The sequence below is a fragment of the Porites lutea genome, chromosome 7, assembly GCF_958299795.1.
Source record: "Porites lutea chromosome 7, jaPorLute2.1, whole genome shotgun sequence".
Lineage (NCBI taxonomy): Eukaryota > Metazoa > Cnidaria > Anthozoa > Scleractinia > Poritidae > Porites > Porites lutea.
In genome coordinates this window covers 2790254-2861328 of record NC_133207.1, presented here as the reverse complement: position 1 = coordinate 2861328, position 71075 = coordinate 2790254, and the positions used below count along the sequence as shown (strand labels likewise).

The 71075-nt window shown below is 38.7% G+C and overlaps 4 protein-coding genes across 4 annotated transcripts; 1 reads left to right on the top strand and 3 right to left on the bottom strand.

Moving 5' to 3' along the window:
• The first annotated feature begins 15027 nt into the window (after positions 1-15027).
• Positions 15028-24066, top strand: LOC140943867 (inactive tyrosine-protein kinase 7-like). The gene is made up of 8 exons (XM_073392985.1): positions 15028-15300; positions 19527-19586; positions 19670-19753; positions 19845-19934; positions 20167-20247; positions 21007-21195; positions 21617-22020; positions 22520-24066. Exons 1-8 carry the CDS (start codon positions 15222-15224, stop codon positions 23075-23077), a joined length of 1545 nt encoding a protein of 514 aa, XP_073249086.1. The 5' UTR covers positions 15028-15221; the 3' UTR covers positions 23078-24066.
• LOC140943866 (contactin-3-like) lies at positions 24063-39839 on the bottom strand. Its single transcript, XM_073392984.1, has 8 exons — positions 39591-39839; positions 35947-36273; positions 30116-30397; positions 29229-29531; positions 27998-28258; positions 26630-26899; positions 25513-25788; positions 24063-24716 (listed from the first exon to the last, which is right to left on the bottom strand). Exons 1-8 carry the CDS (start codon positions 39637-39639, stop codon positions 24577-24579), a joined length of 1908 nt encoding a protein of 635 aa, XP_073249085.1. The 5' UTR covers positions 39640-39839; the 3' UTR covers positions 24063-24576.
• Positions 39840-57485: 17646 nt separating this feature from the next.
• LOC140943023 (uncharacterized) lies at positions 57486-62795 on the bottom strand. The gene is made up of 3 exons (XM_073392055.1): positions 62432-62795; positions 58798-59439; positions 57486-58093 (listed from the first exon to the last, which is right to left on the bottom strand). The coding sequence occupies exons 1-3, from the start codon at positions 62688-62690 to the stop codon at positions 57501-57503; spliced, it is 1494 nt and encodes a 497-aa protein (XP_073248156.1). The 5' UTR covers positions 62691-62795; the 3' UTR covers positions 57486-57500.
• A 1613-nt stretch (positions 62796-64408) lies between these two features.
• Positions 64409-69520, bottom strand: LOC140943024 (uncharacterized). The gene is made up of 3 exons (XM_073392056.1): positions 68911-69520; positions 66159-66800; positions 64409-65462 (listed from the first exon to the last, which is right to left on the bottom strand). The coding sequence occupies exons 1-3, from the start codon at positions 69167-69169 to the stop codon at positions 64939-64941; spliced, it is 1425 nt and encodes a 474-aa protein (XP_073248157.1). The 5' UTR covers positions 69170-69520; the 3' UTR covers positions 64409-64938.
• Positions 69521-71075: the final 1555 nt, after the last annotated feature.

Below are 71075 nucleotides of genomic sequence, written 5' to 3'. Positions count from 1 at the left end.
AGGTTTGAGAAGTGTAACTTCCATTTACTGACACGGTCTTCAGGACTTTTGGCTTTTATTCGACCCCTGTTTGTGCCCTTTCTTCTTGTGAACTCGTTTACCGTTTCCCATGCAAGACCGGATTTTTGGTGTTGTATAGCGTCAGTAATTGCATGAATCTTTTCATTCACATACTTCTCTTGTTCTCGATCGTAAGATTCCTGTAGCTCTTGCTTGGCCTCCTCCAGTTTTACAGCACTGCTTCTGGTATTTCTTCTCAAGGATACCTCATAAGCATTCTTTACCATTTCCCTTTTTTCTATGATGTTTTCATTTTCCCACGGAACGTGTTGCTTTATCTTGGCCTTCACAGGTACACTGATTTCTGCAGCTTTTTCATGGGCTGTCATGATATTCTCATACATCTGGTTTGCATCCTCATTACCATGTAAGTCCTGTAGAGTTTGGTATCGGTTGCAGACTTCAACAGTATACATGTCTTTGATGATGTTATCATTGAGAAGCTTGTTCCAATCGTATCTGATCTTTTTCTTACCAGATGGTTTACTTTGCCGCAGGCTTAGTCTTATTTTAGCTGTGACAATACGGTGATCAGATCCCGCAGAACAGAAGGTGTTATAAGCTTCACAGTTTAAAGCACTATTTTTCCATTTGTTGTTTATTAGGATATAATCTATTTGACATTTGGCTCCAGAAGGTGATGTATGAGTCCAAAGCTTACCTTCGCGCTTTTTAAAACTGGTGTTCAGCGGTTTGAGATTGCATTCTAACATGTAGTTTAGGGGCAATTGCCCATTCTCGTTGGTGTGTTTGTTGTAGACTGACCCCTTAGCATCACTTGCACCAATCTTTCCATTCATATCTCCGCCAATTAGTAAGACATTGTGTTTAGGAACAGCCTTAGTCAATTCTGATAATTCTGCATAGAATTCCTCTCTGTCATCAACGTTAGATACATTGGTGGGGCTGTAGCAGGATATGACAGTAACAGCAGGATTTCCATTGAAAGTGGCAATGAGAATCCTTGGATTGATGGTTTCTACCGAGTTCAGTGCTTTGTGTGCTTTCGGACTGAGAAGTAAGCCAACACCTCGTATTGTTGAGTTATTTGTAGCTTTTTCAGCGGAAGATGTAATCATAACCCAACCTTTCTTCATGTCATGGTACTTCAACTCGATGTCATCATGGTAGATCCGATGTTCTTGGATGCATATGACATCAATGTTCTGTTCCTGAGCTAGTGCAGTTAGTTCACCTGGGTTAACCCCTTTGAAAAAATGTCAATTTTTCGACTTTTTGAACGTCTTGTTTTTATAGCCTAGAAAGGCGTTTTTTCGTTCTAGAATATCGTAAAAGACATTTTCCTGGCCTATATTGCCTAAAAAAAAAAAGTTGCAAAAATGGCCATTTTTGGACCAAAACCATGGGTTAACCCCTTTGGAAAATAGTTAATTTTTCGACTTTTTGAACTTCTTGTTTTTATAGCCTAGAAAGGCGTTTTTTGGTTGTAGAGTATCGTAAAAGACATTTTAAAGGCCTTTATTATATACATACTGAGAAATACTCACCAAAAAGCTATGTCGTAAATTTTCGTACGCAAATTAGTTCTAGCCAATCAGAGGAGCGAACGATGGTTTTCACACGTGAAAAAAAATGATACGTCCAATCAGAATCGCGAACGATGTTTTTTCACGTGTGAGAAAAATGATACGTCCAATCAGAGGCCACAGAGGTGTGTGAGTTTCGCGCCAAAATTCCCGCCTCTTATTGCAGTTTGCAGCGCCACTTCGCACACATTCAACGAGAAAAATTTTCGTCAAAAGAGTTTTTCTCGCTAAAAAAGTGAAAAACATTTCGGAAATGGAGTGGAATAGTTTCGTTTGGTTCACTGTCGATAAAGAAAACGGTAGAGAGCCGGTGAAACAACAGCGGAAAGGGAAAAACAGAACGAGACGTAAGCTTTTGTTGTGCTTTTTGTCGGAGCTACTTTATTGCCTTTCATTTAAGCTTAAGCTTATATTGAAACCGGCCATTTTACTTAAATTTACTCATTTTCAATTGTGCATTGACAACAAACAGTTAAGATTACTTATAGTTCTTGGATTACCTCATATCCTTACCGTCATTTATGTTTTTAACAAACGTTTGTACTAAAAAGCTGATACTTCGTTTTCTTTGTCATTTTGCGGCAAGTGTGTAGCGGCAAATAAGCATTTTTGAAAGATTTAAAATAAAAAGGCCGCCAAAATGATGAATGTCTCGGTATGTATATAATAAACACAATACCACATGGAAAGTGCTTTGTACGATATTTACGCACTCGTTTTTGTATCAGAAATCTTACTCGTTCGCTGCGCTCACTCGTTCGATTTCTGATACGTAAATAACTCGTGCGTAAATACCGTACGCCAGCACTTTCCATGAAGTATTCTCTATTTCTTTGTTCTAGAATATCGTAAAAGACCTTTTCCTGCCCTATATTGCCTGGAAAAAAAAAGTTGGAAAAATGGCCATTTTAGGACTAAAACCATGGGTTAACCCCTTTAGAAAAATGACAATTTTTCGACTTTTTGTACTTCTTGTTTTTATAGCCTAAAAAGGCGTTTTTTCGTACCAGAATATCGTAAAAGAAATTTTCCTGGGCTACATTGCCTAAAAAAAAAAGTTTGAAAAATGGCCATTTTTAGACCAAAATCATAGGTTAACCCCTTTGGAAAATAGTGGATTTTTCGACTTTTTAAACTTCTTGTTTTTATAGCCTAGAAAGGCATTTTTTCGTTCTAGAATATCGTAAAAGACATTTTCCTCGCCTATATTGCCTAAAAAAAAAAAGTTCGAAAAATGGCCATTTTTGGACCAAAACCATGGGTTAACCTCTTTGGAAAATAGTCAATTTTTCCACTTTTTAAACTTCTTGTTTTTATAGCCTAGAAAGGCATTTTTTTGTTGTAGAATATCGTAAAAGACATTTTTCTGGCCTATGTTGCCTAAAAAAAAAGTTGGAAAAATGGCCATTTTTGGACCACTACCATGGGTTAACCCCTTTGAAAAAATGTCAATTTTTCGACTTTTTGAACTTCTTGTTTTTATAGCCTAGAAAGGCGTTTTTTCGCTCTAGAATATCGTAAAAGACATTTTCCTGGCCTATATTGCCTAAAAAAAAAAGTTGGAAAAATGGCCATTTTTGGACCAAAACCATGGGTTAACCCCGACTTTTTAAACTTCTTGTTTTTATAGCCTAGAAAGGCGTTTTTTCGTTCTAGAGCATCGTAAAAGACATCTTCCTGGCCTATATTGCCTAAAAAAAAAAGTTGGAAAATGGCCATTTTTGGACAAAAACCATGGGTTAACCCCTTTGGAAAATAGTCAATTTTTCGACTCTTTAAACTTCTTGTTTTTATAGCCTAGAAAGCCATTTTTTCGTTCTTGAATATCCTAAAAGACATTTTAAAGGCCTATATTGCCTAAAAAAAAAAGTTCCAAAAATGGCCATTTTTGGACCAAAACCATGGGTTAACCCCTTTGAAAAAATGTCAATTTTTCGACTTTTTAAACTTCTTGTTTTATAGCCTAGAAAGGCGTTATTTCGTTCTAGAATATCGTAAAAGACATTTTCCTGGTCTATATTGCCTAAAAAAAAAAAGTTGCAAAAATGGCCATTTTTGGACCAAAACCATGGGTTAACCCCTTTGGAAAATAGTTAATTTTTCGACTTTTTGAACTTCTTGTTTTTATAGCCTAGAAAGGCGTTTTTTGGTTGCAGAGTATCGTAAAAGACATTTTAAAGGCGTATATTGCCTAAAAAAAAAGTTGGAAAAATGGCCATTTTAGGACCAAAACCATGGGTTAACCCCTTTGGAAAATAGTTTATTTTTCCACTTTTGAAACTTCTTGTTTTTATAGCCTACAAAGGCGTTTTTTCGTTCTAGAATATCATAAAAGACATTTTCCTGGCCTATATTGCATAAAAAAAAAAGTTGGAAAAATGGCCATTTTTGGACCAGAACCATGGTTTAACCCCTTTGGAAAAATGTCAATTTTTCGACTTTTTGAACTTCTTGTTTTTATAGCCTAGAAAGGCGTTTTTTCGTTTTAGAACATCGTAAAAGTCATTTTCCTGGCCTATATTGCCTAAAAAAAAAAGTTGGAAAAATGCCCATTATTGGACCAAAACCATGGGTTAACCCCTTTGGAAAATAGTCAATTTTAGTCAATTTTTGGACTTTTTAAACTTCTTTTTTTTATAGCTTGGAAAGGCGCTTTTTCGTTCAAGAATATCGTAAAAGACATTTTCCTGGCCTATATTGCCTAAAAAAAAAAGTTGTAAAAATGGCCATTTTTGGACAAAAACCATGGGTTAACCCCTTTGGAAAATAGTCAATTTTTCGACTTTTTAAACTTCTTGCTTTTATAGCCTAGAAGGGCTTTTTTTCGTTGTAGAGTATCGTAAAAGACATTTTAAAGGCCTATATTGCCTAAAAAAAAAGTTGGAATAATGGCCATTTTTGGACCAAAACCATGGGTTAACCTCTTTGGAAAATAGTCAATTTTTCCACTTTTTAAACTTCTTGTTTTTATAGCCAAGAAAGGCATTTTTTTGTTCTAGAATATCGTAAAAGACATTTTTCTGGCCTATGTTGCCTAAAAAAAAAGTTGGAAAAAAGGCCATTTTTGGACCACTAACATGGGTTAACCCCTTTGGAAAATAGTTAATTTTTCGACTTTTTGAACTTCTTGTTTTTATAGCCTACAAAGGCGTTTTTGGGTTGTAGAGTATCGTAAAAGACATTTTAAAGGCCAATTTTGCCTAAAAAAAAAGTTGGAAAAATGGCCATTTTTGGACCAAAATCATAGGTTAACCCCTTTGGAAAATAGTCAATTTTTCGACTTTTTAAACTTCTTGTTTTTATAGCGTAGAAAGGCGTTTTTTCTTTCTAGAACATCGTAAAAGACATTTTCCTGGCCTATATTACCTAAAAAAAAAAAGTTGGAAAAATGGCCATTTTTGGAGCAAAACCATGGGTTAACCCCTTTGGAAAATAGTCAATTTTTGGACTTTTTAAACTTCTTTTTTTTATAGCTTGGAAAGGCGCTTTTTCGTTCAAGAATATCGTAAAAGACATTTTCCTGGCCTATATTGCCTAAAAAAAAAAGTTGTAAAAATGGCCATTTTTCGACCAAAACCATGGGTTAACTCCCTTGGAAAAATGTGAATTTTTCGACTTTTTGAACTTCTTGTTTTTATAGCCTAGAAAGCCGTTTTTTCGTTTTAGAACATCGTAAAAGACATTTTCCTGGCCTATATTGCCTAAAAAAAAAAGTTGGAAAAATGGCCATTTTTGGACCAAAACCATGGGTTAACCCCTTTGGAAAATAGTCAATTTTTCGACTTTTTAAACTTCTTTTTTTTTATAGCCTAGAAAGGCGTTTTTTCGTTGTAGAGTATCGTAAAAGACATTTTCCTGGCCTATATTGCCTAAAAAAAAAAGTTGTAAAAATGGCCATTTTTGGACCAAAACCATGGGTTAACCCCTTTGGAAAATAGTCAATTTTTCAACTTTTTAAACTTCTTGTTTTTAAAGCCTAGAAAGGCATTTTTTGTTCTAGAATATCGTAAAAGACATTTTTCTGGCCTATGTTGCCTAAAAAAAAAGTTGGAAAAAAGGCCATTTTTGGAGCACTACCATGGGTTAACCCCTTTGAAGAAATGTCAATTTTTCGAGTTTTTGAACTTCTTGTTTTTATAGCCAAGAAAGGCGTTTTTTCGTTTTAGAATATCGTAAAAGACATTTTCCTGGCCTATATTGCCTAAAAAAAAAAAGTTGCAAAAATGGCCATTTTTCGACCAAAACCATGGGTTAACCCCTTTGGAAAATAGTTAATTTTTCGACTGTTTGAACTTCTTGTTTTTGTAGCCTAGAAAGGCGTTTTTTCGTTGTAGAGTATCGTAAAAGACATTTTAAAGGCCTATATTGCCTAAAAAAAATGTTGGAAAAATGGCCATTTTTAGACAAAAACAATGGGTTAACCCCTTTAGAAAATAGTCAATTTTTCGACTTTTTAAACTTCTTGTTTTTATAGCCTAGAAAGGCATCTATTTGTTCTAGAATATCGTAAAAGACATTTTCCTGCCCTATATTGCCTGGAAAAAAAAGTTGGAAAAATGGCCATTTTTGGACCAAAACCATGGGTTAACCCCTTTGGAAAATAGTCAATTTTTCCACTATTTAAACTTCTTGTTTTTATAGCCTAGAAAGGCGTTTTTTCGTTGTAGAGTATCGTAAAAGACATTTTCCTGGGCTATATTGCCTAAAAAAAAAAAGTTGGAAAAATGGCCATTTTTAGACCAAAACTATGAGTAAACCCCTTTGGAAAATAGTCAATTCTTCGACTCTTTAAACTTCTTGTTTTTATAGCCTAGAAAGCCATTTTTTCGTTCTAGAATATCATAAAAGACATTTTAAAGGCATATATTCCCTAAAAAAAAAGTTGGAAAAATGCCTATTTTTGGATAAAAACTAAGGGTTAACCCCTTTGAAAAAATGTCAATTTTTCGACTTTTTGAACTTCATGTTTTTATAGCCTCCAAAGGCGTTTTTTCGTTCTAGAATATCGTAAAAGACATTTTCCTGGCCTATATTGCCTAAAAAAAGAAATTGGAAAAATGGCCATTTTTGGACTAAAACCATGGGTTAACCCCTTTGGAAAAATGACGATTTTTCGACTTTTTGTACTTGTTGCTTTTATAACCTAGTAAGGCGTTTTTTCGTACTAGAATATCGTAAAAGAAATTTTTTTGGGCTAGATTGCCTAAAAAAAAAAAAAGTTCGAAAAATGGCCATTTTTGGACCAAAACCATGGGTTAACCCCTTTTGAAAAATGTCAATTTTTGAACTTTTTGAACTTCTTGTTTTTATAGCCTAGAAGGGCTTTGTTTCGTTGAAGAGTATCGCAAAAAGACATTTTAAAGGCCTTTATTGCCTAAAAAAAAAGTTGGAAAAATGGCCATTTTAGGACCAAAACCATGGGTTAACCCCTTTGGAAATTAGTCAATTTTTCGACTATTTAAACGTCTTGTTTTTATAGCCTAGAAAGCCATTTTTTCGTTCTAGAATATCGTAAAAGACATTTTAAAGGCCTATATTGCCTAAAAAAAAAGTTGGAGAAATGGCCATTTTTGGACCAAAACCATGGGTTAACCCCTTTGGAAAATAGTTTATTTTTCCACTTTTGAAACTTCTTGTTTTTATAGCCTACAAAGGCGTTTTGTTTGTTCTAGAATATCGTAAAAGATATTTTCCTGGCCTATATTGCCTAAAAAAAAAAAGTTGCAAAAATGGCCATTTTTGGACCAAAACCATGGGTTAACCCCTTTGGAAAATAGTTAATTCTTCGACTTTTTGAACTTCTTGTTTTTATAGCCTAGAAGGGCTTTGTTTCGTTGAAGAGTATCGCAAAAAGACATTTTAAAGGCCTTTATTGCCTAAAAAAAAAGTTGGAAAAATGGCTATTTTTGGACCAAAATCATAGGTTAACCCCTTTGGAAAATAGTCAATTTTTCAACTTTTTAAACTTCTTGTTTTTATAGCCTAGAAAGGCGTTTTTTCGTTCTAGAACATCGTAAAAGACATTTTCCTGGCCTATATTGCCTAAAAAAAAAAAGTTGGAAAAATGGCCATTTTTGGACCAAAACCATGGGTTAACCCCTTTGGAAAATAGTTAATTTTTCGACTGTTTGAACTTCTTGTTTTTGTAGCCTAGAAAGGCGTTTTCTCGTTGTAGAGTATCGTAAAAGACATTTTAAAGGCCTATATTGCCTAAAAAAAATGTTGGAAAAATGGCCATTTTTAGACAAAAACAATGGGTTAACCCCTTTAGAAAATAGTCAATTTTTCGACTTTTTAAACTTCTTGTTTTTATAGCTTGGAAAGGGGCTTTTTCGTTAAAGAATATCGTAAAAGACATTTTCCTGGCCTATATTGCCTAAAAAAAAAAGTTGGAAAAATGGCCATTTTTGGACCAAAACCATGGGTTAACCCCTTTGGAAAAATGTCAATTTTTCGACTTTTTGAACTTCTTGTTTTTATAGCCTAGAAAGGCGTTTTTTCGTTTTAGAACATCGTAAAAGACATTTTCCTGGCCTATATTGCCTAAAAAAAGAAAGTTGGAAATATGGCATTTTTGGACCAAAACCATGGGTTAACCCCTTTGGAAAATAGTCAATTTTTGGACCTTTTAAACTTCTTTTTTTTATAGCTTGGAATGGCGCTTTTTCGTTCAAGAATATCGTAAAAGACATTTTCCTGGCCTATATTGCCTAAAAAAAAAGTTGTAAAAATGGCCATTTTTGGACAAAAACCATGGGTTAAACCCTTTGGAAAATAGTCAATTTTTCCACTTTTTAAACTTCTTGTTTTTATAGCCTAGAAAGGCGTTTTTTTGTTCTAGAATATCGTAAAAGACATTTTTCTGGCCTATGTTGCCTAAAAAAAAAGTTGGAAAAAAGGCTATTTTTGGACCAAAACCATGGGTTAACCCCTTTGAAAAAGTGTCAATTTTTCGACTTTTTGAACTTCTTGTTTTTATAGCCTAGAAAGGCGTTTTTTCGTTTTAGAATATCGTAAAAGACATTTTCCTGGCCTATATTGCCTAAAAAAAAAAAGTTGCAAAAATGGCCATTTTTGGACCAAAACCATGGGTCAACCCCTTTGGAAAATAGTCAATTTTTGGACTTTTTAAACTTCTTTTTTTTATAGCTTGGAAAGGCGAATTTTCGTTCAAGAATATCGTAAAAGACATTTTCGTGGCCTATATTGCCTAAAAAAAAAGTTGTAAAAATGGCCATTTTTGGACTAAAACCATGGGTTAACCCCTTTGGAAAATAGTCAATTTTTCCACTTTTTAAACTTCTTGTTTTTATAGCCTAGAAAGGCGTTTTTTTGTTCTAGAATATCGTAAAAGACATTTTTCTGGCCTATTTTGCCTAAAAAAAAAAGTTGGGAAACTTGCCATTTTTGGACCAAAACCATGGGTTAACCTCTTTGGAAAAATGTCAATTTTTTGACTTTTTGAACTTCTTGTTTTTATAGCCTAGAAAGGCGTTTTTTCGTTGTAGAGTATCTTAAAAGACATTTTAAAGGCCTATATTGCCTAAAAAAAAAAGTTGGAAAACTTGCCATTTTTGGACCAAAACCATGGGTTAACCTCTTTGGAAAAATGTCAATTTTTTGACTTTTTGAACTTCTTGTTTTTATAGCCTAGAAAGGCGTTTTTTCGTTCTAGAATATCGTAAAAGAAGTTTTCTTGGCCCATATTGCCCAAAAAAAAAAAGGTGGAAAAATAGCCATTCTTGACCCAAAACCATGGGTTAACCCCTTTGGAAAAGAGTCAATTTTTCGACTTTTTGAACTTCTTGTTTTTATAGCCTAGAAAGGCGTTTTTTTGTTCTAGAATATCGGTAAAGACATTTTCCTGGTCTATATTGCCTAAAAGGAAAAGTTAGAAAAATGGCCATTTTTGAACCAAAACCACGGGTAAACCCCTTTGGAAAAATGTCAACTTTTGCACCTTTTCAATTTTTTGTTTTTACAGCCTAGAAAGACGTTTTTTCCTTCTATAATATTGTGAAAGATATTTTCCTGGCTTATATTAAGTAAAAAAAAAGATGAAAAAATGGCCATTTTTTGACCAAAACCATGGGTTAACACCTTTGGAAAAATCTCAGTTTTTCGACTTTTTCAACTTCTTGTTTTTATAACCTCGAAATGCGTTTTTTGGTATTAGAATATCGTAAAACACCTGTTCCTGGCCTATATTTTTTCTAAAAAAAAATGATAGAAGAATGGCCATTTTTTGACCAAAACCATGGGTTATCCCCTTTGGAAAAATCTCAATTTTTCGACTGTTTCAACTTCTTGTTTTTATAGCGTATAAAAGCGTTTTTTCGTGCTGGAATATCGTGAAAGACATTTTCCTGGCCTATATTGCCTAAAAGAAAAAGTTAGAAAAATGGCCATTTTGTGAACAAAACCATGGGTTAACCCCTTTGGAAAAATCTCAGTTTTTCGACTTTATCAACTTCTTGTTTTTATAGCTTAGAAAGGCGCTTTTTCGGTCAAGAATATCGTAAAAGACACTTTCCTGGCCTATATTTCCTAAAAAAAAAGGATAGAGAAATGGCCATTTTTTGGCCAAAACCATGGGTTAACCCCTTTGGAAAAATCTCTATTATTCGACTTTTTCAATTTCTTGTTTTTACAGCTTAGAAATGCGTTTTTTCGTTCAAGAATATCGTAAAAAACCTGTTCCAGGCCTATATCACCTTAAAAAAAAAATAGAAAAATGGGTATTTCTTGTTGAAATCTTAATTTTTCGGCTTTTTAACTTCTTGTTTTAGTAGCCTAGAAAGGCGTTTTTTCGTTCTAGAATATCGTAAAACACCTGTTCCTGGCCTACAAGTCTTGCCTAAATGGCCATTTTTGACCAAAACTATGGGTTAACCCCTTTGGAAAAACTTAATTTTTCGACTTTTTAACTTCTTGTTTTAGTAGCCTAGAAAGGCGTTTTTTCGTTCTAGAATATCGTAAAACACCTGTTCCTGGCCTACAAGTCTTGCCTAAATGGCCATTTTTGACCAAAACTATGGGTTAACCCCGTTGGAAAAATCTTAATTTTTCGACTTTTTAACTTCTTGTTTTAGTAGCCTAGAAAGGCGTTTTTTCGTTCTAGAATATCGTAGAACACTTGTTCCTGGCCTACTAGTATTGCCTGAAAAAAAAAAAAAAAGAATAAAAAACAGCCATTTTTGACCGAAACCATGGGTTTACCTGTTTGGAAAAATCTCACTTTTTTCGACGTTTTTACTTTCTTGTTTTTATAGCCCAGAAAAGCGTTTTGTCGTTCTAAAATATCGTAAAACACATTTTCCTGGCCTATGATGGTTAAACAAAATGGAAAAATGGCTATGTTTTGACGAAAACCACGAATTAACGTTTTTGGAAAAATCTCAGTTTTTTGACTCTTTCAACGTCTTTTTTCTATAGCTTGGAAAGGCGTTTTCTCGTTCTAGAATATTGTAAAACACAGTTTCCTGGCCTATATTACCTAAAAGAAAAAGATGGATAAGTGGCCATTTCTCGACCCAAACCATGGGTTAACCCTTTTGGAAAAATCTTAATATTTCGACTTTTTCAAGTTCTTAATTTTATAGCCTAGAAATGAGTTTTTTCGTACAAGAATATCGTAAAAGACATTTTCCTGGCCTATATTGCCTGAAAGAATAAGTTAGAAAAATGGCCATTTCTTGACCAAAACCATGGGTTAACACCTTCATCTTTTTTTAAAGGCAATATAGGCCAGAAAAATGTGTTTTACGATATTCTAGAACGAAAAAACGCTTTTCTAGGGTATAAAAACAGGAAGTTAAAAAAGTCGATAAATTGAGATTTTTCCAGAGGGGTTAACCCATGGTTTTGGTAAAAAGATTGCCATTTTTTCATCTTTTTCTTTTAGGCAATATAGGCCAGGAAAATGTGTTTTACGATATTCTAGAACGAGAAAACGCCTTTCTAGGCTATAAAAACAAAACTCTCTAATAGTTGATAAATGGGGATGTTTCCAGAGGGGTTAGTCCATGGTTTTGGTGAAAATTGGCAATTTTTCCATCGTTTATTCTAGGCAAAATAGCCCAAGAAAATGTGTTTTACTAGTTCTGAAAAGAAAAACGCCTTTCTAGACTATCCCTAGTTATGAACTTAATTAGTGACATTGATCTTTTTAGTAGCCTATCATTTTCAATTTCCTATGTATTCAAATCTCGCATGTGTAACGTTCATCTTTTATCTGTATTCATTTTTCTCTTATAGCCCTCGTTGAAGGTTTTGTTGCAAACCGAAATATGGGGCAAATATAATTCACCACTTTATCTTTGTTTTCTTTGTTTATTTCCCCCCCTCACTCTTCCTGCCTTAAGGATCAGTTTACTGTTTTGAATTTAAAATGTGGTATCCCTAGTGATATGGGTTTCCCAGGTAGGGGGAACACATATCACTAGTGATATGTGTTTCAAGGCTAGGGGAACACATATCACTAGTGATATGTGTTTCCAGGCTAGGGGAACACATGGGCTTCCAGGTTAGTGGAACACATGTCACTAGTGATATGGGTTTCTCAGGTAGGGGAACAGCTATCACTAGTGATATGTGGCCAGTCTTGGAACACATATCACTAGTGATACGTGTTTCCAGGGTATAAGGGAACACATATCACTAGTGATATGTGTTCCAAGTCAAGAGCTGTTTTGAAACAGCTGTCTATGGCTACAATCTCGCTCTGTTTTGAGTTCTTTCGGTGTAGTGTTGATGTCTTGCAAAGTTAATTTTCACCTTGTTCGATCAGCTTTGCAGAATTCGATGTGTCTACTCGGTGTTTGTATTTGCTGACCAGGTCTTCTGTAGATCCTATGTTCTGCGGCATATTCGTTTGCGATCGTTTGCAGTTTAAATTTCCATGAACTCAAAGTACCTGTCATTTTACACCTTATCCAGGTTGAGTTGTTTTAGAAAAATATCTCATTGAGAATGTTTAAAATACCATTTTAGAACCTCTAGATTTCAAAATTTTCTGGGTGACGATGCCCCCAGACCACATCAAAAAACTAACGTCTACGGCGCGAGTTTTCACCCCCGTCCCCCCCGCTTCCCCCAGTTGAAATTGCGCTCAATCGTCCTGTAAAAGCATCGATTTGAGACCTATGAAATGAAAGTACTGTAAAAGGAATATGGTTCAAGTTAGGTTTTGTTCCCGCTTCTCTTGTTTTGATTCTCAGCATGCTCGTTTTTTTCCCCACCGTTTCCTGTTACATGTTTTAGTTCTAAGAGAGAAGAGTGGGACTTGAGAAGAGACTCTTACAGAAGCCTTACCAAATATGACGAACGCGTATTGCTAAAAAAAACTTTTAATCACTGTTTAATGGCTAAGGCTGAAACGATTGTTTGTTTTGCTTGTTTGTTTTGTTTTGTGTTGCTTTTTATTTTCCCCGTCCATCGGCCCTCCTCTCTATGCCCCGAGAGCTGGGTCGATGGGCCAGGATTCCATCATGACTGACGTATCAAAAATAGTGTCCATATAGTGACCTTGCTGCCCGAAGACCATTACAAATTTAGCTGAACATGAGAACCTCGGCTGATGTCATACGGTGTCTATGTGAACGTCGTACCCCTGTCCATTGAATTTCTTTGTGCCGGTTTCAGGCAGAAAAATTGTGAAACAAAGAAAATAGGGGAGGTCTCTCGGCCATAGGGTATGTGTCATTGGTCTCCCACAAAAGATGGAATGAAATTCAAATATAAGTCACTCGCCCCTCCACAAAGATGGTTACTATATGTCCCAACTGAAGAAACTAAAATTTTACAGGTACCGCGTTAGTTCGCTGCCTGATAATCCTTCTGGCAAAAGACCTAAATTTGCTTTGAATGAATTTTTTCTTTTTTAGGGGGTTGGAAAACGAGCTATTTTAAAACTGAGACGTCTTACCTTGCCTGTGTCTCGTCCTCTGGGCGTTTCCCCCTCTGCTACATATGAGGACGTTGTCTTTGATTTAATTCCCCCTACTGAAAAGGAACAAGATACAACAGACGCTATTTGCCTTGAAGCGCTGTTGTTGGCATTCCATTGTGATTGGTTAGCTCATAGTGGCAAAAATCTTGCTCAGTTTGCACCAGCTGTACTGAAACGTTCTTTAAGCTTGATAATTTTTCTTAGGTGATAACAATGTTTTTCTGTTCGTCGACTATGGTCCACATTATTCCGTGACCCCGCGTTATGTAACTTCATCGTACTTTTACGGCTTTCAAAATGTTCGACATATCTACATGGCACGCTGGCGTGGCTACTCGCGTGGTCCACCGTGTGATGTAACACTGTAGCAATTTTTAAAGGATATCGTATCAAAAGTGAGCTTTCCACTCGTGATTCTTTAACCCTGGGAAACGCCTGTGAGTGACTCACAATTCAGCGAAAAAGTTCAATAAGGCTGTAGCCTCGCGCGTGACTCACTTCTCACAATATGGAGAGCTCGCTCGCGTGCAAATAAGGCGTTTTTCATTAAAGCCAATTAAGTCTTGTTTTTCGATTGTAGCTTCATGAAGAGTTTTTACTTTTCATCATATGAACAATTTTTTTTTACTTTGCCCCCTGTCCATTCTTCTTTTAACAACACATCTGCTTTTTTGCACAAGAATTTTTTTAAAAGTTTTGCTGTGATCGTGACAAGCGCATTGTACAATAGATCGACTTTGATTGGCCAGTTGTACCATAAAATATATAGTTCATGTGTTCTTTGATGCAGTTTTGGCAAGTGTTCAATACAGCATCAGAGTTATTTTTAGGGAACAAAGGCCCTTGAAATTAAAGGTTTTATGGCAAAATAGATGACTTTATATCCTCTTGACCTCTGATTCGGAGCTGTCAGTCGCATTCTACGTTGCATTGTGTGAAAGGAGTCCCTACATTTGTAACTCTCTCCTGGAAATCGCTTCAGGGCTTGCGTCGGGATATTTGGAGTGTAAAATTACGTTAATACACCGTGTTGACGAGGTACATTTTTCATCAAGATTTACGGTGACACAGGCCAAGAGACCAACAGAACTTCTATTTAGCTTACTTGTTCTATAAATACTGCATTGTACTTCTTAATATATAGGTGACATTCGTGACTCTTTAAGTTAGTAAAAAGAAGAATTAGTGTTATAGACCGGATATGGCTAAGAGGATCTTTTGACCGCCTAAGGACCAGACCCTTCAGCAAAGTAATCATTTAATAGATCATAGGGAACGGTTGAACAATCGAAGTGTCAGCTGTCATCCAATTTGTCTTCAACTCTGTCAATAAAGCGAAAAATTTGCTTTAGATTCTTCTGGTTTAATGCACGTGCACACGTCAGTTATCATACATTGTTCACATTTGTTGTACCTTCTGCAAGACATGCAACTATTGTCTGCCGGCACACATCCAAAATTAATACCGAGCTAAAAATCCATAGTCCATTGCACTATGGAGCTCACGTTGCATTTTTAAGATATATTCCAGGGACGAGATTTTATCGCATCCATACCTGCGTTGACAACCGTTGTTGTTGCACCAAAGACCTAAAAAGAACCAGTAGCTTTCAACCTGAGTCGATTTCTGTGTAGATAGAGAGTTTATTTCTCTTCAAGACAACATGGAACAGCGCTTTCAGTTAAAGAGACATCCTCTTCGGTCTTTCTTCATTGGGAGTTGGCTATGTTTCACCTTTTTAGGTAAGTTTACATCCGTTTAAAGTCCTCCCGTCCAACAGTGCCCCGCGTCAAACTTAAGTTACAAGTTTTATTTTCTTAAGCAGTGAAAAATAAACATTCACCACGTGAAATCCGCTTTTCTTAATAGGTTTCAATTAGATCTTTCTTTACAGACTGAAAAGCTAGCACTATATCAAAAGTCTTCATAATTGTCTTTAGGAATGAGGAGAGTGTAGAAAACGTTTTGTAAAACAGCCTTCTTATTTTTCCCTTTTCGAACACACGAGTTCATCACCGCAAAGAAGTCATTAAATTGGCTACTTTTGTTGAAAACTGAGGTATAATTTCACCCCTCAATTTCTCACCCAAAGAAACAAAAAACTGACGATTTTTATTTTTCTTGGCTCCAAGAAAACGTCGAGTTTGAGTTTCATTTACGTTCAAATCGATGTGGTAAACTTTTCCATACTTACAAGAAAATCAGTTTTTGATACATCAGTTTTCTGAAACTTAAGTTGCTTTCCACGTTTCTTTTTTTGCATGCAAGCTACGTCGTAAGATGCATATTTTAGATGCCTAGAGCGCTGAATAATCTATAAGAATTTCATATCTTTTATATCTGGCCAAAAAAAAAACAAGAAACAAGGAGATGGAAAAATAGGATAGGTATACCAATAAACGATAACTTAAAAAGTTTCAATTTTACATCTGTTACCTCTGTGTGATTGATTATTATGTAATTAGAACATACCACAGAAATTCACGCATTTTTATGATATTTCGATATCATCTTTCTCAGTTTCTTTTCCTCTTTTTGTTTTCGCTTTTTTCCTTGCTATTTTGTTTGAAAATGACAGACGTGTCTAGTACGAAAAAAGTGAGCGGAAATCAAAATTTAAGAGTTTAATTCATCACCCTTATAAATTTAGAATTCTTGATCAATTACGTTACGTAACAACGTGAAATGCACAAATGTTACAAATATGTCTTAAAGAGTACTTTTATGTCGCCTGAAAGATATAGTTAAGTTGTTACTAATATGATTTAGGGTTGTGCAAAGGTACCTTTGATGTGCATCAAAGGTATTATATCTTTGACGTGCTAAACATTAGACCCTTTCTAGCATCTTCAGTGATAGCTTTTAATGCTTTGATGCCTGTACATGTTGCATTCCGACTTTGTCACATCTTTTAAGTCAATCAAGTGGTCAAAAGTAATTTTTGTCCCGTGATTGGGGTAGTAAATAAATCCAATAAGAATTAGTTCAGAATTGAAAAAAAGATGAACAATCAACAAAGATTAATAATTGTCTTTCTGATCATACTGTCTGTATGATTAATGATTAGTATAAATTGAGAATATTACGTTTTCGGCGGCTGAATTTGGTACGTTTTTACGCTAACAGAAACAGAAAAATTCGATTATACACCGTCTGAAAGTGGATCAAACTGACTTTCATAAATCGCACAGTAAACCACTTATCGGACACTTAGACCTCAAGTACATCAGCAGATCAGAGTAGCAAGCTTATTCATCTGACTTTTCATAATCGTTTTCGTCTTTTAGTTCGATCCTAGAAAAAGAAATCGATTTAAAGTCCTTAAATTGAAAGTCCTTTCAGTTACATCGCTTTGGCAACTGATTTTCATTGCTACGAGTGCTCTAAAACTGTTCAGGAGTGTAAAACAAATGCATTTTAAGTGAAAGGCCAAGTTTCTTTGTTTTGCATGGCATATTTTGCAGTGATCTGTCAAATTACTGAATGTCTACGGTTTTGCATTCCATACGCATACAAACCTTGTTACGTAATGTTATGAGCAACTATCACATTATGTCACGTGATGCTACTGTCTATCACGCGAGATCGGGAGACCAGCATAGCATCACGTCTGGTGAGCGAGTAGCTACAGGTACCCCAAACGTGTGAGAATCATTGCGTAACCATTGGTAACAGAACTTCTAATAAGGGTTGGTATGGGGACTTGACGATGATCGTTATTTAATAACATTTAAAATACATCCGAACTTCTTACCTTGTCTCCCTTTTTATTTATGGTTTGTTCATAGCATCTTTGGCCGTTTGAGGGCGATTCCAGCGATTTCTGGATACGTCGTTATACCAAACAATTTTGTTACGCAACAGCGATTCTCACGCGTGAGCTTGGGGTACCTGTGGAGCAACTTTTGCATTGTATGTACCACATGGTAAAGGTGTATTTTGGCAGGATAGAGACACATTCTCTCTTGACTTTGAAGAATGTATCTTGTCAGACTGTCAAGAAATTGACCAAATAATTTCTCAATTCTGAGCTTAAATGTCAAGCCACTTTGTTTTGCACGGCACATTTCACAGTGATCTGACAGGACTTCAAGCTCAGTTCACTCAAATAGGCCTTTTCATAAGGTTTGCTGTACATTAATCATTGTTTCACGTCTTTCCCAGTATTCGGACACGAACAAACTTTACAAAATCATGCCATAGGCAGTGATCACATGTTCCTAACCACATTCACTACCCTCGATCACGCGTGGCAATTAGAGATCGGAAGACCAACATCACGTCAGTGCAGCGTGCATGGTTAGATTTCAGGCATTCTGCGTTCCGTATATCACATGGTGTGTGTATATTTCGGTGTATATTTCTGCATTCTCCGTCACGCGAGGGCAGTGTTAGGTTGAAGGTCTCCTTTCGAATGACCGGCTTTTTCTAAATATGTCTGTCGAAAAGAAAATGCCTTTTAAGTATTTTTCCTGATTAACAGGATCACACAAACGGCCCGCCAACATGTCGGATTGTAAAAAGGTGCGATCTTTACTATTGACTGTAGCATACTTCTGATTGTTTTAAAAAGCCAAATTTACGAAAACTTCACTTTTAATCTCTAGTTTCCCCACTAACTACAGTGGTAACAAAATATCTTCTTAATCTATATAAGGAGAAATCCTATACGGGAACATGTGGAATTGTAAACTGTTCTATGGCTGTTGTTTTTAAACGCTTATGATTGGTTGAATTCTCTCAACACACAAAAAACATCCTTTCAAGATGGGGTTTAAAGACGATATATTTATAAACTGTTTTTTGATAGGTTGACGGATCCTCTATGTGGAAACAGAAACATTAATTCTTGAGTAGGAAAAGGCCGAGGGGGTATTGTCGCAAAATTAAAGAAAATAATACAGTTTTAACCATGGTCATTCCCAGTTTTAAGATTTCAACATACATTGTTTGGTAAGCACTAAATGGTGATATTGGCGAGCGCCCTGATTAAATAAAAAGCTTGCATTCAACATCAAATTAACGTAACATCCGTAATGTCAGTGTAATGTGACTATTCTTTTATTCTTCTAAACAAATTGTCTGAATCCTCGCCTTCTACTTCCATTAACTAATCCTGTCAAATTAATGCAGTAATCATCTGTGTTCAATTGTTACCATCTACATTTTTCTCATTTTTCCTTGAATTCATATAATTAGAACAGGGGACATGTAAATAATAACCCTTTTAAGGGTAAAGCTTGAAAGCTTTACCTGTTCCTAGCGCCTAAATTAGCCGTCAGCTATTTGTGGCAGATCCGCTTGTACCTGTAAATTCCTTTCTTTTTTAATTTAATTACTGAAAATGGAATTATAACAGTAAAATAATGAAATATGTTCCTGAAAAGCTAAAGATCAGTCTAGTAAAATAAAGTGTGAGACCTTCATCACGTTATCATCTCACACGCTCCATTCACGTGCTGCAGTCTCGGTCAGAATTTAGGGTTACGGTGATATCTGGATTGTTTGGGTCTTTTTACCCACTGAAATTTCACTTTTCTTAAGGGTAAGGAAGTAAATAATGATGACCCCAATAAATACCAAATAATTGTCATTCCCTTTAAATTTTCTCGTCATTTTAATGCGAGTTTCTGAAGTGACTAGCCTGCCGTCACCCTGATACATCTAGGTTAATATACAGGTTTTGGTTCAGGAAATTTTCTTTGTTGGTTTGTCATTATAGTTCATTTTAGAGACAAGTTTGTCTGCGTCGCAGTGATTCTTTCCTACTTGGAGGTTTTAATTGATTTTTTTAAAAAGTTTTTGAAATTCCACAGTCTTCAAAATGCCGACTCTCCTGTATTATGCTGTATATTTTACGTGTTTCCTTCTCCAAAGCAACGGTAAATATCAAGACGATTCTGACAATGCCGAGAAGATATAAGATAAGTAATCACTAGCACGTTTCTAACTCTGTATTTTTCTTTAGCTTCAAGTGCAGCTGCCTCCCCGTCAAATAGTAGTAATGCTACTTCATCAAGTGCCGCAGGTGAGCGACGGATGAAGACATCATCAGAATTTTTGATGTGTTCCTAGTTTCTAATACTGCATTATTTTCTTCACCGCTTGCAGTATCAAGTACTTCAAGGGTAGTTCTTCGCTCGACAACTGTGTCCAGCAATTATGCTATTTCGCCAAGTGCCTCAGGCCTCGCAGGTAAGCAAAGGATGCAACATCATTGCATTTTCGATGTGGTTCTAAAGTAATCCCTTTACTAACATTGTACCTTCTATCATTTTACTTACAGCTTCACAATCAACGTCCCCCATACTGAGCACAACAAGTGTACCTCAACCCTCAAATACACCGCCAGGAGTAGGCATTAGCAGTGTTACCGGTAAGTAGTTTTTTGCTTTCCTCATGGTATGAGCGCCAGAAAGTCGACTCGCGATAAGACGCGCGCGACGCGTGGGAAGCGATTTTCCTGCACTTTCGTGTCAGACAATGTGCGGAAATGAGCAAATTTTTATGTTTTCTATAGAGCCTGAAAGTTTATTCTGCATCCATCTGAGCTTCCTTCCTATCTTTCAAACATAACATTCGTCCTTTTTATCTTTTTTGTCTTGTAGCTTCGCAATCAAGTGTCGTCATAGGGACTTCGTCACCTGCTTTTCCTCAAAATTCGAATAATACAGCGGTCAACGGTACTGGTGAGTTTTTAACACAATGCTGGGATCTTATGCAGCTTCTTTTTTATCCTTAAACATGCAAACAGCTCAACCACGACCAAAAATAACGATACAGCTCCTGCAATTAAAGTTGAATTTTTTTAAACCGCAAGGCCACAATTCAAGGTCATGGATAAGCAGGGGGATTTTCTAGGGCATTCTGACGACAGGATTTTACTTTTTCTCCACTGACTGTGCCACGAAAGCTTATTCTATTTTTTGTCTGGTTTGTCAATTACTCACTGCTTAAAACTCAACGTTAACGCATAGGGCAAAATCACAGTTTCACGGTCAACAGACTTGTCTTCCAAACGTCGTAATTTAACGTTGCTACCAAGAGGTTCGAATAATAATGATAATAATAATAATAAGTAATGGTAACAGGACTGAGTGGAGTCCAATTCGGTCTGTAATCATACGAGTGATTAACAAAATCGGACGACCGCGTAGCGGGAGTCCGATCTGTTTAATCAGGAGTATGATTATAATAATAATGATCATGACGGTCATGGTGGTGATAATGAATTGACAGGCTAAATTGTTTTCAAACCGTTAGCAACATGTCTTCATAAGTCCTCCTAATTTTAATCATCCATGCCTTATTTTGTATTTGTAGAACTATTTAAATGTTCCGAATGAAAAGAAAAAATCAATTCACTTTAACATATTTATAACGAGCCAGTCAATCCTGGCCAAGATGATCACGCGACAAAGCTCTTTTTTTAATCTCGTTGTCTGTAGATTCGCCGACAGTTGATGAAGCCTCTAGCCGAGACCTGTGGCGTACTGTTGGCATTGCTGTTGGGGTTTCATCGGGTTATCTTCTTCTTGTCGCCGGGCTGAGCTTCTATGTCGAATGGCGACGATCGAAGTGTCCATCAAAGAAATCAGAGGTGAAGAAAGTGTCTGTTTCACCTGCGTCTGCAAATGGTAAAGGATTTTCTCTTTCTTTTACATTTTATTTCCACCAGTGTTATATTGACATTTGACTTTGTCATAGCAACGTGATGACGTCACCGTCGATTGTTTTTCACGGTCATTGAAGGTTTTTTTGAAAATCGTTGTCAAGGGCTTGTACCTCCAACAGCTACCTCGACGATAGTTGAGTATGAAAGTATCTTTCGTAAACTAAAGTACGTATGCCTAATTCTGGAAAACAGAAAAGACAACAGAAAAGTGCAGCGTTTGCTGACTTCGCTGGGTTATCAGTATTTGATGAGCCTTCCCTCTTTACTAATCGAACGAGTACACGAGGTTAATTTGGATATCTTATACATGCAACAACAAATAACATGGCTTTCATACTGGCTTTAAACTTTGTTTCTTATGCATTTTTTCTTCTTTATCATAGTCAACGCCGCTTTTACTGGAGACGTTGAAGAACAAGTTGCAAACGGCCATGTTGTGGACGGCACTAACATGGTTATGAAGGAAAAGCAGAACGGCCGGTCTTTGACTTCTCACACTGACTATGACAATATGAAGTTTCCCAGGCACGATCTGGAATTAATTAAGATCCTGGGTAACGGTGCCTATGGTCGAGCCTACCTGGTGCTGGCTACTGGCATTCGTGATTGTGAAGATAAAACCACGGTTGTTGTCAAGTCGTTGCTTAGTGATGACGAGAAAGCGCGTGAAGAGTTCACTTACGAAATGAATGCGTTACGTGGATTGCAGCATAAAAATGTTGTCACGCTACTTGGCTTCTGCAACGAGGTTGAGCCCATTTACCTGATATTTGAATCAGTGAATAAGGTATGTATTTTTTAGTTAACGCTTACTAACTGATCCAAAGGGAAACAGACTCTCTCCGTGTGCACGTTTGCCCCTCTGACGTCAATTTCGCAATGCTGGCCGCATGCGCACTAAGTGTTTTGGCGGGAACTGACTGTGTATTGTACGACTCGAAGAAGCCTGAGAAAGCGCAGACGCACAGAGTTGAAAAATAATGCTTAAAAGAGCATTGAAGTTTGACGAATAAGGCAAGAACCTAAAAGCTAAAAGATCTAATTTCTCCCCTGCGTATTAATTGATTTCTTCTGTTTCTTAATATATATTCGAGTTGATTCCGGTTTGTTTGTTTTTGTTTTCGTCTTTTGCTGTTTGGCATGAGAGATCCCTAGTCTTCGTTTAGATAGTGTTTTGTGATGTCAAGGTTCTCACTAAAGAACTATTTTCTGGAAAACAACTGAACTAGAGGGGCGAATATTATTATTCAACTAATTTATCTCTTGGGTTTCTGTTTCTCTATCAGGGTGACCTAAAGCAGTTATTACTGGCATGTCAGAATAATAATCAAACCACACTGAACTTAAATCAGAAACTCGCCATCTGCGAACAAGTCGCTTCCGGGATGACTTATCTCAGCTCGCAGAACTTTGTCCACAAGGATCTCGCGGCGAGAAACTGCTTGGTCGCAGAAGACCGTCAAGTAAAGATAAGCTTCCTGAAGCTCAGTTCAGACGTGTACAGTGCCGAGTACCACAGCCTCAATAACGTTAAGGTACCCCTCCGATGGATGCCTCCTGAGGCGATTTTTGATAACAATTTCTCTGAAAAGAGTGATGTCTGGTCATACGGTGTTCTAGTATGGGAGATTTACTCTTCCGGTAAGATGCCGTATAATGATTTGTCAAACGACGAAGTCTTGAAATGCGCCCGATATGGCCTTCGCCTTACCAACCCTGATAACTGTCCTGCTAGTGTGTCGAAAGCTGTACAGAAATGCTGGGAGGCAAACCCGCTCGAACGACCGACTTTCTCGGAGCTAGTAGTTGTACTTAACAGCGCTGGAATGGACACTCACCTATGATGTCCGTTTTTTAAGGGAATGCGACTTTGGTCGATCAGGAATGATCACTTCCACTGAAGCTGAGCAAAACCTTTAGATATCCCTCAGATCCGAGAAGCTTTTAATGCAATTGGCTACGCATTTTTTAAGCAATATATTTGCTTAGCTTGAACTTAATGCTTGCCTACACAGCCTTTTTTTGTCGTCACAAAACGTTCCTTACCAAAGTGCATTAAGTGAATTGCGGGAACTGACTGTTTGCTCGACTGCTAGGTATCGGCCGACGCCCAGTAGCCAATGAGAACTCACAATGCAAACCCACAGAGTTAGAAAAAAAATCCTATTGGGTCTATTGGGAGGAACGTTGAGTGACGACACAAAAAAGGCTGAGAAAGAAATTATTTCTTCCACAGCCTTTCACGTAAGAAATGGAAGATTAGATTCCTTTAATTATAGTTTGAATTCGCAATTTTGTGTCTTGAATGAGGCATAGTCCGCGCTTGTTCAACGAAACCGTCAGCTACGAAGACTATTGATCATTTAAATTTCAGAGCCATCTTTCAAGGTGTGTAACTGGCTTTGTTTTCCAGGTTTCTGAGTGAAAAAAAACAAACAACAACAACAACAACAACAACAGCAACAAAAAATACACTTCGATGAGGACAATTCTAGTACTACTTGTCACGTGTTGCACTAGTCTTTTTATGGCTGTTTAAAACATGATAGAAATTTCTTAGTTGTTGTTTGGCTGCTTTTGTGCTAAGGAGTATAGCTAGGAGTATACTAGGCAAAAGTGATAACGCATTTATAGTCAATGGTCCTTTTGTTTGAGTACCTATATGGGCGCCTCAGTTTTTCCTGTCTAAACAGTTTGTGTATGTAACAATTATCTAATGTATTTATTTTGTTAACTTAATCGCTGCAAGCTTTGACAGTTCCACAAAAGAATAATGCGATATTATACAAATGTATCAGCAGCAAGGTAGCGTGAAATAAATTGGTTTCAAAATACCCGGTTTTATTGTCCTATTTTATAATCCATTCAATACATTCGCACCACTTGGTAAATCTTGGGCCACAATTTTCCACTGATTTTAGTAGATAATGTACAACATTAAGTAGACACTTGTATCAAGTGGATCCCATATTAAGTCGACACCGTTTTAATGAATTGGATCCTATAGTAAGTGAACAATTGTATTAACTGGGTATCTGTCAGTTTCCATATTAAGTGAACCGCACCTGCATTAAGTGGACACCATATGAAGTCGATATCAGCATCTGTATTGACAGGGCACTGGCATTAAATGGACACCTATATTAAGTGGAAAACTTGCATTTAACAAAACACGAATTAAGGCAAAGCCTACTCCCACTTTTTCTGTTGAACGCATGCACTTATATACAGACGCTACTACGTATCTGATTAAGAGAACAATTTAATATTAAGGGTCCCACGAGAGTTGCGAATCTTCTCAAACAGACAAATTCTCCGAGCGATAAGCAGTGCAGCGTGATATTCAAGAACATAAAATTGTTCTTATAAATGTTAATGTACATAACGTCACGAAAGTCCGGCTAAAAATGAGTTTGTTGGCAGAATTTGAGGAAGCTTCCAAATCTGGCCCCGAAGGATTTTGTCTTGTTTTGTCTTCTTGTCCTGAAGATAAAAGCAAATTGGATAAAAACTCCGTTAGCGAAATAGCTTTGAAGTGTAGTAAAAATAAGTTACACATGTCTATGGCTTTGAAAAAAGGCGGTAGTTCTTGCAAGACAGTGAACAATATACAACAAAAGATCAAAGAGATGTTCGGTGCAATCGCTGCTTTCTTCATTCTTTTTCCCAGCAGACACTCTACTTTAAATACTAGTTTGTTAGAGGGTTTGCTATCAAATAATTCTCTGGATCTCATGCAGACCAATAAGAAGGTAATAAACCTACTTTATATCAACTGACAGTTAGAATTTGACGACTAATAGGCAGAAAAAGTGTGACGTCACGTTACCATGGTAACAAAATGTCTGGATCTTATCGATCTTTCTTGAAAGAGACGACCATTTGCTTTGTCGAACGATCGGCTATCGTTTTGTTCCTGAGTGAAATCATGTACTGAAAAGCCATACATGTCAATTTTCCCCATTTTTTTGTCATATTTAAAGGACCACGGTTTCTTGAGATCCAGAAACTTTGCTACCATGGAAGCGTTACGTAACGACTTCTACTTTCTATTCTGAGCGATAAAAAGTTGAATTCGGGTGAGCGTGGCAGCGAACAGCTGAAAAAATAGATCAGTTGAGGTTTCAAGGTAACTGACTCGCACCAACCCCTCCCCTAAGTTCCCCTAAGTCAACATTGGCACTTCGTTCTCAATGCAAATAGAGCAAAATTGTGACTTAGAGGAGGGGTAGGTGGTCGGTTACCCGGAAACCTCAATTGATCGAACAGATGACTCTACCTTTTACTTCGAGATGCACTGTCCTTTGTCTCAAATCAGTACGAGTCGCCACAAGACAAAAATATCGCCCCATGTCACTGTATTGTACATCCTTGATACGTAGAGATCCATTAGCGTACGCTCTGTATTTCTCTTCGTTCAAGGGTCGGCCTCCTTGGTCAGCCTTAAGCCACTTAATTTTAGGTTTTGGGCTTCCTGTGGCAGCACAGTGGAACCAGACAGATTCATTAATGAAAGCGGTCTGGTTTCTTGGCTCTATCAGGAACCTTAACGGATCTGTTGAGAACACATTCATGTGGTGATGCTTTCAATATTCAAGTACCCTCTGTTCGCAGCTCTGTTTATGATCATGTTTTCTAAAGATCTTCACGACACCTCTCCAGATTCTTTAGTTGCAGCAATTAAATAATTTAAACATAACTATTTTCATTGGCAACTGACTAACACTAAATATTAATTTAGTGAATCATTTCATATCCAGTGATCTATTCTGGCCCTGAGTGCGCACAGATATAATATAATTGGCTCACAGTAAATAAAGTACAATAGTTATGAATCCCTTTAGAATTTCTCTCTTATATGTTTTGGTTAACTTTTTTGGACCTGAGCGTGCACAACGTTCCTATCATTTTGAAATTTCTTACCAATAAAAAACGTCACATTAAATTCTTCAGTTACAGTTTAACCTGCAGCACCGTTGCTCGGTTAATTTTGGATGTTTGCGGCGTTCATATCCGAGTCTCCTCTCCCAACTATAATGGGCTCGATCATCTTCCATCGCCCCTTTGTTTTGTGCTCAGGAAAAGCTAAATTAATGGACCATTTTGGATATATTAAAATTCATACTTGGCTCCGAGGCTTGGAGGAATAAACCAAAAGAAATGTATTATTCATTGCTGAGCCTCAAGATGATTAATTTTTCTTTTGTTTTATTCCCCCAAGCCTTGCAGCCAAGTATAAATTTTAATATATAGGAATTGGTCTATTATTGATACCTACGCTTTTCACTTCATAGCCTGCCAGCAAGCTCTCCTATTTTGGCGAGCGAAGTGAGTCTCGCGAGAACGTGCGCCGGCGAAATAGGAGAGCTTGCTCGCAGGCTATTCACTTCACTTACCATAAACAGACACGTTAACATAAGTGGCCTGTGAGCTAAAAGCGTTCGACCCATTACAGATATACTGGCCAGCATCTGAAAGTGCGACCCTCTTTATCACCAATGAATTCCCATTCTGCTCCACTCTCCGCAGTTCATCTGTGCCTTTCTTTGTCCACGTGACTGTGATTGGCGGGCTGCCATGGAAATCGCACGTGATTTTTCGGCGTGCGCCCAGGAATGCGTCTACAGTGCGCTTATGGGAAGGGTTTATTTTTATGACGTCACTTTCTGCAAGGAAAGAAAATATATCGCTAATCGTTTTAATCGGTTCAGAAATCACGAAATACTCTAAGGACACACGTAAATGACAGCACGTGAATAAATCATGCTGGATCATCCCGCGTGAAGTGGTGCAGTCGTAATGAAAAAATTAATACAGTCTTTCACTTAAGAATAAAGGGGGAGGACAGAGGGAGCTTAAGAGAGAGAGGGGCCTTATAACACTCTTTCCTTGAAAAGGGTGGGAAGGGGGGGGTGCTTATTAGAGGGTTTACGGAATCTGTTTATAAATATCAAAGGGCAATAGGAGCATCGGATCAATGTAGGTTTCTGGGAAACTGTTCACCTACCCCTCCCCTAAGTCAACATTAACACTCACGTCTCACTTAGGGCACAATGTTGGCTTTGGGGAGGGGTGGGTGGAACACGAAGATATTGCTATTTTAGGTCGGTCCTGTGCTGAAGTCGTTACTTAGTGCATTCACCGATACATAAAATGCTCTTGCAGAGATATGAAGGGGATATCAAACAAATTTCCTCAGGGAGCACTAACCACAACTTATTTGTGGTGATTAACTTTATTTGAAGGCATAGCATTTAAAACTTGACAAAACTCGCCAAGTTTTAATCCATGTCTATCCCTGCCATCTGTAGCAACAGACGACAGGAAACAGTTTCAATGCCTCAATGACCCTCATTACACTGTACCATTAGTTTTGAAATTCCACTGACACGAAGACACGTGATAAAAAGATAGCAACAGAGGTGACATAACCCTTTCAAGCGACTTGCCGTCCAACATACAGAAATCCGGATTCCAGAATCCGGGAAATTTCTGCTGTGGAATTCGTAATCCGGGAAATTTGAGTTGTAGAATCGGCAATCCGGGGCTTTGGAATGCGGAGTACAGCTCAAGAAATCCGGAATCCTTCTAACGATTTGAATCCGGACTGCAACTTTCATTGAGAAAGAATCTCAAATCCAGTACCTGGAATCCAGATTCCACGGTGTGGAATCCAGGATTCGAGACTGTCATGGATTTTCTCTTACATAAAGCGAAACTTGTCATTAATTTACGAAAGACGGTTGTACATACGAATCTTTTACCTATCACCCGAAGAGTCACTTTGACTTCCTTTAAATCATGAATGTTAGTTGCAATGCAAAAATACTGCCCAGCATCCGTCATTTTTATGTCTCTTATATGGAGATTTCCATTTGCAAGCTGTCTGAATCTCTTCTTATCTAATTTTCCACGCTCTCTTCCCCAGCTGATCTCGGATGTTGGGAGGCCTGTGGCATTACATCGTAGCACAGTCGATTTGCCTACGGCTGCCGTCGTGTTTCTCGGTGTTGTTATAAAATTGACTGTAAGAACAATCAAGAAAAAATAATAATAATAAAATGTTTTGTACGATTTTTTTGGCATTATACTGACTGAGCGGAAGGAGTACCAAAAATTTTAGATGACCTTAGTGTGGAGAAAGATGCCAACAAACAACAAAAAAAATAGATAAAGGCTGAAAAATATTGTAACACAGTAAACAAGCGCAAATAAGAAACTAGCGGATTGAGAACCTCCTGGTAGAAATTTGCCACTTTAATACCCCAAAATACAAGAACCTGTTTAGTCAAGCAAGATCAAGCGGGTTGGTATAAGCGGGTTACAGTTAAATCGTGATAAATAATTTAACCAAGGAGTGTAACTTTGAGATTAGTAATTTAAATATAACAAGAACATACTATACTAAACTGGACGTAAATTCTGTAATCATTTTTGTTAGGGTTACAATTATAATACATTTGCGAATAAATACTGGATATTTAAGACCAGGGCAAAGTTAATGTATTTTTCTGGTGATCAACAATCTATTATCTCCTTCTTAGAAATTAAGAAGCTAATTAAGAACCTACGTAGCCTAACTTGCGAATAAGTACCCCACAATACAAGAACCTATTTTACCAGACTTCAAAACAGTAGGTCATTCGCTGGTGTTCACTGTATTGTTAGTGATATTTTGTGTTGAAACCTTGGTAGGGGGATACCAACTGCTTAAGGGTTGACTTCTACTGTCGCGTAATTTTTCCGTGCGAACGCATGTAAATTTTACGCCCGTGAATAAAATAGAGGCAATTTTGATGTATGAAAGGCCCCGGTTAAACGTAAAAGTTGAACGAGGTTCAACTTTTACGTTTACGTGTGATCTTCCATACATTTCCTCTATTTTATTTACGCACCTAAAATGACGTGCGTTCGGACAGATAAATTACGCGACAGTGGAAATCAACCTTAAGAGACTACAAAAACAGCCACCGCTAATTTTAATCTACAACTTACTTGGAACAAAAATCTTTGTTTTTCTAGATGTTGTTCCTATAACATTTCTAGCACCACATTCGTAGAAACCAATATCCTCAGCTTGAAGATCCCTCAAAATGAGCGTCCCGTTGACATAGATGGTGTATTTTGAATCATTTTTGATAGAATTCTTGACGTGTTCAGACCACTCGAGACCAGCGTAGTACCAATACGTTAAAGGAGGTGGTATACCCGTTGCTAGGCAATTCAAACGAACAGTTTGCCCTTTTGAAACTTCCAAACTGGTGGGCGGGGGAACTGTTATTCGAGGTGTTGCGCCCACTGCAGAAAGGGACACAAAAACATTTAACATGATGTAATGTCCAAGAATGACAATAATTATGTGACTCTTTTTTTCGTCTAACGATGCTAGTGTTAACGTTGTCACTGATATAGTCCTTTGGCAGTTGGCTGCAGGTAGCATTGTGCAGGCATGTCGTCCTCAGTTGCAGTTGGTTGTTTTGCTTAGTCGTTTGATTCATTGCTGTTTCCTGCATATGGTTGTCCGTATTTCTAAGGTACTAGCATGCATGTAGGGTGATTAAAACCATAGAATTGTAATGTGTCCTTTTTTTGTTCAACTAGCAGTGCAAACCTCGAGAATAGATGTACTATTATACATAATTGCTCTGATAAAATCACGTTAAGCCTCCCAGAAAGCTGTCCATTTCAAAGGGTGGGCGAAGCGAGGCGCGCGAGAACGCGCCTCCCTTCACGTGCGCCAGAGCGCGACAACCACGATATCCCCTTATATGGAGAGCTTGCTAAAGGCTGAAGCGCCGTCTAACTTTAAGAACACGAGAAAACAACCCTTTCCTACTGTCACACTAACTATATGTAAGTACTAAGCATGTATGCCTTCTTACCCCAAATTTCGACTGTTTCTGATTTTGCTGTGCCAAGTTCAGCGACAGTCACATAGCAAGTGTAATTTCCGCTGTCAGCGAAGCTGGTACTGTTAATATTCAATTTTCTCTGGTCAACCGTGATTCGCCCACTGGTTGCGCTGACTGTGACGCCGTTTTTAATCCATCTTGTGGTTCCTGGACTCGAACTAGGGCAGCGACAGCGTAAAGATAATATCGTTCCGATGGCAAACTTCTTACCGTGGGCTGGTCGAGTCGTTATTGTAGCCTCGCTGCACATACCTAAATTAAAATATAAAGTTATATGCTGTCCCTCGAATGGTAGATGGTGGCAAAAAAAATGATATGACGAAGAATGAAAGAGGGATGATCATTTTTTGATTAATAATCGAGAGTGGAGACTACTTTCAATTTTTCTCACCATAGCCAAAGATAAGCAGCAGCCAGTATTAAACTTTCACTCTAATATGTTATTAAATGTGTACTTATCCGGCCTTACAATATTTTTAAGTGTGATCTTAAGGTATTGTTCTGGTGCGCTATAACACATCATTCCATCGGATATCTCCCATTAAAACCCTACTTCATTATTGTAAGTGCGATATTCATTAAAATTTTTATTCAAATTCTATTTTGAAAATAAGATTATCGTAGCTGCCCCTCTTGTTTTGATTTTTTCCCTTTCTGAAGAACATTATATAAAAAAAAAAATAGAAAATCTGGTCAAAAAGGCACGGACGAGGAGTGGGTGGCCGGGGGGGTGCAAATACCATCAAAAGCAAGGAATATCTATTGCCTAAGACTAGCTAATGCTTTGCAATATGAAATTTAATGAAGACGTCCCCCCCCCGGCCCACCCTCGGTCAGTGAGCATTAACGCTTAGTCCTTAAAGGGCATGTAAACCCAAAAATGCTACAATTTTGTTTGATATGAGTAGGATGTATACCGAAAGTACTTCATAAATCTTCTATCTTTTTTTCGATACAAGCGCATTTTGACCCGAGAAATCACCTCTGAAAGTTCACTTCGTCCGCCATTTTGATTCCGCCATCTTTGTTGTGACGTCACGAGTGGAACCTCTGCCCATCGGAAGTCAAAAATATCTTTGGGACCTTTACGAACACGTGTGTTGTCTAGTTTCCTACAAGAATAATTTTTTGGTTTGACAATGGTAAAGCGGTGTGTCGTTGGATCTTGCGTAATAACTCGAACAAAACAGGGCATTTTACTCATTTTTCTCCAAAAGAAGAAAGAATTCGGCGCCAGTGGATTAAATGTGCAGACTTCTTACAACCTACGGAACACTCCATAATCTGTGGCGCTCATTTTGCACACGAATGTTTCGAGGATTCTGGGATGGTAAAAATGGGACTCAAAGATAAAAGAAGCAATTTGAAACGCGATTCGGTGCCCGCAATTCAGTCCCAGAGACCCGAAGTATTGCCCAAAGCGCGTAAATTAGCGGACTATGGAGAGCGAAGAAAAAGAAATACCGGCGACTGCGAGTCAGACTCCTGGCAAAAGGTCACGAACAAGTAGAGCTGTACACAAGTTATCAGTTTCTAGGGTAAGTACGCCAATGTAATAATTAAGAAGGATTTTTTTCGTTAGGTCAGTATTAACCGTTCCCCCTTCCTCAAGTATATTCAACCTTTTTTCACAGATATTGGCCGGTAACAAACGTGCCTCCGTCGCTGCGAACGCCGTCACGTCAGCTTCTGAGTCTATGCCCGTCGACACTGAAACAAGTGCTTGCTCTGAAGATGTGACATCGCCCAGGTTTAAAGAGGTAGCAGTTCAATGTGATATTCTGCACGAAACGTCTATAGGTTAAGGTAGGTTACGCTTAGACATAATCTTACCTCGCTTTTTTCTTGCCCCCTAACCGATTATCTAATGTAGAATCTCTATCCAGCAGGCACACAATTAGAACCCTTGAGAGAAGATTTTCAAGTGCAGTGCGACCTTATAGTTACAGCTCCTTTAAGCACTAGTACACCAGAATGCAGCCCTGTTAAAAGTCTAGGAGGACGCAGCGTGGACGATGACAAAGATTTCGATTATGTTCAACCGACTGATTTGTCTCTTGAGGAAGCCGAGGTCGACCTTGAAGAATATGAGGGGAGTCCGTCAAAGTAACTTACCGCCGTACACTGGTTATGTTTTTGAAGAGATATCGCACTTTGTTTGATTGCTTTTTTTTCTTATTTTTCGCTGATGGTTTTCACTTCTTATTCGTTAAAATATAGGTTAATTATTGCAGGTTTGGTGGCTGTAAACCAATGTAGGAGGTGCCAAAATCCGCAGGAAATCTTTGGCGTATTTTGTTTACTGCACAGAAGGGAGCGCCACTCTTTCTGCCAAGATAACCCCAACACCATCGCAAAAGTTGGCGATAAGCGATGTAGCGAAATTTTCTAGACACGAACGAGAGGAAAAATGTTGAAATAAATATATAACTACGAATATGCAGTCATATTTAAACTGTTCATAATTTTTTTATGTATATAGTGAAAATTTCAGAACTAGTAAACATACTCGTGCCCTCTATGACTGTCTGTGCCATGTTGTTGCCTTTATGCGTAATACGCCGTTTCAAGGACCCTCACATCCAAGCAAGTAGACTGAAATCCCGGATGTTCTGTTATACAGGACATTTGGACCCCCGTTTGCTCTTCAATTTTTTGCCATATTTGCCCTATTTCATGACAACATACGTTTTCGGGTACTGAAGGCATCGTCTGACACATTCCACACCTAAATTACAATAAAAAAAGTAAGGACCTCTTTCATAATGGCTCGATTTCATCCTAGTCTCATGATAAAATTACTGCAAAATAAAGGCAAAAGGTATAAGCAATAAAATTTAAGTCACAGAAAAAAAATTACCAGTCTGTGTTGCCAAGACGATCCGTCTGACTTTCGGTTTCGTCCTCACGGCTTTGTTGTTGTTGTTGTTGTCCATCATCTCGTTGAACTCTGCGAGGCTCATAACGATAGGGACGCGGATCTGTGTCTTCAGAAGGTTCTGAAGTTTCAACTACATCGCTGTCATATAAATTTACGTCGTAAAAATCACTTTCGTCGGATGAATTCTGCTCTGAACTATCCGAACTCTCACTTATCGCTCGATCGAGCCGCAATAGTGATAATCAAGTTGCGCAATAGACTGGTTCCACTCGTTACGTCACAGGTAATTTCATATTGTCAACCGGAAGTTAATCTGTAGTAGAAAAAGCCGTGTTTTCGCCTTAGGGGCATCGAATTGGCAGAAAATAATAGCAAAATCGTTTTTAGAATACTTTTTTACATATTAGGGGATAAACTTGTATTTTTGGGTTTACATGCCCTTTAAGAACGGTTGTTTTTTAAGAAAACGAAAGACTCAGTCAATCATTGATCAATTTTCATGTTTTTGTCTGAACGGCTCATCCGATGAAAAAGACTGATCTTTCGAGCCACACACCAAGAAAGACTCTGGCCTGGTTCCTATCAATATTTCCAGCCGTGTTTATGAGGTTATGGACAATCTTCTTTTAGCGATAGATATTTTAAATCTTGAATAAGATTAAAGTTTAAACGGCTTTGAACTTTTACGTAAAGATTCCATGAAAAAAAAAAAAAAAAAAAATCAAAACAGGAAATTCCGAAGTCGAAAATCGACTTTGGGCCTGCTTAAACCGCTAGTTAAGCATCTTTGGGAATTCAGTTTCTCTTTAAGGTCTTAAAAAGCTTTATTTGTTAGTGTTCTATCGATAACATCGAGTAGCAACAATGGTAGCCACCGTGTAATAATAAACTATTAAAATTCGAGTGAGAATACCGTTAAAGTAACCTTGTTGGGTTAAACAATGCCTCGTTGTGGGAAATTCATTTTTATTTTCACAAAAATTATATAAGACTCTAAAAAACAATGGAGTTTAACTCTTTAATTCGGTTTCGAAAACAATTACTTTGAGGAAGTTTTCCGCCAAAAATACGGTGGCTTTTTTTCCAGTTCAAATGAAGGTGTTTTACTTATGAACAGAAAATTGAGAGTTTTAATAATCTCATCAAAAGACATTCTAGACATTCTTTTAAGAAAGTTTGAGTGGTTCTTTGTCAGTATAAAAATAAAACTCAATATTTGTACCGCCTTAAATTAGAGGAAATATTTGGACGAAATCTTCTGTCATTTCAAGGACCAGTCAAAATGAGCACTCTCGCAGCATTTAGCACGTCGTAATTACATCAAAATAAAATTTTGACAAAGTGCTCTGGTCTTATGTTCACAGTGTGAATTTTATTGCGCTCAGAAATGAAAAAACTGCATTATAATGACTTCCTTCCCGATCAGTAATCATTTTTTTAATTTAAACTTTAAACCGTAATCTTTGATTAACTTGTACGTCATCAGTGATCGCCTTTCCTTTAAAAGCTTCTTTATATTACATCTATTAACTACACTATTTAGGCATGAAAAAGGATCTAGATCTATATCTGGCGTCTTTTAAACACCGTTACCTTTTCAGAAAAGAGTCTTCCGTTTTCTGACAGTTTGGATTTGACAGAGTTAGAGACTCAAACTTAGGTCATTAGTTACCCGGGCAAACATGTATATACGCAACTTGCCTGCCACATAATGGAGTTCTTGGAAAATCTTCATATCATATGGGGTTACCCTTGCTTTATTTAGATTTGTCAGTCAGTGCTGGGACCACATCGAAAATTGAGCAGATTTTAAGTAATGTTCACAAATGAACTTCTTTAGCTTACACATCCTCGCGGACCAACAAGATGCTAAGTTGAACGCTAACCCTCGATATGATATGTGAAGTCTATGTTAATCTCAATCGCAAATAGCCCCCGTACCTTAAAGGATATAATTCTTTTCATCGAACCGAACTCAGGAAATATGTTATGATTTTTATAACCAACGTTGCAATGTTCAGGACTAAAAAAGGATAAGCCCAAGAAATTGTGAAGTTTTCAAGATCCCCAAGAAATGAGCAATCCTGTCACTTTATCAACACCCTAAAAGCTTCCAACGCCTTCAAATGAAAGCCTCTTTATGAACAATTCTGCACACGTGCTTTTTCTTTTTACTTTTTAAATTGACTATTTTTGAATCGCCCATGAAACACTCGGTGCGCCCTTCTTTAAGGAACCTCGAAATAACGAGGGGCCAAGGGACAGGCAAAATTTGTTGGCCATAAGAAGTTTTCGTTATATCGTTTTTCATATATTTTAATATTACTGGGGTAAAGACAATCGTTCGTCCGAGGACTTCGTTAAATGGAGATTCGTTATATCGAGGTTTGACTGCACCTTCGAATGCTCTTGGAAATAAGCAGTACTCCCAGGAGCATTTGGAAACAATAGTTGAAACCCATTTATTTTGGGGGGGGGGGTGGGCAAACACAGCGTAATATGGGGGGGGGGGGCTGGAGAATGGAAAGTAAGAAAGTATGCTTGTCGTATGCGGACAAGACATTTCGAGGACGCAGACCTTTGAAAACTTGAGTACTGCTACTCTTGGACTGCTAAAAAGACGACCTTGCCAAAATTCAGAGCGCTCAGCAGCTGTGCGAGTTCATTGAAACGAAACTGGAAAAGTTTTACATAAGAAAAAGTTTCAAATCCCACAGGACTGGATCAAGTGACACTAAGATGGCCGCCGTTTCATTGTATTGGGACACCAATATGGCGGAAGTGACGTCACGTGTTTTAACACATGACGTCACATCCGCTATTTTGGGGGCTTTATAGAGCGTTAAAAGCGCTCTATGAAGTCAGAAGCTGCCATAAAATTTCTTGTTATTTGTTACGAAAATTACAGTATTTAACTTACCCTCAACAGTCAGTTTTGCAATGCGACTTCTCGCCTTTCTGCGTATAATACCACTTCTTTTAGCTCTGACCATCGCAATACACTGGTAACTCCCTGAGTCGTCCAAATGTGTGTTAGCGATCCTTAGGGAACCGTCATTCCGAATGGTGAATCTAGCCTGTTTTTCTGTCCTTATAGTCTGGTTATTGTGTTGCCATTCATAACTGATTTTCCTGTATGTTAAAAGCACTGAGCATCTGAAAACAACATGGCTTCCTGCTTGGACTGTTTGTGAAGTTGGATGACGGAGAAACGTTAAACTTGCTGCTGATACCGTAAGCGAAGAAACTAAGAGAGAACAGCAAAAAAGAGTTGTCAAGCAAAGAAGTGAAAAATGTTTCGATTTCTTGCAAGATAAAGAATTTTTCCAATCGTAGGTGCTGCCAGCTTATTGAACTTACAGCAAATTCCAGAGTGTTGGAGTAGCCTTCCATCCAGAGGTTCTTTTGGCTCGTCACGTAATCCTTGCACGTTCGTGGCGAAGGACCCTAATAAGATCTAAGAACGTCTGGGAGACTACAATAGTTTTGGAGCTGACAAACCTACTGAGTAGAAAGTTAGTGCTGCGCAAGCCTTAAACAGTTGTGATGCGATGATAATCCCGCATTACACAGTATGAACAGAAATACAATTTAGGGTCTAGATTTTTATCCAATTATCGTCAATTACCAGAAATTAACATTATCGCAGGTAGTCCCAGTTATAATGCGCAAAAATAGTAAGGCGCAAAAACTAAAGAGGGTTTATTTAATGCACTGTCGCCGGCTAGTATATGCTCCCCATTGCGAGGCAACCCTCAAAAAATCAGATTTGTAGTGCGGAAGGATTCTTTATGGCAGATTCGTTTCTGGTCTTCTCTTGGCTTGCGAAAAAACCTTCCATTATACGTGAACCGGGATAAGCTGTGCGAAGAGCCCTTATGGCTCTTAGCTCTGCGATGCCTAAAATAAAACGTTTTCTGCGACAGCTCGACTGATTCTAAATTTTGTTTTACATTTTTGTATGAACCCTCTTGGATCTTCCTTTAATGCAGCAAGCCCTCCGCCCCCCCCCGCCCTCCCCCCCCCTTCCCCACGCCAACTTCCAAACAACAAATCATATGACCAGTTTCGGTATAATCCCACTTCTGGAATGTTTTTTTGAAAACACAACTGTAGTTAAGTTATATTCAGTGGATAAATATTTTTTAACGTTTATTTATCACACCTCGTTGACTTACTTATAAAAATAACATAAGAAGCAGTGGCCGATGCAGGGGAGGGGCCCGAGGGGCCCGGCCTCCCCCTATTTTTAGACCAAACTGAGGCCCAAAGGGCCGGAAAAATTTTTCTGAGACTGGGTGCCCCCCTTATCTCAGGATCTGGATGAGCGGTACCCCCCCTTATCTGAAGTTCTGCATCCGCCTTTCGAAGCATACCCCTGCATACTGTGCCACGACGTCGGTCAACGTGATACGCCTCTGCGTATCGCAAGTTTATCCTACATCACGCTCGCTTCAATACGTTTCGTACTGGATAGAGTTATTTTCATGGACAGACTAGCTATAGAAGACTCAAGAATCAACATTCTTAGCCTGACCATGTTTACGTTGAACTCGAAAGTCTCTGATGTTAAAAAAGCCATATACCCTGTCTAGCAGTTTGACGTCTTTTAATAAGCCAATAAGCCAGCATGCAGGTCATTTTAAATAAGTCAATTTTGCTTCTATTTCTAGCTTGTAAAATATTTGATGATGATATGTTTCTTTTTATTTTTCTAGTCGCCACTAAGAGTTAGTGTATTCATTTTTTGCGCACTTTCCATACTTGGAGAAATTCCCAGAGCAATAATGTAATCTGCAGTTCCCAGACTATGAAATCGGATTCATTTGTTATGGCCAGGGTGTATTAGAAAAAAAGCAATGACTTGCCAAGGGAAAACACTTGCTTTTTTTCAAAGGAGTTGATAGGGTTTTGTATTTTAATTTAGCTGATAATCGTAATGATTGTGTTTCGAATTGCAGTGATATTAGTCAGTTTCTTTCAGTTCTTACGAAAGCTGTAGTGCTCGCTCCAGGCTCTTTCGGCACTTAACAGTAGCCAATGTCTTGTCAGATCAGTCGGCATCGCTTTTTTCTTTAGTAAACTCTCGTTATGTTTAACACATTGAATAAAGAATAAAACCGCCAGAAAAAGAAATGATTTCTCCTCCACGATGGTATAAGGCAATCCGCCTTTGTTCGTGTGTTTGCAATTTAGGTCAAAAAACAAATTTTGGAGGCCTTCAAAATGGCCGGAAACTCGAACCACTGCGTTCATAAGGCTTACTATCAACAATCTAAAAGAAAACATTCCCCAAGAGCACTGAAAAATCTATGACATCTATAATCCTTCTTTAGAAAAGCTACTTGTAACTCGTCTTTGCAATTGTCATCGACTTTTCACTTAATTCGATCCTTGCGAAGTGGGTACATTAAGATTTCCCAAAACGATAGTGCACTAGTGGTGGGCTTTGGAGCACGACAATCTCTATTAATTTCCTGCGTGCGTTTGAAACAAAACAGCACACAAATATGCGTTTGTATCGCGCGAGAGGTAAGGATTAATTTATAAGAATGTTCATCGATCTCCCCAAAAACCCGTTTCATCCGTAGACACAAACGTTTATAATACCTCACTTCTTAACTGGAAGTTTCATACAAAGTGAAAATAGCCTAAGCCCACAAAGAAAATAGATTAAGGTTGATTTTTTTAGCGGTAAACGAGTTTGGAAAATTTTACATACACTGCAACCAAATGTGATGGGTTTCACACAATTTTGGTTGCCTTGTATCTAAAGATGTATGAGACGATATTTGGTACAAATGGCTGAATAAGCTCAGTGAAGGGACTTGTCTGCGCCTTAAGAACCGGATATTACAGGCGATAACTTGTTCAGACTCGTTTAGTGCACACAGTATTGTTTAAAGGTAAAGTGATTTAGCGGCGAGCGATTGATATCCAAACGATTCTGAAAGGAATATTTGTGCCCTGAAAAAGGTTGCTTGTTAAGTCGAAAAAAAAAAAGAAGTATTCAAAAGAAAAATCTTCGCGTTTTTCTCTTGGGGCGCTGTGACACTAAACGGTGAAGTGCGTTCAGACACCATTCATTGACAACCCTGAGGCTAAGAAGGAAGGAAAAATGTGAATTGCACATTTTCACTCTCCCTTTCCTTTTGACTTTAGGATTTAGTTCAAAAACACACAGGCAAGAAGTACATTTTGCAGCAGAATGACTGCTAAGTAGACAAAATTTCATCTACAAGCATCAACATGTATCAGTAAACGTCAGCAACTTCCTTTTGAATGAACATATTACAGTAAACGGTTTAGTTTTTTGCTAGTATAAACTGTGTTCTAGCTGTATAATTACCCTAGAATTATTGGGAGTGTTAAAGCTAGAGAAGGAGATTATAAAAAGAGGAAACTGGTTTTTAAAGACAATATATAAAAAAAATTCGGTTCGGTGAATATAATCAGTTTCCTTCAGTAGTGTTGTGTTTTGTATATTAACCAAAGTATTCTACAGAGCAAGTCCTTGCTTTTATGTAACCGATAAAGGCTGGATTAATTCCCTTTGTCACTTACCTAGGAAGGAAAGTCTAATAAAGCAAGCCATATGCGATCTTTTAGCCATGAAGTGTGGAATAAACAGTCACATAGGAGCAGTATATCCGACGTTGCTTTACCGAAAGATGTGATATATTGTAGTTCTCTTTTAAAATAACCTGTTTGTTGCAATGAAAAGATGTACTCAGATTCACTGTTCGACAGAGGATCGGCGAAGTAGTGTTTCGTGCACCAATTCACTACGACACTGGACAACTTCAGTCTGTGAGGTGCCATTTCAAATATAAACAACTGGTTAAGAAGCTTAGCCGTGGAACATGAGCCAATTTAAAGGATTTTAGCCACTAAATTCAATGAACGGACGCAGCCTCAGCCGATAAGCGCGGTACGGACTTAGCGGTCATGACATGTCGTCTTATTGACCAAATTTAATGAATCTGCAGACTCGAGGGTTCGACAGTCGATGTTGGTAAGAAATGATAAATCATTTTTTTCATAGGGAGTATCAAAACATTACACGGAAACGATGGCACTGATAAGCCATAAGATTATGACTAGAACTTATTTTTTGCGTGATTTTCCTCAGTTGTTAGTTTGTGATGTCTCGTCAACGATTTTCTGCGTCGCGGTATAACATACGTGGCATTGTTGAGAGCGCTAATTTGTTTTTATTTGCGAATAAAACATTAAAAAAACTCCGTTGCCCTTAAAGCAAGTATGAAAAGTAGCTACGGCGGCATTAACAGATTATTATCATTTGTTGTTGTTGTTTTTGTTGACTTTTTTTTTTGCAAAATTGAAGTAATGAGCGTTAACTATACTTGAACGACATACCCACCCAAAGGCGTGAATTATCTACTGATTATTCGCTTCTAATAACCTTACATCCTTTGCTGATTAAGTTAGATCTATCATTTGTTTGCCTATCTTGTGAATTTTTTTAACTAGCCGTGGATTACGTAAACCTGTTCTTTGTCGTGACGTTACACTAAACGCGTTTATCTTTTTGCTATTTCTGCACTGATTTTCAGCTGCCATGTCAAAAAAAAATATTTTTGAGTAAAAGCGAAAAACGTAAAACTGCTGATCGCGTGCTCATCGGCTTACTAACCTCTTTGTGTTCAACACACAAGGACCGACAACTATTATTAGATACAAGGATCATTTTGGAAATAAAAAGCTTTTAAAATTACCATCCGTAATCACGCGTGTACTAAAAAAATAGTTTTCGAGGGTCTTATTGTTCATTTGAAGTATCCAGGCAAATTCACGCTGTGTTTACTTTTGTTGGGGTATAAAAATATTGCATAGCCAACTGATGCCACAAATTGACGCCTAAAATTAATGGAGTCGACACGGATTCTGATAATTGCATTAATTCTAGGACTCAGAAATATGATTTATGGACTTCTACATCACATAGCAATTAAAAAGATAACAAAAACGATAAGTGCAGAGGAAAAATTCGACGAAATGTCGGGAAATGCTTTTGCGCAAATTTTTGTTTGCCGCTTTTTCTGCGTCTCTGTTATTTTTGAAGTGAATCTTTCAGAAAAATTATGTTCCTGACGCTATTTAAACCGCATGATTCTTACGTGAAAATATCTTGAGCTTCTTATTTCGTTAAGATATCTAGAGGCTTAATTAAGACAATAAAATAATTAAGTGCAGTAAGCAAGTTATTCATCCAGACAGTTTTCTTTCAGTCGTTCATGGAACGGAAATTGACTGGATGTTTCAGTCACCGACTCTTTTTGTGTTGAAAGATCACTTTTGGGATCAAAACGCTAGCGTGAAAGTGATAGAGAGAGCTAGAGAGATTAAAGCCTTTAAAAGTTCTTGTATTCATAGATCATTCCCTAGTCTGCTACACAGCCGTTTTTAGTGTCGTCACGCAACGCTGGGAGGAGCGTTGCGTGACGACAATAAAAACGGCTGTGTAGCAGACTAATCATTCCCGAGATCATGCTTAGATCTTTGATTTCAATCCGCCTGAAAACAGACACCCTGGAATGCTTCATTGTACTTTTTCTACACCAGGAAAGTGAGCTCTGTTATTTTCATTGGAGGAGGTTAAATGCCCTCTCCCAATCACAAAATGATAAAAATCTTAACTGTCATTTGATAACTTGTTCACCCCAGAACGATATTCTCGCTAAAACTCGTAGTAGAATAACAACGGTTGTCACGTTTTCCCGCCAAAAGGACGCTGGTTCACGAGCGTGCACTACTTTGTATTGGAAAAGTCTCGTATTCGTAGTCGTCCCCGTCTTAGAATCTGTAGGTCTCTAATTTCCTGACGTAGCTGTCAACATCTGGCTTTGCCCTGAACTTAAGATGTTAGCTTTTAAGAGAAACCTCAAAACAAGTGACATACTCGGACACCAATCCATGATTTAACCCCTGTTTACCATGTTCTAAACGAGTGAAAAACTGGCTTCGATATGCGACCACGAAGCTTCCTGGGATCGTTTGGAGGGACAGCAAGAAAATTATCAAACATGGCGCACTACAACTGCTCTGTTGCAAACTGCGATAATATTTTTAAAATGCAACTAATCTTCACTGTTACAGAATTTCCTCAATTTTTAAAGACCCTGATGCGATAGGATTTTTTATACTGTCAGAATGGTCTCAAGCTTGCTTCTGTCGGCCATGTTTTTGCTATCCTTTCCAAACGATCCCTAGAACACAGAGATGCCAACCTCTGGAGATCTAAAATCCGACTCTCTCATTTTCACTATCCCCGCCCCCCATCCCCCGAATTTCAACGGACCCCCTCCCCCCGACAAATTGACCGAGCCATCAATGGGAATGGCTTAGGACATTATATGTGCATGATTTACATACCATCAAAATTCGCGATCACTGTTTAGATGCCAAAATCCTACTGTCAGTGACTAAATACGTGCAAAAATGCCCCAGAAACCGTACTGCGAATAAAAAAGATTCATATTGTGAGGGATAAATGCGCTAAATCTCAAACTATTAGCAAAGAAAAGTGCAAAAGATGATTTTGTCCGGGAGATTTGGTGACCCGAACCGGAGAGCGGGAGATCGGTATCCTATCTGGGGGAGTTGACATATATGCAGAACCATTGGAGTCATACACCTTGCTCGGATGACCACCAGGGACTGGAAGAGAAGCGCGAAGTCAGAAAAGCAAGTTTCTCGCGGCTTAGCCGCTCGTGCGCCCGGCTCGACAAAACCACCATGCTATGCAGGCTACGCAAGTACTGGGGTCGACAATTAGCTTAATCTTCGATGTGGCTTGTACCTCACGCAGGCACACAGCTATATCAACTGGGCAGTGCCTTTACATCTGGCGTGAAAAGTTATACCGTCGATATTGGAGTTAACATTGCACAATCACAAAGAAACCTGAGCTTGATTGTATGAATTACAATTGATTTCCTCTTTACCGGATTATGGGTGTCCTTGAGATTGAAATGTGACGAAATGAATATTCGCCAATTAACAACTTTTAACATGCACAATTATGAAAGATTGCATGATTTCCGGGATTTATACAATCTTCCGGATACAGCGCACAAATCTGGGCAAACCACAATCTTACTGATACAGGCGGGATGTCACATTTTTATCACAAAAAGCAAAAGGGATAAACAACACACGAGTTGCGTTTTTTTGGCACGAAGCCCTGTTGCGTTCTTTCCCAAGTTAGGTTACGGAGGAATTAATAAAAGGAACAAGAAGGGATGTAAGCATTTCGATATGGCAGCCTTTTAGAGCACGTGGTTTCTTAAACACTAATTTCCTTCCCAATCTTTAAATTTATATTTTTTGATTTCGGATGACCTGAGGTGAATCGGAAATCCTTGTAGCTGTCGGTATACGTAAAATACTTTGGGTTGAGGCTAACCCGCGTCCACACGTAGCGTATTTGAATCGTTTTCGCCAGTCCACATACATGAAAACGCTAAAACAATGGAAATAAGATAACATCACTTACAGAGCATGCGTAATGCTAGTAGTATATGATGTATGACGTCATCGTATTCGAAAACCTCTGCTTTCGCAAACGAAAAGCAGGCGTTTAGAAAATCTTCACTTTGGGACAGTTTTTGAAAACCTGTGGTTTTGGTGCCCGAAAACGTAGGTTATGTCTGCACGGAAAGCTAAATCCAGTAAATAAATAAATAATAATAATTAATATCCAAATACATGTGGAATTGGCCTAAGCTACTAAGACAGTCAATCAAGTAGCCAATCATTCAATCAGTCAAATAATCAATCAATCAATCGATCAGTGCACTTTATTGAAACTGTACTAGCTTTCGTCCAAGAGAAAACACATCATAGTTTTTGTCAGTTTCATAACACTGATTCTCGGACACTCATGGGGGCAGATCTAGCAAATTCAAAAAGGGATACCGGAACACTTCCCAGCCATTATTTTACTCGGAATTCTTTAAAAATGATGCAAAATTCCACAAAAAAAGAAGGGGGGAGAGCGGTTCCCTCGGACCACGCCTAAATACACCTTTAGTTATTCTTGTGAACTTTGGAAACTATGATGCCCTGTCCCAGACTCGTACGCAGTCGCTAATTATTTGTCTTGTGACAAGAGAGAAGATTGGATGACATTGAGGGGAGGGGGGGGACTCATGGGAAGGAGGGAGGAGTCCTTCGTCCCTTCCCATGACACTTTACGCCTCAACCTAACCACAATCTTCTCTCACCCCCAATACACAAATAGTGACTGGGTTCGAGTCCGATCCTGTCCTAATTAGCAGTGCTCCTGGATCTGCGAGTATAAATAACACGTAAAAATACAAACTCTGATCTATTTCAGCCAAGACTTGCCCTGTTTTATTAAAATCTCAAATCAAGATTAACTGTCACATTACTTCATTTTATTTACAGGATTTCACACAAGATCTTACAGCTTCAAACCATTTATTTATACAACTGATCAAACGGAGAGAAAGCCTGAGTTTGAAAATATTTGCCTTGAGGTTGACGGCAAGTTGAACCAAGAGTTAGAACTTGCTTAACAGTAAGAAGAGATCCAGCCCATTTTCACTTTAACGCTCTAAGTTTCCGCATAGAAATGCATCTTCGTTTTATAATGAACTGCAATATCGGCTTGCCTCTAATTTGAGTAATTGATGCAGGAAAATAAAATGGCTCTGTTGTAAATGATAGAAGGCTATGAGACAGCAACTTTAATTCAATCTTCTTGAAGGAAAATCGAGGCAATTAAGCTGGAGATTGATATTTCGATTTCATCCCTTCCTGCCTTCGCCAGAAAGACACATACAAAACAAGTTTTATATTTTTGATCAAGCCAATTAATGATTTTTTTTTTCAAAGCAGCCTGGAACTTCTGAGACTACTAAGCAATTAGAATGTTACCTGAGCAAGTTATGTTAGAGGCTTTAGGCTGTGACGAGATTAGCACGCATATTTAGATGCAAGCATTAGGTTAGTTCAGAAGTTCCAGGTAAAAATGAATTGGTCTAATCGAATTGTAATCTCGTGTCTTTTGGTTGAAATGAATTCCTTTCAAGTTGGACATCGAACAACGAGGGCTAACCGCATTTCAAGTTTTCCTTTGTCGCATCTGAATTTTATCCTCTTTCAGTTTTATTATTTCTACTTGGCTTTCACACTTGCCGGACATGTCGTTCATCTTTTGGTTGAAATGAATTCTTTTCAAGTTGGACATCGAACAACAAGGGCTAACCGCATTTCAAATTTTCCTTTGTCGCTTGTGAATTTTATCCTCTTTCAGTTTTATTATTTCTACTTCACACTTGCCGGACATGTCGTTCAAAAAGTGAATATTTTTATTTGCAACAACCAACTCTTCTAAAACGTTTTTCATCTTTTTTCTTTACCGTCTTTAAACAAGGAGCTTAGCACTGAGGTTGAAATTCAATTAGTCTTGGAAAAGAAATTTTATAACTTTCAGTGAAAGATCATACGAACGGCTCATTCCAATCAATCATTACTTCCAAAAAAATAAAACTATAAAACTTGTGTAGCACTTAGCCTTTTCTCTCCGCAGTCAGTTTACATGTGACGATAAGGCAGATTTATACTTTCTACATGAAATAAAATCTGTTTTGGCGGTCCGGGACTATTCCCCTGCACGGTAACAGTGTCGAAAACTTCACGGTTGGAGGAAGCATTTTTGGACGCCATTCCTTTATTTGTCTTTCCTGGTTGTCATTTCAGCACTTTGCTCAGTGTCCTCAGTCATATTTGTGCTCCCTTCGCGGTTCCTGTTGGCGAAAAACAAATTCATATAAAAGGTTCTTTTAATTTAAATTTCCTATTTTATTTCGCAATTGTGATCCTCGGACTTTTTTAATTCCTTGCCGGCGATCGCTTGCTCACTACAACAATACAACCTTTATGTTTGCTCCTGGAGGAGTCACTTTCAATTCAGTTTGTTATAACACTGCAGTCTGCCTTAACATTTTCATTTTGAGACAACGGGAAACCAGCTAGAATTGCCCATTTCGCCTTTCGAATCATCTCTCATGGCCATTTTCATTTGTGTTGCAAAACTTCGCTAGTTTACAGTTTCAAAACGGGATTTGATCCATTGTAATAACATTTACCAGTCTGCAAAAATGAATTAAGAACATCTACTACTTCTGATCACTTACTTCCACTGACAGGCAGCGTTCTTTCAAGCGAGGGGACTCAGTCTTGGCTCACGCGCAACTTCCTGGTCTACATCCACAAGGTGGCAACAACAATAAATAATGATAAATCAGTAATAATAAATACAGGAGTTGGCCAAGGGAAAGATTTTTTTAAAATTATTTCGGAAGCAAATCGGAGGCCAATTTAATGTAGTTTTCAGACCCTAAATCAATAGCTTTACTTGAAATTACACTAGTAAAAGTTTTATGATGTTGACCCCAGTTAGAATTCCAGAATTAGATTTCCCTCCTCGCTACCTAGAACTATTAGTATTTTGATTGAAAATGTCCTGACAACAAAACCAGTTACAATGGGTGATAAAAATGAAGGAAATGATCAGGAAAGACGAAGTATCCTGAAGCACACACAGTTAAGAGGAGGAACATCACTTTAGTTTCTACTTTGGTACTTACTTCTGTTCATCACTAAAGATCGACTTTCTTTGATTTCTTTTTAACATGGTAGGTACAGACCACCAGTGATTGGTATGACGTCAGGTCCATCAGCTCCTCGACCTAACTGAAAGAGCTCTACATAGATAGAGTTAACTATGCAACGGAGAAGTTCCCCCTAAACTTGTTTATAGAAAAATTTAAATCCAAATAGTATCCCTCCTTTCAAACATATGGCGTTTTCAGAAAAATTCGTCATAAAAAAGTGGCAACCAATTGAAAAAAACAATGATCCTTTGGAAGGAAAACGATATTGATTTGTCTTTTTCGTAATTTGCAACATAATCAGAGTGGAGCACGCTGTGGGTTTGAATCCCACAGGCCGCCTTGAGATATACGCCAAAGTTCATCGGGTCCCCTCCCCCTCCCCCTCCCCCTCCCCCTTTACCCCATCTGAGGATTTTACCAGATTTTTTAAAACTGTCTTGGGCCGGAATCTCTTCTCTCCAGAAACTGTGGATTTACTCCTTATTTATTCCATATATCATGTGTGACATCATTCTGGAAATTAACAAAGCATACAATATGCTATTCAGCCAAACTGTTTCTTTCCAAAAACCTGCAAGACTTGGTAGCAAAAATTCGTGCCATCTCTTTCATCCATGTAACATGGCGTAATTCAACTTTTTTCAACATATCTGACAAAGCTTTAGCTTATCTTTTTTAATCGTAATCCACAGCAACCCAGGTCCAAACAAAAACAGTAATTTCAAAACGTTGCAGTCGTTAAATTGAATGATGTAATGCATAAATAGCCCAGATAACAAGTCCTTAAATCTTGAAAATGTATTTTGAAAATCTTTGAATCATCCGAATTTTATTTCTCGTTTTTCTATTCACTCAAGATGGCACTTGAAATCCATGCTCGAGAAATCGTCTTAGGGATGTTATGACGGTATGAACATCATCATGAACTTTTAATTTTAAGTATTTATCTTTGACTGAAGCTCTAAGAGACGCAGTTTTCAATGAGACGATTCCATCTTCATTCCAAAAACTAGCCTCCCAAACGACGTTTTTAGGGGTTCATCAGGCGTTCCTGCAGAACGCCTGACGAAGCCTTCGGGGACCGCACTGAAGTTGACGCCTTTTCGGCGATGGAACGCCTAGCCGTGCATGCGCAGTTGAAGGACAAAGTACAGAAAAATCCTTAAATTAAAATAGCTATATGATCATGACCAATATGAAAAAAAAGATCCTTCTGTACTTAGAACCTTCAACTTTAATTATCACGAGACTGTACTTGCTATTTGTAAACTCAAAATGTGATAAATAAAGATGAATTTCTTTGGGGAGGGGGGGAGGGGGTACCGGTACCCCCACCCCCACTTCACCCACCCTTATGCTAAAGCACTCGATGGCTCGTTACGTTATACGCTGAATTAATAGTCTCAGAACATTCTGCGTCGATAACGAGCAAGTAAAACTGCGTTTCTTCTGGCCTCTAGCAAACTAACCTATTTACTTTGGTTATGTTTGGACATGCGTGATAAAAAAATGACCTCATGTTCACAAGACGTTTCCTTCAACATCAGACAAGTGCAGCATTTTTGAGTGGATTTGAAAGCAAATTTTATACTTTTCACATGGGAAACATTTCAAATTAGTTCTTATCGGTCTTTTATAAAGCTCAAAGGGAACTTAAGCTCTGGGCTAGTTAGTGCTAAAAACAATACAGAATGGCAGTGTAACGAAATTTGTGTTCTTTGCCTTAGATGAATTACGACTCCTTGTCAAATCTCATTATAAAGAACCTTTTACAGTTGATTTAGAAGAAGGGAAAATCTGTTGTTCGTTCTATCACAGAATTTCATTTTTTACTGAAGAAATGATCATTGTCACGTGACTGGCGGTTTTTCCCTTTAGAAATAATAAAAAGTTTGTGTTACGAAAAATCCAGATTTATAAATATTTTTTCTGAAATGAAGACTGAACATTTTGCTGCTATTGGTAGCATTTGATCAAAAAAGACGAATTTCTCGCAAAAATAGCTCGGCAACCGACTTTCATAATTTGTGAGTGAAGAAACAGTTCCTGAAGAGAGGGATTCCGTGAAAAGAAAAAAAGAAAAGAAAGTTGAAACACCAAGAGGAAAGGCGTTAGTATAGAGGCATCCTGTATCCGAACCCTCCTCGCCTCCCCCCCCCCCCCCCCGCAAACACCATTTCTAGGGCTATGTTAATTAATTTACCTCATTTTAAAAACTTTTTTGGCTCGTAACCAAATATACCAAACGAAAGAACCGTAAACCAAAATCTTCACAATGCTCCCGTGTACTTTTTTTGAAAGCTGTAACTTTTTGAAGACCCCCATGGGCAGACTCGGCGCTCTGCATAAAGACTAGCCAGTTTTCGGTCTCTTCCTTTCAAACTGTAGGTGAAGGCGCTCACCGTTTGAGCAGTTTTCTGTCGAAATCCTACCCTTCTACTTCTTACTTACTCAAGTTTCTGCTTGACGCATTCCTTCCATTCTTATAGGTTATCACAGGTGGACACTTCAAGACGGCAGCTATGACATCCGGACTTCCTTAACTAAATACAATACCCTCAACATAAAGAAATTAAGAATGCACAGAAAGTTTTCCTGTAAATAAGAGGACAAACTAATTTTCTCTTCAAAGGGATTAAGTTTTTTTAAAATATCATGAAAGCTACAATTTCGCAGGAGTTATTTTCGAGTTTTCTGTATGTATGCACTTTGAAATGTCCTTTTCTTTGTTAGAGAGGCTAACAGTCTTGCGTCCTTTCGTTTGAGGATGATCTTGACGAGTTGAGTCATCAAGGGTCTTAGATTTTAGTCCTGCAAAAGCCTGCGGTTAAAGCCAAGCTGTAATTTGGATTCACTATTGAAGTGAACGCAATATGTTTGAATCTTGACTAATAGTTTAAATCTTTAGTCCATTTAAGAAAGAAGACTCTCATTTCTCCTCCTATACTTACCTCTGTTTTTGAAAGCAGTTTAGTTCAATTACTCTCATCAGTGGCTCTTCCATGACAGCAAAATCTTTCTCACCTAAATACAGTGCTTTTTAAAAACAAATATCAATAACGCAGTGCAGATCCAGACCTTCAGATAAGGAGGTGGGGGAGGGGGGGGGGAGGGTCAGTCTCCAAAAATAAATTTTTCGGCCATTCGGGCCTCAGTTTGGTCTGAAAATTAGCGGGGGGGGGGGGGGGGGTCGGCTGCCCCGGGGGCCCCTCCCCTGGATCTGCCAATGTAATGCCAGTAAGAGATTTCATACGGCCATGAGCTTTCTCCTTGTTTCATAGGCCACATTTCCATGCCGTCGACGTTTGAGATATCAACTTCCTTTAAATTTTACATACCTATACCTTCTAGGCAAGGCAAATTGATCTGCAACTTTAATTCGCATTTGGAGACTACGCAACAAAGATAGCGTGGAATTTTCTGACCTCAATCCAACGCTTCTAAGAACAATTGATTTATAATGCGGGTCATGTATAATCAATTTTGATGACACTAATTGGATAGATTTTCTCTTCTCTTCCTCTCTTGTTCGTTAAAGAAGTGGCCATACGATTTCTTAGTTCAACCTTACTAAAGCAGACTTACCGGAAAAGGAGCCAAGGCCCTGGGCTGGAATCCTATCCGAGGAAGGCCACAGGACTTTTGTTGTGTAGCGGGCTTCAAGAGTGATCCCAGAGCTGTTTAAAATAAACAAGACCTTGCAAAGGAAGTTAGTATGATCTGACATGCGACGAAAATTGAGAGTTAAAGTATCATTTCAAGTATCAACGTCTATGCTTTAATTGCAATGATCACTTTGTTTCAATTATGATCCATCAATTGATCCACAGGTTGTTCTCAATGTTCCTGGAAGGCTCGATTACAATGCACGTATAAAAGTAGGTTAGACTCTCCTCTTAGACTTTTGAATCTGTGTTCTTTTTTGGAGAGTAGTTTTAGCGCCATGTTTTTTACTTTTGTACTTACGGTGCATTCAGCAAATCATCAGTTACCGTGTTTTAACAGGATGTACTCACGAACCTCTTACGCGCGGCGTGTGACCTGAAAAGTAAACGAAAATAACATGGATGTTACAATAACTAACTGCATCTCTACCTAGCACTTTCGACACGAAAACTCTCATCAGTCAGTCTGTCATCGGTCTCTTTCAATCCGGTCTCCATCCTCTTTCGCCTCTTCTTTCATCTTTCTAGGGCAACATCTTGACAGAACACGAAAAAACAATGGTGCTTTACACTTCTTGACGGGGCGCCCAAAACGAAGTACCCTCCATCCACTTTCCGTAAAAAAGATGGCAGATATTGAAAGGAAAAAAACGTCCGCGTTCAAAGTTCCTGAAATAAAATTTTCTTAAGGTCTAATATAGCGTTAGTAGAAAAACACCACATTGACACACAGTGTGTTCGGAATTTTATTGATCGTGAAAGTACAACTATAACAAAAGTCGGCGCGCGTATAATTACTAGATGAGTAGCGCTTGTAGCGTTAGTAAACAAACGATACCCGCGAGTGTTGTGTTTGTGAAACTTTATTGATGTTGATGGTGTAGTTTTAATATATTACAACTGCATATCATTATATTAGCACGTAAAATCTTGATTGAGTAGGAACTCGATGGGTGTGCGCGTTTCTTCAGGAACGCTGCCAAATTATGTATCTTGTGTAAACACGCCAAAAAATTGGTGTTGTGCGTTGCTTGACGGTGCGCGCCACTCGAGAAATTCCTCATGAATTCTTCAAAAAAAGACGGCAGAACGTGCAAAAAACACTGACGAGGAACAAAAAGGAAACGATGCTCGACGTTGCTGAAATATAAACGCGTTAGTAATTGCATTTAGTTACTTTCATTAAAGTACTTTAAAATAACCGTTTAAGACACCACAAAGACAACCAGCTGTTTTTGTTTCATTTTATTGATGTTGTTTATACTATATATTTAAGATATCACTCCTATTTTAAGTACTATTATTATCTACAGCTTTACCACCGCTATAATTCTACATATTAGAAAAAAGCACACCATAAGACAACAATTTTCGTTTAATTTATTTGATTTCAGTCTTAAGTTACAGAAGCTGACATTAGCTAATTAAGGGGGGAGCGCACCTATAAGAAAAATTTGGGGTCCAGGAAAAACCAAGGAGTGTTCATATGCCCTTAAAACTTGGCACATCGAATGAAGCACCCCAGGGCTCCCCGGACCGTACGCAAGGATCGTTGGCGATCGTATCCGCTGTTGAGTTGTCGATACCAGGCCTTATCAGCTTTTGAAGCTGATATTCGGACGTAGACCGGACGCCGGAAGCCGAAATCGAATCGAGCCGAATTTCGTCTCTCGATCGTTTATAGATTAATGATGTAAGAAAAACTCTCACTAACCTGATGCCAGTTTGTAGAATTAACCTTGGCCTGATTTATACGGTGCAACATTTGCAAAAACTGTATCTATACGGTGCTAGCTCGATTACGTCGCTTAAAACCTTTTAAATACGCTGCTCTTAAGGTCACGATGTTACTTAGTTGTGGAAAGCTTTTTACAAACGCTGTACCATTTAAATCAGCCCTACCTTGCTTGGGGTGCTGAACTCCGTCGTCTTTTGTCACCACTGGGAGTTTCCTTGTCACACTCCTTCTCCAAGAGCAAGTGGACTCCACATCGTGCATGATCAGGCGTGGTCCTCTGACTTGTCCAGCTGAGGGGATGAAGTTGTTCTTGAAGGCGAAGTCCAGCCGGCCAGTAATATTACTAATTATAAGTATTAATAGCTGCCTCCTCAACAAACATTGAAGTTTAGTTCACACGGGTGCGACACGTACATGCGAAACTAAGGAAACCCTTGAAAGGGACATGGGTCAAAAACCATTTTACTGTTTTTAAAAAGCTTCACGTTGCTTTAACATCTGAACCAAATTCAAGCGAAACTAAGTACATGCATTGCTCATCGCATGTTTTTCCCATGGCTATATTTTTTACTTTTCACTTTTCACTGCCTCAGAGAAAATCAATGTTTGTTGAAACAGCTCTTTAAGTAGTCATTGCTAATTACTGTCTGCTATAGCTATTCTCTTTCCTAGCCACCATTTCGTTCGCAACACGATGTTATTTTACTTATCATCATCATCATCATCATTTTGATTGTGCCTGGTTTGTCGTCGTCTTTCACCTCATTGCCAGCTGTCTCGCTTACGTAACTATCTACAATATCTTTCTAAGGCGTTCGATGATCTTTGTTCTTCTTTCTTCGGCCGGCTTCTTCCTTTACTGTACAAAGGGTTCCTTGACCATGTAGCAGGATCAGTAATCGCAAGCTGCTTGACTTGCTACGAGATTTGACAGGAGAATAAAACTACTGACAATTCATGTAGGACGAAGCAGCCGCTATCATTGGACTATCGATGTGAAGGCTACCTACGCCTACCATTTGCAGGCGATCTGTGCCTGCGTACTGCAATGCAGGGCTTCCTGAAGAGAATTCTCTCTCAAGGCAAGATTAACAAGAAGAGAAAACTTTTCCTCTCAGTGTTAATGATGTCGTGACAAGAGATATCCCCCATTACCTGACAATCCTCATACATCTATCTATAACCTGTGAAGTCTACACAAGAGTAGCATTAAGCGCAAATTCAGGTACACACACAAGCGAAGGTGAGGGTTTCCTACGCATGCGTGTTCCCGAAATATGATTGCAGCCTATGATATTCTTGTGTTTACACCACAGGCTACTAACTTAACTAACAGCCTTCCAGCTTCATGTTGTCCCTCCGGCGATGAAAAAGCAGCGTGGATGGTTCTTTAAGACTACCTACGCTTACAATTTGTAAACGGTCTAGCTTATGGTGTGTGCGTTGTCCCGTATTACCCTTCATAACCTGCAACAAGGTGTTAGCCTTTGCTGAGAAGGAACGTCTGGTCGCAGGTTTGCAAGACTAAACTGTAAGCTCGTCTACGCTCACAAATTTGGTAGCAATTACTCATCTAAAACGCTGGATTTTCAATCGTTAGTTTTCCTCGTTCCTTCCAATAGAGATCAAACACTAGCAACCTTTAATGTTTTGGTCGTTTTACGTGAAGCAGACCCAAATTTGTGAGGCTTTACTAATTAACTACCTGTAACAAGAGAAACCACTCAACTTATAGGAGGTGCCCAAATGAGGTCCATCTACAATAGTTGAATGGTCTTTAGTCTCAAGTCTCCTAAGATTACATAAATAAATCACTATCTGGTTGAACCTTGCGGATAAAAGCTTCACTTGCTCAGCGCGTTGACTGTCAAGTGAAGTGTAAAAGTGAAATCGAATTGGCGCAACTAAGCGGGAGACTGAAGCGAAGGCGGCGACGACGACGAAGAAGATGTCGACGGCGAAATGCATCCGAAAGACGAACGAAGAAACGAACTTAAGCCGAAATTCTGTCGCTGACCGAATACCTGCAAAGAAACCCAAGATTGAAAAAGGGATAGGGGAGGCCCTTACCAGCCCAGGGAACGCAACTAACTTCTCTAACTACAATTAAGTTAAGCCGAAAAGAAGTCCAGGGACTTCAAGCCGAACGTGTGTGGAAAGTATGCTGTGCAAGGTTCATCCAGCGCTTTATACATTAATCCCCCTTGACCCAACCCATAAGGGATAGATCTGACCTGAATGACATGTGGCTCGGAAGCTGATGCTGTCTCTGGAAGCTGGGCGTGCTGTGTAAATATCAGACTGATCGGTAACTATTAGGAGGGTAGCCTGGTCTGGAGGTCTGTCTGAGGAGAATGGTCTAGTCTGTTGGACTGTCCGAGGCTGGTGACCTGTTCTGGTGGACTGCCAGTGGAAAACAACACGGTCTATTGATCTGCCAAAGGAATTGGTCTGAGGATCTTCCGGTCTTAACGGAAAGTTCCTTGGTGTGGTGAAAAATGGGCTGATCTGTTGATCTGAAAATTGTAAAGGAGAGAAAGCATCGTTTAAATGAGGAAATACACATAAAAAGGTCCAATTACCATGGCAAGAGGTCAAGCCATTTTATTCATATTCAAATTGCAGTTTTCCCCGCTTTTGGGGTAAAATGCATGTTTTATAATGCTGTACAAATTTCGCAAGTTGTAAGCATAGAATTTCAATATCTTAAGCCTCCTTTGCAGTAAATAACTGGAGCCACTGTCGAAGTATGGGCACCACTCCACGCGAAACTAGCCAATGCAAAAAGAAATTAAGTAAATAAAAAATAGTAAAATATATTGTCGTAAAAACCTGCGACTGTTATTGGTCATGTAATTATATTAAGCGTACATAGTAGTAAGAATAGTTCAACCGAATAACCAGAGAACGTTCGACGGCACGATATATTTGTTATCACGCATACACGTCAACTACAATTAACTCTCGTTACTTTAATTTATGGTGTTTCTTTTCGTAAAATTACAGCATTAGGAAACATTATGTTAACAATTTGAGGCTATGTAGAAATTTTATCAAATTCATCATGAAATTTTCCCGCAAGATATGCGGTGTTTCACGTGTCAAAGCAGTATACGTAGTTCTTACACAAAGTTAGGCTTAAAGGAGACCAGTTACCTCATTTCGTAAATACGCCTTGAAAATTATGAAGTTTCAGTAATAAAAACCGTTCACTAAATCCAAATAAATTCATAATGCTAGACAATGACCTGAAGGTTGCTTGTAATGATGCTGGCCAACACAAACCGTCTTGGCCACGTGTGTTATTTCGTTCGGAATCAAATCTCATCGCTATTTCACATTGAACCTAATATTTTGTAGTTTTTTACTTCAACTAGTAATTTCCTTAATGTCTAAAAATGAGAAAACAGGGAAATTAAATAATGCGACAAAATAACCTAGTTTTAAGTGTAGTTTGTCAGACTAAGAGTTGCAATTTCACTGCTAAAGGTATATGCAAAGCGTTAAGTGTCTACAGTTTGTAATTTCTTCTAGGTATCTTAGAAGTTTCTTACCTTTAGAGTTTTTATAACAAAGTAAAGAATGAGGGCAAGAAAAACTGGCTTGCGTAAGAGTAATAACTTCTTAGAGTCCACAAAACTGTTTGTCGCATAACGTACTCTCGTGTGTTTGTTCACAGTGCCAAGTGAATAATTATCACAGAATTCAAAATTTTGAACGTGGCGCCGCCGAGCAACCTCGCCATCAGAAAAGTGTCTCCTGATTGGCTCTCATCATGCACGTGCCAGCGGGGCAGAAGTAAAAAAATACTGGAAGAAGGAGAAAACAAACAGAAAAAAGGATATCTTTAGGGCTAGTAAAAATAAAATAACAATAATGGTAAAACGCTACATCTTCAAAGTTAGTATCTTATATCGATCTTCAGGACTGAAATTGCCTAATTGTTGCTAATTGTATCTACATCGAGAACAAAATTTTGCCTGCAATATTGCAGAAAGTGTTCAAACGTCTACCTTTAATTAATGAGGCAAACTTTTAAAAAAGAGATGAATGGGGGGGGGGGGGGGGGCGGTCTGTCTCACTTGGTGACCTCTTGTATGCGAGGATGGGGGTTTGTTTACGTAACTGTGTTAACCGAACATTTTAATGTTTTCGAATGCTCTAGAAAAGTTCGAGGATAAAATAAACCAAAAATATTATGCAATTTACTGCCTAAAAAAAGGGACACACGATGATGGCTTTCATTCAAAGCATGAGTTCTGTTTGGTCACCCTTGAACAAATTTAGCCCTGTCGAATTTATCAAGGAATTTGGGCACGGTCCTTGCTCACAAACAACATATCTGGGGAGTGAAATAACAAAGACTCAGCTTCCGAAAATGTTAGAAAAAATGTTTAAAGTAAAATTTTGAAAATCTCAAAGGGTGCTTTTCAAAAGTCAAAACTGGCCGGCGGGCGGACGGATAGTTTTTGAAACTACGTGATCCTATTTTTAGAAATAGGCTGATCTGGCTAGAACTGTAAGGTTCTGATAAATAGCGGACTAAATACTCTTTACTCCTCAACTGGTTCAGTTGACCGGCCAGTTCTGATAACAAGGGTAAGCGTCCTTGATGGAAAAATAGGTTAAAGTTTTTACCCTTTGTCAGAAATTTGTCTTAGCTCTCGTACGCGACTTTACAAGAAGCTTCACGGGAAATGGACGTTAGAAAATGTCGATGCTACTTGTAAAAAGCGACTATGGACAGCAATTTTCCACACTCTTTCGGCTCTCATAGACCAAAGACATGAAGTCAAAATATTCAAACTTTGCAGTAAAAGACGTGGTTTCACTTACTGTGTTCTGATTGGCTACTTAAACGGAGAAGTTGAGCTCATCTTGAACGTTCTGCATGGACTACCGGAGTTTCTCCGGCAAAAATAATCCCTCTGACCTCAAAATAAGCGTTTATATATGAAGTAAAGATGGCTAAAAATTTTATTTATCTACCAGAAAGGGAATCCTCGTTGTTACATACATTGAAAAACTACTTAAAAAATACAGAATACAGAATGAAAGAAATACAACGGTACTATTAACGCGTGCAATGTTGAGTTTACAAAATGTTTATCCTAGTTTGACGTGAAGACCCGTTTTTATGGGGTCGATGCCATTTGTGACATCTATAAGAATTGTCGAATCAGCAAGCCTTATAAACATGCAGGTTCAAGCTTTCTATACGAAAAAAATGTCTACCTTAATTACGGGGAGTAATGCTTCTCTCATATGACCGAGAGTGATTTTAAAAAAATATATTTCTTTGACTAGAGAAGACTGTGTCTTAAAAATGGCATCGACCATGTGTCAGAGAAAAATGTGCAAAAATGGGAAAATTGCCGCACCGTTTAAATTCCGTTGCATTAATCTAGTACAGCACGCCAATGATTGCAAGCAACGAGAAGGACAGGAAGGGAAAAATGCCGGCCGACAAGCCTGGGGCACTACTATCAGTTGTAGTTGCTCTCCCCGTCGTCGTTGTTCGTGCCGTTGTCCGTGCCGTTGTCCGTGCCCTTGTCGTTGTTTTTGCCGTCGTCATTGTCGGTATCATTTCTCCGCGCGTGAAAGTGACTGTAGCAAAGGTTACATTGGCATGTTTGCCTATATCGGAATTACTATTTGGGGTGATACGCATGATGACGTCAACAGGCGTAGTCGCCGGGTTATTCAAACTGTAGGTTAGTCCATTCTCCGTCCCAGCATCCCACGGGAGCAGGTCCATCGTCACCTTTTCTTTCCACCCATTCATTCCACAGAGATCATAGCTGTCAACTCCAACGAACCAATCAGGTGAAGGTGCGATCATGGTGATTACAGAGACCATGGAGTACATGTTTTGCACCATGATTTTTGTGCTCGTGCTGCCACCTGGAGTGCTTACCATCCCGGTTTTATAGACATTGGAGACAAAACCGGGCTTTTTCATCATCATAACTTCTTCATACAATGGTTGCGCATTTCCTGTTAATGAAAAATAAAAGCAAATTTAATATTGAAAAGTGAGGAAAAAGCCAAGTACACGAGTGAATTGGGGGTGGAGGGTGGGCAAGGGTGTAGTTAGTCAAGTCCCTTTAGATCAGTCCATAACAAAAAGACAACAGACAGACAAAAAAGTGAAAAGGACTGAAATATATCTGCCATCGCATTGGAAATGCAAATGCATTGTATTAGCAACTGTATTTCCAACTATACATTGCCAGTTCTTGTACAGTGATTATTGCGGTGTTTTGTTTTTATTTTTTCTAAGTGTACTGTTGGTTATGTGTTAGTGTTTGTCTCAGCTTTTGTTAGCGCTTTAGATATGTACATAATTGTAGCGAAAGAAATATATTGTTATTATGCTATATTATTATTCAGAATCATGTGGTCAGTGATTCATGATAGTCAGTTAATAAGTCAATCTGACAATTAGGTGAGATTTTTGCCACACAGATTCATTGAAAGAGCGTTCTAGTTGGAATAATAGGCCTTGAGCAGGTAACATTGGTCCCGGTTATGAAAAATTCTGTTTACTTAACGAGTGTGACCGCGTGAAATTAACTGTATGATTTCTGGGGGCTTAAGTTTGTCTAATTTTCTCGCTATAAGTTTCTTCCTCCGCATACCCATCAGTGTAATCACTGAGAAAAATCTTACTGATAATCAACTCTGAAAAATTGACGCACCGTCTTCTGCAACTCTCTCAACACCCGGTGAAGCTCTGGTCATATCACTCCACATTTTGTATCTGTAGGAGTGTGTAGCAATGACGAGAGGAGAGAAGTGGGCCCCATTCGGCCATCCATTGGGGTGGTTAGCCTGTGACCACTTCGCTTCAAACGTGACTGTGTAGTAGTACATGCCACTGCATTGATTCATGGTTGGTTTGTTTTGCCTTGTGAACATCAGCTTGCCCAGTGTCAGTATCGGCCCGGGTATGTCCATAAAATTGCTTTGTGGTGGTGCACTTTTAGTAATCTGGGTAATAACGCCGGGTGGCGTGGTAGCGGCATCTGCAGCATCGAATGTTGCCCCATCATCAGTACCGGCATCCCAGGGTTGTATATCATTAATTGTCCAGCTGTCCATCCACATTCCACTCGAAGCGTTGCAAAGAGATACTTTCATGATCCCGGTGAACCAATCGGGAGATGGAGCGAGCATGGTTACGAGAGACACATAAGGAAAGTCCTTTGTGACCTCGACTTCGATGTTCATCACGCTTTCTGTGCCGTTTATTGCCATATTACCGGACTTGATCTGTTTCCAGGCTGTCTTGGTAGACATGATGCGTTGCATTATTTCTTGCTCCAGCACGGTTGAGTTACCTAATGAAAAATGGAATGAAAAAATGAAATAATTGGTAGGCGCGAAGTTGGGTTAAATGCGTAACTAAAAAAAAACTTGATTATGAGATAAAAATTTGCAAGCGCAGCGCCGTAGCTAGTATGAGGCCAACCGAGGCACTCGCTTCGGTAAAATTTTGACGAATTTCGCCGATCATTTTTATTTTACATAAGCGATCATCGGATATTTTTAACGCATCATGATATTACAAAGAATTCAGCAATTCAGTCAATATACTATGAAAAAATTACCATATCATCGATCTCAAGGGGCTACGTACGTTAACTCAAATTTTTTTTGAACAAATACTGATCAAAACCATTGGCGAGGTTAACGGTCACCCAGATTATGTAGCTTGTTTCTGATTATTGCTTTTTAAATTCCACTTAAATTAACTAGAAAAAAAGTTACCGAAAGGCCCAGAAAACGCTGCAAATCGCATTTCCGAGAGACTAAAGTTCAAAATTTCTCGGGGGGGGGGGGGGGGGGCATGCCCCCGAACCCCCCTAGCAACTCCCGCCTGCCTCGGTTGGCCGTTTGGTCTGGCTACGGCACTGAAGCGTAACCCGCTTTAACACTTTTCAGAGTATCTGCCTGCCGCAGCTCGATTGGGAGGTTATTCCACAGCACCGCACCCATATAGCTAAAGCTATTTTTTAGGTAGTTTGTGTGGGGCTGAGGAATCAGACCCAGTTTGCTCTCAGTGTCTCTTCGCGAATAGGAGGTGACACTATCACCACGGTCTGAGTTAAAAAGGTTGCTTAAGTAATCTGGAGCAAGACCGTTTATTGATTTTTGTAAAGTAACTAAGATAGTACACGCCTTCTGATTGGTTAAAAACCTATGGTTTATTGTGCCGGTAAACTCATAGAAAACTGAAACATGCTTTAAAGTTATTTTATCTAATATTCATTAGTGAATATTAGATCGAGTTGGTTCACTAATTAGCTGATTTAGAGCTCAGTGATGCACGTTGTATTGTGATCCTAAGTGGACGCACCCTCATTACAGTTTATATCTCCCAAAATATGGCATTCCATATTCTCGGCATGGAGAGAATGCGCAATGCGAGCTTAAGCAGGCTTTGACTTCTTCGATATCATTTCAAAATTGAGCGTTTCATCACGCAAGCCATATTGATGCTTTACGGCGATGAAACGGCGGTTGGTTTTTCAGGCTATTTAAGCTCCCTCCCTTTTGAAAATGCCTTAATCAGCTTGGGTTGCAGGTTGCTTGTCCCAAGTAACTAATGCTATCCCGGTGAAGACGATTTGAAAACGGTCTACAGGTTCAGGAAATTTTCGTAAATGTACTGGGTTCAAGTGCGGGCTGAACCACTTTCCACTCATTTCCTTAGTTGTGTTTTTTTTCCTGTTCCTAAATTATAAAAACAGTACTCCAACCAAAGCCCGTGAATACAGACACTGAAGCCGGATCACAGAGAGTGTCGGTGTCACCCTCGTCATGCTATTAAAGTTAACTGAAAAAACCATAAGTTTTACTAGAACAATATACCTAAGAAATAAAAGAGGACATAAACATCGTCAAATTAAACTTCTCTAACTCTCACGATGCTGTCTTTACGCGGCTTAAGTCCACGGAAACACTTAAAAAACCCCTCATTACTTAATACCACAGTATTACTTAATCACAATCCTTTTCTGCATCTCGTTTGATGCCAAAAATTGACGTTTACAAATCATCTTATAACAGAAGCGATGAAAACATTGACATGCTATTAACTGTATGATTTTTTTTAACTTCAAAAAATAACGCTCTATTACAGTACCAATTGACAATGACGTGTCCGCATTAGTAAGGTTGGCTCCCTATGAGAATTCGTTGATTGGGCAAGAAATAACCGGGTTGAATTCAGAGAAAATGTAAGGGCTTTCTTTCCCCAGGGACAAATTAAAGAAAACTGTCCGTAATGAGGGGATAGGAACATAAAAGGGAGGAGGGGGAAATGGCTCGAAAAAGTAGGGAGGAGGTAGATTTACCCTCCTGTACCTCCCCCCTCCTTAATAACAAGGTGTCCGTATTAAGTCGGTGTCCGTAAAGCGGGGCTCGGCTGTATATCGCTGTCAATTGTCGCGCAAGGGAATTGTTGCAAAAGTTGCTTAGATTACCCTCCCCACCCCTGATTGATTTCTTTTTCAATTCATAGGGGAATATGGCGGTGCGACACCGATCGACGGGGGGATAGAAAGGTGATTTGTATTGCTGAAAATACCGCCATCAGAGAAGTAGTTTGGTTAAGTGGCCGAGTGTTCTAGGCATCAGACTAGTAGTCTGTACGCCCAGGTTCAGTTCCTGATAGAGCCACAATTTCCCAGTAAGCACTAAAGCAATAGGGAATTTAAGATACTGTAGTGTATTCATTGTTACCGTAGTAACCTATTTACTATTAATATAATCAGTGAAACCACATGTACAGAGTAAAGACGTTTTTGAGCGACACACGTCAACCGGATGTTTACCGCTTTATTACGATTATCCCAACTTCCTCGTTTTGTCAAAAAGTGTAGATGGACTCTCCTGGAGATGAATTCCTAAGAAAAATATCCAATTTCAAAAGCAAGAGAAAGATAAATTTGTCGCCGCGTTTTGTTTAACCTCGATAATAGATTAAATATGGAAACTCTCGCGTCGTGGGCCCGCAGTGACGGCAATGAACAGTATCAAAAGTGTGATGCACGTGCAAAGTTGTTGTTTTGCCCATCTAAACTATTGCCTTTTTGAAGTTCTCGTTGCACTAGCCACCGTGACGTCTAAAACTCGCTAGTAATAGAAAGTGAGGAGTTGAGTCAAGCACGCATGGTACTGTGATTCGTCTTGAAACAAGCGAGCCCTTCTGTAAGAGCCCGCACTACTGTTCAGTGAAAATTTTGAATTCAGTTCACCGACCTCTTAAAGTTTTTTCTTTTTGAATTCAATTTCGTTCGTCTCAAAATTAAGCAGAATGTTACGTACCACTTTCAGCAACATTTTTTACTCCTTCAGAAGCCCTCATTCCCGACATCCACAAAGAGTCAGATCTGAGCGAAGCTCCGACCAGAGGCGAAAAATGGCCGATCTTGGGGGCAAAAGGAAAAGCATTTGGATGCGTCATGTTGCTCCACATGCCATAAAACGTTAGCCCGTACTGAGCGACACCTTGGCATTCGTAATTTGCAGAGTAAGCTGCTGAAAATAGGCCAAAAAGAGCGACCAACAAAACTGTCCCTGCCATGTTGAAGATCACGGCCTACTTCGCCAGAGCTTTACAGTGAACGTTGCTGATGTGAGAGGTATCTGCCTAAACTTATTCGTTTAAGAAATGTCATCTTCTTATATTGTTCTACAATTTTTGGTGACGCACCTGAGATGCTTTGTCATGCTTGTTTTACTAGCATGGTTAACCTAGGTACTTGCCACAAGATTCTTCAAGGGGAGATCCTTTTGCACGACTAAAATGCTTCTTCTTTCACATCTTAGCTTGGATTAACTTTTCCAACTCTTGAAAGATCCATTTATTGTATTCCAAACCTTTATTCTTCATTTTGCTTCGAAGTAACCCGTTTCGTATGAGGAATTTTGAACAAATGGTACGTAATAGTTTCTTTGTTTGTTGGTTAGGGAAGCATGAAGAAGAAGGGAGGGAAGTTGGTTAGGGAAGCATGAAGCACTTGTATTCAACATAACCGGAACACTTTAAAACTGATATTGATAGGCTCCTGAAGTTGGTTATTAGGGAGCTTTAGCATCGACGACGGCAACGGCAGCGAAAACGTCAGTTTTAAAATGAATTCCCGTTTTTTAAATCTTTGTCGCGTTTATTCCAATTTGCTGAAAATGGCAAGTGTGGGCGAATTTCCCTAGAGTTGATTTGTTGAGGACCGCACTCAAGTTTAGAGAGAGAAAAAGAGATTCGTCGTCGCTTGTTTACGGTCCTCCATAAAACTTGCAACTAGGCATTTTCACGTCGTTGTCGTGCAAGGACGTTAAAGAAATGTACAAAAAAGCGTGATGCGCGTGCAAAGTTGTTGTCCTATTGCTTTTTTGAGGTTCTCAAGGCCGTCGCCGTCGTCGTTGCTAAAGCTCCCTATTAAATAAAAAAAATCTTCGTAAAACTTTCTGCTGCTTGCGAAACATGTACTTTAACCTGAAGATCTTTAATAAGGCAAACGTTGGTACAAGGGAGGAGAGGGAAGGATACCGCCTAACTGGACCTCTTGTGTGCGAAGGTGCGGGTTTGTTTACCGTTTAAAACAAAACTGAATGCAAAGCTGGCAACACGGCAGAGTTGGTTTATTTAAGGCCTGAATATTTCGGTTAACAAAATTAACCTTCCTCAGGGCCAGAGCTACACTGAGTAAGACTAATTTTGTTCACCAGAATATTGGCCTTGAGTAACTCAGCCCGTTTCCGTATTTTCAACCTTGCATTCAGTTTTGTTTTAATTCCTACTTCAAGTGACGTCATCATCTCTACATTAGAGATCCGGTAAGAAAGAACCAGTCTGTTTTATTTAGCTTTACTCGCCGTTACCATAGTGGACCTCTGCATTCAAGGGTTTTTTGAATTTGTTCACTTACTTGTTTGAACCAACATTTTAATGTTTTGGAATGCTCTAGAAAGTTTCGAGGTTAAAAATAAAACAAAAACTATTGTGCAATTTACTGGCCTAAAATAGGGACACCATGATGGCTTTCACTGCCAACGACATGAAAAAACGTCATGGAAGTTAGAAAATGTCAAAAGTCGCGTTATATTTACTGAATGAGGAGACTTTTTGTAAATGGTAAACAACTTGCAAGTTTCTTTCCTCTTATAGACCAAAAACATGAGATCAAATTATTCAAATTTTGCAGCAAAAAGCGTGGTTCCACTTCCTATCAAAACGGGGAAGTTGCGTTCGTCTTTAACGTTCGACATAACTCGAGTTCCTCCCCCAAGAAAAAAATCCTTCTGGCGGCATAATAAATCCTTTATTTACCAGGTTTGTCAGGCAAAGACAGCTAGAAATTTCATTCATCCACCAAATCGGGAATTATTATTGTTACATGTATCGCAAAACTATCAAAAAAAAAAAAAATAGAATGAAAGAAATACAAACGTATATTCGCGCGTGCACTGTAGAGTTTACAAAAGGTTTATCCTACTACAGGGTTTGACAGGGTCGATTTCATTTGTAATGCGTCTCTGTGAAATCTGTAAGAATTGTCCAACAATTAAATCAATAACCATTATGGAACATGCACTAGCCAAGATACTAGTCTGTTCAGAAGGTGCTTGGTCAACTTTAAGCTTTCTACACCGAAAAAAGGTCTAACTTGAGGGGAGTAATGTCCACCTCATTTGACTTAGAATTAGTTATGAAATGGTCTTTGACCAGAGAAGACTGTGTCTTTCAAATGGCATCGACCACGTGCCAGAGGAAAATGTGCGAAAATGACAAAACGTATTGGTTTCACCGCTCTGAGTTCCATTGCATTACTCTAGTACAGCACGCCAATGATTGCAAGCAACGAGAAGGACAGGAAGGCAAAAATGCCGGCCGACAAGCCTGGGGCACTAGCTGTAGTTGTTGTTTGCGTAGTTGTTGGTATCATTTCTCCGCGCGTGAAAGTGACTGTAGCAAAGGTTACATTGGCATGTGCGCCTATATCGGAATTACTATTTGGGGTGATACGCATGATGACGTCAACAGGCGTAGTCGCCGGGTTATTCAAACTGTAGGTTAGTCCATTCTCCGTCCCAGCATCCCACGGGAGCAGGTCCATCTTCACCTTTTCTTTCCACCCATTCATTCCACAGAGATCATAGCTGTCAACTCCAACGAACCAATCAGGTGAAGGTGCGATCATGGTGATTAGAGAGACCATGGAGTACATGTTTTGCACCATGATTTTTGTGCTCGTGTTGCCACCTGGAGTGCTTACCATCCCGGTTTTATAGACATTGGAGACAAAACCGGTCTTTTTCATCATCATAACTTCTTCATACAATGGTTGCGCATTTCCTGTTAATGAAAAATAAAAGCAAATTTAATATTGAAAAGTGAGGAAAAAGCCAAGTACACGAGTGAATTGGGGGTGGAGGGTGGGCAAGGGTGTAGTTAGTCAAGTCCCTTTAGATCAGTCCATAACAAAAAGACAACAGACAGACAAAAAAGTGAAAAGGTCGAAATATATCTGCCATCGCATTGGAAATGCAAATGCATTGTATTAGCAACTGTATTTCCAACTATACATTGCTAGTTCTTGTACAGTGATTATTGCGGTGTTTTGTTTTTATTTTTTCTAAGTGTACTGTTGGTTATGTGTTAGTGTTTGTCTCAGCTTTTGTTAGCGCTTTAGATATGTACATAATTTTAGCGCTATATATAGAAATATATTGTTATTATACTATATTATTATTCAGAATCATGCGGTCAGTGATTCATGATAGTCAGTTAATAAGTCAATCTGACAATTAGGTGAGATTTTTGCCACACAGATTCATTGAAAGAGCGTTTTAGTTGGAATAATAGGCCTTGAGCAGGTAACATTGGTCCCGGTTATGAAAAATTCTGTTTACTTAACGAGTGTGACCTGTATGATTTCTGGGGGCTTAAGTTTGTCTAATTTTCTCGCTATAAGTTTTTTCCTCCGCATACCCATCAGTGTAATCACTGAGAAAAATCTTACTGATAATCAACTCTGAAAAATTGACGCACCGTCTTCTGCAACTCTCTCGACACCCGGTGAAGCTCTGGTCATATCACTCCACATTTTGTATTTGTAGGAGTGTGTAGCAATGACGAGAGGAGAGAAGTGGGCCCCATTCGGCCATCCATTGGGGTGGTTAGCCTGTGACCACTTCGCTTCAAACGTGACTGTGTAGTAGTACATGCCACTGCATTGATTCATGGTTGGTTTGTTTTGCCTTGTGAACATCAGCTTGCCCAGTGTCAGTATCGGCCCGGGTATGTCCATAAAATTGCTTTGTGGTGGTGCACTTTTAGTAATCTGGGTAATAACGCCGGGTGGCGTGGTAGCGGCATCTGCAGCATCGAATGTTGGCCCATCATCAGTACCGGCATCCCAGGGTTGTATATCATTAATTGTCCAGCTGTCCATCCACATTCCACTCGAAGCGTTGCAAAGAGATACTTTCATGATCCCGGTGAACCAATCCGGAGATGGAGCGAGCATGGTTACGAGAGACACATAAGGAAAGTCCTTTGTGACCTCGACTTCGATGTTCATCACGCTTTCTGTGCCGTTTATTGCCATATTACCGGACTTGATCTGTTTCCAGGCTGTCTTGGTAGACATGATGCGTTGCATTATTTCTTGCTCCAGCACGGCTGAGTTACCTAATGAAAAATGGAATGGAAAAATTAGAATTGGTAGGCATGAATATGTGTCATGCGCAAGCGCTAGCAGAAACAAGCTTTGACTTCTTCGCTACGATTTCAAAATTGACACTTTCGTGTTCCCCACAATGCAATTTGCTTTCCCCACAAAACTTTGCATAAGTTTTCGCTTTCAATTTCTCAATGGATGATTGTTAGTCGCAGAGAAATTAAAAACAAATCTTACGGAAAGTTTGTGGGGTAAACAAATTTTATTATTGAGAACGTGAAAATCGCAAATCACTTTTGAAAGTACTCATCACGGCAGTGATATTGAGGCTTTAAGACGATGAAACGGCGGTTGGTCTTTCAGACTCCTTCCACACGAATCTTGGCATTTTTTTAAAACACCTTAATCAGCGTGGATTGTGGGTCGTTCTAAGTAGCTAATAGTGACTTTAAGATCCAACGACGCGGACGACAACGAGAACGTCAAAAACACAGTAGGTTTAATTAGCAAAACAACAATTTAGCACGTAAAATCACACTTTTTTGTACATTTCTTTCCCGTTTTTGCACGACTGCGACGTGAAAATTCCTAATTTCGCGTTTTATGGAGGGCGTAAACAAGCAACGACGAAATTTTATTTCTCTTTTTGAGCTTGGCTATGGTCCCTTGAAATTCAGCTTCACTGGAGGGTTCGCCTACAATTGACAAAGTTAGTGGGTAGGAATAATCGCTATAAAGACTGAAAGAACGCAAATTCACTTTTTAAGCAGCGTTCTTGTCACCGTCGCGTCGTTGGATCTGAAAGTCCCTAATATTATCCCGGTGAAAACGTTTAAAACGGTCTACAGGGTGGAAATTTTCGTTAACGTACCAGGTCTAGGTTTAAGACCTTTGGCGGTTTAATCAGATTACTGGAAATCATATATCCAGTTCTGGTTGTGTCACGGGCTGTGTACTGGGTTTAATTACCGGCTCAACTATTTTTCCACTCAGTTAAGACTAAGTTGTGTTTTCTGTTCCCAACTTATTTAAACAGTATTCATATTTATTTCAAGGAAATCGCTGTGGATCGTCATCCAAACCGAAATATGTTGGTGAACACAAGGAAATTAAAATGAGGCAACCAGTCGCCTGGATTCCCCTGCACACCCCGGGCTTAAAATTAACTTCTCAGGGGGATAGGGCCTTGCGTCATCGATCGACCGGTGAGCAGCGAGGTAATATTTTGATGCAGAAAATGTGCTGATATTTCTCCACCCCTGGCCACAATTAAGAGCCGCCTAAATAGCATTGGTTCATTGACCGAGTGGTCTAATCTGTAGACCCATATTCAATTCTTGAATGAGCAGTAATTTTACTTTAAGCACCAAGTTTTTGAGGGAGCTTAAGCAACAACGACAGCGACGGTTACCAAAACGTCACTTAAAAGTGAATTCGCGCTGCTTCAATCTTTATCGCACTTATTCTATCTCTTTCTAATCGTCAAATCTTGGCAATTTTTTCTGTAGTTCTATTTTAATAGACTGTATCGAAGTTCAGAAAAAGAAGAAGAAAATTGTTGCCTTGTGTTCGCGTCCTCCATAAAACGTCAAATTAGGCATTTTCCATTTTCAGGTCGTAGTCTGCAGTGACGGCAACGAAATGTATACATGTATAAAAAAAAGGCGTGATGCACGTGCAAAGTTGTTGTTTTGCCAATCTAAACCTATTACCCCCACTTTTTTTATTCTGTCAAATGTAGGCAAACTCTCCTGGAGATGAATACCTAATAATAATATACAATTTCAAAGAGAAAGAGAGATTTGTCGCCGTTTATTTACGTTCTCTATAAAATGTGAAATTAGGAAATCTAGTTTACGTCGTGGGCCCGCACGGCAAAGAAATGTACCAAAAATGTGATGCACATGCAAAGTTACAGTAGGTGCCGTGACATCTAAAACTCGCTCATGCTCTTAGAAAGAAGGGCTTACCAAAGTACGTTACTGTGACTCGTCTTGAAAAAAGCGAACGAGGCCGGATTAATGCTCAGTGAAACTTTTGAATTCAGTTAACCAACTTTTAGTTTATTCTGTTTAAATTCAAGTTCGTCCGCCTCAAACTATTAAGCAGAATGTTACTTACCAGTTTCAGCAACATTTTTGACTCCTTGAGAAGCAGCCATTCCCGACATCCACAAAGGGTCAGATCTGAGCGAAGCTCCGACCAAAGGCGAAAATTGGCCGATCTTGGGGGCAAAAGGAAAAGCATTTGGATGCGTCATGTTGCTCCACATGCCATAAAACGTTAGCCCGTACTGAGCAACACCTTGACATTCGTAAGTTGCAGAGTAACCTGCTGAAAATAGGCTGAAAAGAGCGACTAAGAAAACTGTCCCTGCCATGTTGGCCCACTTCGCCAGAGCTTCACAATGAACGTTGCTGATATGAGATGCCTTTCCCTAAACTCATTCGCTTAAGACCTGTCATCGTCTTATATTGTTCTACAATTTTGCTGACTCACCTGAGATGCTTCGTCATGCTTGGCGTACAAGCTTAGTTAACCTACTTGGCCACAAAATTCTTCTGCAGATCTTTCTCCAAGACCAAAATGCTTTTTTCCTTTACATCTTATCTAACTTCTATAAACTTTTTCGCACTGTTGAAAGATCCATGAATTTTTTTCCAAACCTTAATTCTTCATTTTGTTACGAAGTAACTTTTTTCCTATGAGGAATTTGAAGCAAGTATATGTAATAGTTTCTTTGTTTGTAAGAACAATGCAGATCGATCTCTTTGCTAAGCGAAGAAGCCTCAGGAAACCATGACAAAGCAGTTGTGTTCAATATAACCGGTATGACAGATATTATAGCGAATTGTAAGTTGCGGTTATTAAACAAAAAAGTCGCCACAAAACTTTCTGTAATTTCTTTTTTTTCTGATCTGGGATTCAAATTTTGTACGATTTTGCGTGCAGTTATGTTATTATAAATAACAAATATACCGATGATATCAGCTGACGTTACAAATGCACCTGTTTGTGCGCCAGTTTGTTTTGTTTGCCCGTCGCGTCGCAACATCCTAACAATATCCGTTAACAACAAAAAATACTTTCGTGATATGAACTTAACATATTTTAAAGTAATTGTAAGGAATAACTTACATTTTAGAAAAACGTTGGTGGTAAAAAAGAAGCTTGATAAAAAGGAAAAAAACTTCTCGAGTTCTGTAAAGCTGGATTACAGAGGAAATGATGTCGTTACAGTGCTGCGATTTAAAAATGTGAATTTAGAACTATTTTCTCAAAAATATTCAAGCCAACGAAAAGAGTCTGCATATTCCGTCGTTTCACGGAAACCTTCTACCCCATAACCTGCTCATAGTATGTAGCGATACCTTTTCTCAAATCTAAATTTTAGAAGTAGGTAAAACATGTACTAATGGACGTGTATTTTAGGGCCGCCTGAGTCCACATGCAAATTAACAAGCGTATACTGAGCCCACACATTCTTAAAATATTCAAAAGTAAACATATCTTCGGAGCAAATAAACTTAATCGCTAATGAAATGGTTTGTGGGAAAATCAAGTTGTTACTGAAGTTCAAATGTCTTCAGATAGCTCAAGTATTTGAGGCTACTATATAAGTGGACCATGTATTGGGTGGCCAGTGTTGAAATACTTGAAGTATCTAAGAATATATTCTTCGAGACCACACTGGTTCAAAGGGTGCGGCTTATATTAAAAACCCGCTCCAAAAAAGAACCTGGATTGTGACTATATCGAACAAGCATGCAGTTAGGTTTTTATATTGGAGGAGTAGGGAAACACACTAGTTTTAAAAAAACCTTATCAAACAATAACTGATATTGACTGTGTGTATGAAGCCGTCCAACTGTAATGCCGGCAATATTATTGTCCTCAAAATAATCTTGTAACTTCTCAGTTTAGCAAGTTAATTTTTTGTAATATAGACTCCCACGAAAACGTGAATGAAATTGCTTTCAAGAAAGATAAAGAAATGAGATAAGGAACAGTATTCAACAACTAATTATGGTAAAAATGGTCTGGCATCAGAGGTTCACAACGACGGCTTTTCTACGAACCTGAATGTTCAACTAAAGCCTTTACCAATTCTTTCAGTTTAGCGATTTAGGGCTTTCTCAGAACCTTCCGAAAGACCTTTTTTTTTTTAAATTTCGCAAACGGAAGATCGTCTGATACCTCTCTCCATCAGATCTTTAAGACACAAAATTTTAGGGATCCTGTTTTTCGAAGCCAAGTATGGGGAGTTAAATTTGAATAAACCCAAC

What these genes read in the sequence shown, in the direction of transcription:
- LOC140943867 (XM_073392985.1), top strand. Translation starts at nt 15,222, where the DNA reads ATGGAACAGCGCTTTCAGTTAAAGAGACATCCTCTTCGGTCTTTCTTC. An exon ending in TACTTCATCAAGTGCCGCAG is followed by an intron (nt 19,587 to 19,669) that starts GTGAGCGACGGA and finishes CACCGCTTGCAG; the next exon opens with TATCAAGTACTTCAAGGGTA. An exon ending in AAGTGCCTCAGGCCTCGCAG is followed by an intron (nt 19,754 to 19,844) that starts GTAAGCAAAGGA and finishes TTTTACTTACAG; the next exon opens with CTTCACAATCAACGTCCCCC.
- LOC140943866 (XM_073392984.1), bottom strand. Translation starts at nt 39,639, where the DNA reads ATGGCTAAAAGATCGCATATGGCTTGCTTTATTAGACTTTCCTTCCTA. An exon ending in TATTAGACTTTCCTTCCTAG is followed by an intron (nt 36,274 to 39,590) that starts GTAAGTGACAAA and finishes GTTCTCTCTTAG; the next exon opens with TTTCTTCGCTTACGGTATCA. An exon ending in AGAAACAGTCGAAATTTGGG is followed by an intron (nt 29,532 to 30,115) that starts GTAAGAAGGCAT and finishes CCCTTTCTGCAG; the next exon opens with TGGGCGCAACACCTCGAATA.
- LOC140943023 (XM_073392055.1), bottom strand. Translation starts at nt 62,690, where the DNA reads ATGGCAGGGACAGTTTTGTTGGTCGCTCTTTTTGGCCTATTTTCAGCA. An exon ending in AAAAAATGTTGCTGAAAGTG is followed by an intron (nt 59,440 to 62,431) that starts GTACGTAACATT and finishes ATTTTTCATTAG; the next exon opens with GTAACTCAACCGTGCTGGAG. An exon ending in TGAGAGAGTTGCAGAAGACG is followed by an intron (nt 58,094 to 58,797) that starts GTGCGTCAATTT and finishes TTTCATTAACAG; the next exon opens with GAAATGCGCAACCATTGTAT.
- LOC140943024 (XM_073392056.1), bottom strand. Translation starts at nt 69,169, where the DNA reads ATGGCAGGGACAGTTTTCTTAGTCGCTCTTTTCAGCCTATTTTCAGCA. An exon ending in CAAAAATGTTGCTGAAACTG is followed by an intron (nt 66,801 to 68,910) that starts GTAAGTAACATT and finishes ATTTTTCATTAG; the next exon opens with GTAACTCAGCCGTGCTGGAG. An exon ending in CGAGAGAGTTGCAGAAGACG is followed by an intron (nt 65,463 to 66,158) that starts GTGCGTCAATTT and finishes TTTCATTAACAG; the next exon opens with GAAATGCGCAACCATTGTAT.